The 72089-nt window shown below is 39.7% G+C and overlaps 1 protein-coding gene across 1 annotated transcript; it reads right to left on the bottom strand.

Annotated features, from left to right (window-relative positions):
- Window positions 1-16495: 16495 nt before the first annotated feature.
- Window positions 16496-42113, bottom strand: PRSS38 (serine protease 38). Its single transcript, XM_073801959.1, has 5 exons — window positions 41942-42113; window positions 41585-41747; window positions 40726-40997; window positions 17420-17562; window positions 16496-16632 (listed from the first exon to the last, which is right to left on the bottom strand). Exons 1-5 carry the CDS (start codon window positions 42111-42113, stop codon window positions 16606-16608), a joined length of 777 nt encoding a protein of 258 aa, XP_073658060.1. The 3' UTR covers window positions 16496-16605.
- Between the last annotated feature and the right edge of the window lie 29976 nt (window positions 42114-72089).

The following is a 72089-nucleotide window of genomic DNA, read 5'->3' as shown; positions in this document are numbered from 1 at the left end:
CAGGGCCCGCCAGCCCCAGGGAATGTGTCCATTTATGGGGGGCTGTGCGCTTAGAGGTCCAGCTGCCAGAGACTGGGACAGTCGGGGGGGCTTACCAGCCATCCCCTTGACCACTGGGAGGATATCCTCTGCTTCATTCCTTTTCTCTTTGGGACCTCTGTCCTGCTGGGTGGGCAGGTCCACCTCTTCTCAGTTTTATCTATGCATTTCTTTATGCCCACTTATTGCCACACCAGTCCTCTGAAGCCCCTCCACCTGAGGCAATTATTTACATATTTTCAAGGTGCATTTTTATTGGAATGTGTCCTTGCAATGTGTGTATTATTATTCTGTGAGCTTGCCTTTTTTTAAAGTTAGGTGAGATTCACGTATAAAATTAACCATTTAAAAGTGAACAGTTCAGGGGCATTAAGTACATTTGCACTATTGTGCAACCTCCAATTCCAAATGTTTTCATCACCCCAAAAGGAAAACCCATAACCATTAGCAGTCATACTCGACTTCCCTCACTCCAGCCCTTAACAACCACTAATTTGCTTTGTCTATTTGGATTTACCTCTTGTGGGCATTTCACATAAATGAGATGATACAATATGTGTCCTCTTGTGACTGGCTTCTCTCACTTAACATGTTTTTGAAGTTCATCCGTGTTGCAGCATGTATCAGAATTTCATTCCTTTTTATGGCTGAATGATATTCCATTGTGTGGATGAACCACACTTTGTTTACCATTTGTTAATGGACATTTGGGTTGTTTCCACCTTTGGGCTGTTACTCAATGCTGTTGTGAACATTTTCGTACAAACATTTGTTTGAACAGCTGTTTTAATTTCTCTTGGGTACATACCCAGGAGTGGAATTGCTGGATCATATGGTAACTGCATGCTTAACTCTTTATAAACGACCACAGTGATCACCCCAGCCACTGAGCCTGTACACATGCATTTTTACTTTATATAAACAGTTTACGTTTTAGCTTTCATTCTGTTTTACCTTATTCTCCAAACGTGAGGTCTGTAAGGTCACCTGCGGTGTTACGTGTGCCCCTAGACCCTGATTTTATTTGCCTCGCAGCTTATTCCATGGTGAGCTCACCACATTTCACCTACCTAATGGTGGGCAGCCGCCCCCCAGCCCCAAAATTGCAGTGATTCGAATCCTCCCCTGTCCCTTTCAGGATCTGTGGGGGAAGGAGATACAGGCAGGAACTTGTTGGGTCCTAGGGTGAATGTATATTCACCTCAAGCAGCAGCGCCTGCGTGTCCTGGCAGGCCAGCACCGGTGGACGTTCCTAGCAGCAGTGGCTGGTGATGAGGCTGAGCATCTCTGCCTATATACTGCAACTTGTCAGGTTTCTTCATATGTAAATTGAGTCTTCACGCCTTAGTCCATTTTCTATTGAGCTGTTGCCTTTTCTGACTGATTTGCAAGATTACACTATGTATTTAGACATTATTCACCTGTTGGTTTTAGGCATTTCAGACTTCTTACATTCTTCCAGTTGTCCATGAACTTTGTCCATGTGGTCCCTCATTGAAAAGACGTTCTTTAACTTGCTGGAATTAAATGACTGTTTTTCCCCAGATGGTTTGTGCTTTGAAACTTCTGTATAAGAAGCTCCTTTCCACTCCTTGGTTGCAGAGATGTTCTGCATTTTTGATTAATGTTTATTTTTAAGTTTTGTGTTTAGGTCTTTAATTCGTCTAGAGGCCACTGCCATAGGTGGAGCTGGTAAAACCAGTTTTGTTTTCCATCCTGTGGTGAGCCCTTCTTCCTGATGCTGTCTACACTAAACAGCCTGGCCTTTCCTTGTCAGGGGCACATTTTTCACCTGGGTCTCTTTGAGCTCTCTCTTCTGTTCCATTGGCCTATCTGTCTTTCACCAAAATCAAACTCTTGTTATGAAAACCACCATGGATTTGAAGTAGGTATTCAATCATATACTCACACTTACATTTCATGTTGACTTAGCTATTTAAAAACCTTTATTCCACTGTATACATTTTAAAAATTAAATCTATGGAATTTCTTTTACAAACCGAAGTTTTGGAATTTTGAATTTATAGATTTATTTGGAATGAAATGGACATTTATTAATATTGCATATCTCTTTCAAGACTGTGCAATGTCTTTTTATCTTCCATTTCACTTTCTAGGCCTTCTTTGCCTTTATTAGATTTGGAAAGTTTCCTCCAGAGAAGTTTTATGTGTCCTTTACAGTTCCATTTATCTTTATTTGTGATTATGTTTCCTGGTTAGTTATTGCTGTGTCAAAAAATGCTATTGATTTTTGTAGGCTGATTGTGTGTCTGGAAAACGTGCTGAATTTTTAAACATTGTTTTAATAGTTTGTTGACTCTGTTGATTCTTCTAGGAGGACAGGCTAGCCTATCATCTGAAATATCATCAGATTTACTTCCCTTCCAGTCCTTCCTCTACTCAGCCTTGGCCAAGATGTCAGTATGCTATAAGCACTAAGGGGCATGCTGAGTACTCTTTTGGAGTTCCCAGTCTGGACAAGGCTGCACAGAGATGTTTTCCCACAGTGAATGTTCTCACATTTGCGTAGAGCCTTTGCCAAGGCAGGATGTTTCCCTGATGTATACTCAGTTTGCCCTGGGTGTATTTTAATCAAAAATAGAGTTGAAGCTTATGAAATGTCTTCTCTGCATTGATTGGAATAAACATGATTTTTCTCTGTTAATCAATTAATATGTTTTCTGCTTCTGTGAATGGCTAAGTAGTGCCTATCAGACCAAACTTCCTGCAGATAACAACTATAAACTTGGATAAAACATAAAAAACAACCACCTAAAGACTTTGAAAAGTGAATAGCCTTTTCAAAATACCAACTTTTGACTTTATAGATCCTCTCTATCACATGTTTAGTTTCTATTTAATTAACTTCTCTTGTTTTAGGTACATTTCTTGTAATAGTATATGGATTTTGTTGTTGTTTTTGTTTGTTTTTTACCAGCCTGACCATGCTTGATTTTCATTGGAGTGTCTGGTACATTTATATTTAGAGTAATTGCTGGTGTGTTTGGTTTAAATCTACTACTTTATTCCATGCTTCCTATTCTTCCTTCCCTTACGCTGGTTCATTTTCTCTTCTTTCCTGCCGCCTTTGGATTGGCTGATAAAGTTCTCCACTTCCTCCTTTATTATTTATAATTATACACTCTGTTTCTATTCTTTCAGTTTTTATTCTAAAAATTGTAATTTATAATCATAATTTAACCAAAGAATAAAATTAACCAGAACTTTTAGTCATCCTGAATAATATGAGAACTTAGCTCTACCTCCTCCACCCTAATCATATGTTCTGTTACGTAGTCTTTTATTTTATTTTATTTATTGATTGATTTTTTTACATCTTTATTGGAGTATAATTGCTTTACAATCGTGTGTTAGTTTCTGCTTTATAACAAAGTGAATCAGTTATACATATACATATGTTCCCATATCTCTTCCCTCTTGGGTCTACCTCCTTCCCACCCTCCCTATCCCACCCATCCAGGCGGTCACAAAGCACCAAGCTGATCTCAATCTGCTATGCGGCTATTTCCCACTAGCTATCTACCTTACGTTTGGTAGTGTATATATGTCCATACCTCTCTCTCGCTTTGTCACAGCTTACCTTTCCCACTCCCCATATCCTCAAGTCCATTCTCTAGTAGGTCTGTGTCTTTATTCCCATCTTAACCCTAGGTTCTTCATGACATTTTTTCCCCTTAGATTCCATATATATGTGTTAGCATACGGTATTTGTTTTTCTCTTTCTGACTTACTTCACTCAGTATGACAGACTCTAGGTCTATCAACCTCATTACAAATAGCTCAGTTTCGTTTCTTTTTATGGCTGAGTAATATTCCATTGTATATATGTGCCACATCATCTTTATCCATTCATCCGATGATGGACACTTAGGTTGTTTCCATCTCCGGGCTATTGTAAATAGAGCTGCAATGAACATTTTGGTACATGACTCTTTTTGAATTATGGTTTTCTCAGGGTATATGCCCAGTAGTGGGATTGCTGGGTCATATGGTAGTTCTATTTGTAGTTTTTTAAGGAACCTCCATACTGTTCGCCATAGTGGCTGTACCAATTCACATTCCCACCAGCAGTGCAAGAGTGTTCCCTTTTCTCCACACCCTCTCCAGCATTTATTGTTTCTAGATTTTTTGATGATGGCCATTTTGACTGGTGTGAGATGATATCTCATTGTAGTTTTAATTTGCATTTCTCTAATGATTAATGATGTTGAGCATTCTTTCATGTGTTTGTTGGCACTCTGTATATCTTCTTTGGAGAAATGTCTATTTAGGTTTTCTGCCCATTTTTGGATTGGGTTGTTTGGTTTTTTGTTATTGAGCTGCATGAGCTGCTTGTAAATTTTGGAGATTAATCCTTTGTCAGTTGCTTCACTGGCAAATATCTTCTCCCATTCTGAGGGTTGTCTTTTGGTCTTGTTTACGGTTTCCTTTGCTGTGCAAAAACTTTGAAGTTTCATTAGGTCCCATTTGTTTATTTTTGTTTTTATTTCCATTTCTCTAGGAGGTGGGTCAGAAAGGATCTTGCTGTGATTTATGTCATAGACTGTTCTGCCTATGTTTTCCTCTAAGAGTTTGATAGTTTCTGGCCTTACATTTAGGTCTTTAATCCATTTTGAGCTTATTTTTGTATGGTGTTAGGGAGTGATCTAGTCTCATACTTTTACATGTACCTGTCCAGTTTTCCCAGCACCACTTATTGAAGAGGCTGTCCTTTCTCCACTGTACATTCCTGCCTCCTTTATCAAAGATAAGGTGACCATATGTGCGTGAGTTTATCTCTGGGCTTTCTATCCTGTTCCATTGATCTATCTTTCTGTTTTTGGGCCAGTACCATACTGTCTTGATTACTGTAGCTTTGTAGTATAGTCTGAAGTCAGGGAGCCTGCTTCCTCCAGCTCCGTTTTTCATTCTCAAGATTGCTTCGGCTATTCAGGGTCTTTTGTGTCTCCATACAAATTGTGAAATTTTTTGTTCTACGTCTGTGAAAAATGTCAGTGGTAGTTTGATAGGGATTGCATTGAATCTGTAGATTGCTTTGGGTAATAGAGTCATTTTCACAATGTTGATTCTTCCAATCCAAGAACATGGTATATCTCTCCATCTATTTGTATCATCTTTTATTTCTTTCATCAGTGTCATAATTTTCTGCATACAGGTCTTTTGTCTCCTTAGGTAGGTTTATTCCTAGGTATTTTATTCTTTTTGTTGCAGTGGTAAATGGGAGTGTTTCCTTAATTTCTCTTTCAGGATTTTCATTGTTAGTGTATAGGAATGCCAGAGATTTCTGTGCATTAATTTTGTATCCTGCTACTTTACCAAATTCATTGATTAGCTCTAGTAGTTTTCTGGTAGCATCTTTAGGATTCTCTATGTATAGTATCATGTCATCTGCAAACAGTGACAGCTTTACTTCTTCTTTTCTGATTTGGATTCCTGTTATTTCCTTTTCTTCTCTGATTGCTGTGGCTAAAACTTCCAAAACTATGTTGTATAAGAGTGGCGAGGGTGGGCAACCTTGTCTTGTTCCTGATCTTAGTGGAAATGCTTTCAGTTTTTCACCATTGAGGATGATGTTGGCTGTGGGTTTGTCATATATGGCCTTTATTATGTTGAAGAAAGTTCCCTCTATGCCTACTTTCTGCCAGGTTTTTATCATAAATGGGTGTTGAATTTTGTTGAAAGCTTTTTCTGCATCTATTGAGATGATCATATGGTTTTTCTCCTTCAATTTGTTAGTATGGTTTATCACATTGATTGATTTGCATATAGCTCTACCTCCTCCACCCTAATCGTATGTTCTGTTATGCAGTCTTTTACTTTATTTTATTTTTAAAATTTTAATTTTATATTGGACTATAGTTTATTTGCAGTGTTGTGTTAGTTTCAGGTGTACAGCAAAGTGATTCAGTTATACATATACGTATACCTATTCTTTTTCAAATTCTTTTCCCATTTACGTTATTACAGAATATTGAGCAGAGTCCATGTGCTATACAGTACGTCCTTGTTGGTTATCCATTTTAAATACAGCAGTGTGTATATGTTAATCCCAGAGTCCCAATTTATCCCTCCCCCTCTACCTTTCCCCTTTGGTAACAATAAATTTGTTTTGTAAGTCTGTGAGTCTGTTTCTGTTTTGGAAATAAGCTCATTTGTATCATTGTTTTTAGATTCCACATATAAGTGATGTCGTAAGATATTTGTCTTTCTCTGTTTGACCTACTTCACTTAGTATTATAATCTCCAGGTCCATCTATGTTGCTGCAAATGGCATTATTTCATTCTTTTTAATGACTGAGTAATATTCCATTGTACATATATACCATATCTTCTTTATCCATTCATCTATCAGTGGACATTTAGGTTGCTTCCATGTCTTGGCTATTGCAAACAACATTGCAATGAATATTGGGGTGGATGTATACTTTTGACCATGCTTTTCTCTGGATGTATGCCCAGGAGTGGGATTGCTGGATCATATGGTAGCTCTATTTTTAGTTTTTTTAAGGAAACTTCATACTGTTCTCCATAGTGGCTACACCAAGTTACATTCTCACCAACAGTGTAGGAGGGTTCTCTTTTATCCACACCCTCTCCAGCATTTATTGTTAGTACTTTTTGATGATACCCATTGTGACTGGTGTGAGGTGATACCTCATTGTAGTTTTGATTTGCATTTCTCTAATAATTAGCCATGTTGAGCATCTTTTCATGTGCCTATTGCCATCTGTATGTCTTCTTTGGAGAAATGTCTATTTAGGTCTTCCACCCATTTTTTGATTGGGTTGTTTGTTTTTTTTGCTATTGAGCTGCATGAGCTGTTTGTGAGTTTTGGAGATAAACCCCTTGTCAGTGGCATCATCTGCAAATTTTTTTCTCCCATTCTGTGGGTTGTATCTTTGTTTTGTTTATGGTTTTCTTTGTGTGCAAAAGCTTTTGAATTTAATTAGACCCCATTTGTTTACTTTCGTTATTTCCGTTACTCTAGGAGATGGATCCAAGAAAATATTGCTGCAACTTATGTCAAAGAATGTTCTACCTATGTTTTCCTCTAGGAGTTTTATAATATCCAATCTTATATTTAGGTCTTTAATCCACTTTAAGTTTATTTTTGTGTATGGTGTCAGAGAATGTTCTAATTTCATTCTTTTACATGTAGCTGTCCAGTTTTCCCTGCACCATTTATTAAAGAGACAGTCTTTTCTCCATTGTATAGTCTTGCCTCCTTTGTCGTAGATTAAGTGACTACAGGTGCAGGGATTTATTTCTGGGCTTTCTATCCTGTTCCATTGATCTATATCTCTGCTTTTGTGCCAGTACCATACTGTCTTGATTACTGTAGTTTTTTAGTATAGTCTGAAGTCAGGGAGCTTGATTCCTCCAGCTCCATTTTTCTTTCTCAAGATTGCTTTGGCTATTCGGGGTCTTTTGTGTCTCCATACAAATCTAAAAACTTTTGGTTCTAGATCTGTAAAAAATGCCATTGGTAATTTGATAGGGATTGCATTGACTCTGTAGATTGCTTGGGTAGTATGGTCATTTTAACAATATTAATTCTTCCAATCCAAGAACATGGTATATCTTTCCAGTTCTTTGTGTCTTTGATTTCTTTCACTAGTGTCTTGTAGTTTTCCAAGTACAGGTCTTTTGCCTCCCTAGGTAGGTTTATTCCTAGGTATTTTATTCTTTTTGATGCGATGGTAAGTGGGACTGTTTCTTTAATTTCTCTTTCTGATCTTTCATTGTTAGTGTATAGAAATGCAACAGATTTCTGTGTATTAATTTTGTAACCTGCAATTTTACTGAATTCATTGATGAGCTCTAGCAGTTTTATGGTAGTGTCTTTAGGATCTTCTATGTATAGTATCATGTCACCTGCAAACAGTGACAGTTTAACTTCTTCTTTTCCAATTTGGATTCCTTTTATTTCTTTTTCTTCTGATTGCCATAGCTAGGACTTCCAAAACTATGTTGAATAAAAGTGGCAAGAGTGGACATCCTTGTCTTGTTCCTGATCTTAGAGGAGATGCTTTCAGCTTTTCACCATTGAGAATGATGTCAGCTGTAGGTTTGTCACATATGGCCTTTATTATGTTGATGTATGTTCCTTCTATGCCTACTTTCTGGAGAGTTTTTATGATAAATGGGTGTTGAATTTTGTCAAAAGCTTTTTCTGCATCTATTGAGGTGACCATATGTTTTTTTAAATTTTGGCATCAAAATTTAGGTTTATTTGTGTATCCTAGAAGTTTATTTTTTTTTAATTTTTTGTTTTATGTTCAAATTGTTTTTTTTAAACATCTTTATTGGAGGACAATTGCTTTACAATGGTGTGTTAGTTTCTGCTTTATAATAAAGTGAATCAGTTATACATATACATATGTCCCCATATCTCTTCCCTCTTGCGTTTCCCTCCCTCCCACCTAGAGGGGTGGGATAGGGACGGTGGGAGGGAGGGAGATCATATGGCTTTTATTCTATTTGTTGATGTGGTCTAACTCTTTGACTGATTTGTGGATATTGAAAAATACTTGCATCCCTGGGATAAATTCCACTTCATCATTGTGTATGATCCTTTTAATGTATTGTTGGATTCAGTTTGCCAGTATTTTGTTGAGGATTTTTGCATCTATGTTGTTCAGTGATATTGGCCTCTAATTTTCTTTTTTTGTGGTATCTTTGTCTTGTTTTGGTATCAGGGTGATGGTGCCCTCATAGAACAGTTTGGGAGTGTTCCTTCCTCTGCAAGTTTTTGGAACCTTTTCAGAAAGATATGTGTTAACTCTTCTCTAAATGTTTAGTAGAATTCACCTGTGAAGCCATCAGGTCCTGGACTTTTGTTTGTTGGGAGTTTTTTAATCACAGTTTCAATTTCAGTACTTGTGGTGGTCTGTTCATATTTTCTATTTCTTCCTGGTTCAGAGATTGTACCTTCCTAAGAATTTGTCCATTTCATCCAGGCTGTCGATTTTTTTGGCATACAGTTGCTTGTAGTAGTCTCTTATGATTCTTTGTATTTCTGTGGTGTCCGTTGTAACTTCTCTTTTTTCATTTCTAATTTTATTGATTTGAGCCCCCTCCCTTCTTTTCTTGATGAGTCTGGCTAAAAGTTTATTACTATAAAACTCTTAGAGGAAAACATAGGCAGGACACTCTCTGACATAAATCACAGCAATATCTTTTTCGATCTGTCTTCCAGAGTAACGGAAATAAAAACAAAAATAAGCAAATGAGACCTAATTAAATTCAAAAGCTTTTGCACAGCAAAGGAAACCATAAACAAAATGAAAAAGACAACCCACAGAATGGGAGAAGATATTTGCAAATGATGCGACCAATGAGGGACTAGTCTCCAAAATTTACAAACAGCTCATGTGACTTAATTGCATAAAAACAAACAACCCAGTCAAGAAATGGTGACCTAAATAGACATTTCTCCAAAGAAGACATACAGATCGCCAAGAGGCACATGAAAAGATGTTCAACATGGCTAATTATTTGAGAAATGCAAATCAAAACTACAATGAGTTATCATCTCACACAGTCAGAATGGCCATCATCAAAAATCTACAAACAATAAATGCTGGAGAGGGTATGGAGAGAAGGGAACCCTCCTACACTGTTGGTGGGAATGTATATTGGTACAGCCACTGTGGAGAACAGTATGGAGGTTCCTTAAAAAACTAAATAGTTACCATATGATCACACAATCCCACTCCTGCACCTAAATCTGGAAAAGATAAAAACTCTAATTTGAAAAGATACATGCACCCCAATGTTCATAACAGCACTGTTTACAATAGCCAAGATATGGAAGCAACCTAAATATCCATCAACATGTGAATAGATAAAGAAGATATGGTATATATATAACAATGGAATATTAGTCATCCATAAAAAGAATGAAATAATGCCATTTGCAGCAACATGGATGGACCTAGAGATTATCGTACTAAGTGAAGTAAGTCAGACAGAAAAAGACAAATATCATGTGGTATCATTTACATGTGGAATCTAAAAAAAAAATGATACAAATGAACTTATTTACAAAACAGAAATAGACTCACAGACACAGAAAACAAACTTAAGGTTGCCAAAGGGAAAAGGTGGGGAGGCACAAATTAGGAGTTTGAGTTAACAGATACATACTACTATATATAAAATAGATAAACTGCAAGGACCTACTGTATAGCACAGGGAACTATATTTAATATCTTGTAATAACCTATAATGGAAAAGAATCTGAAAAAGAATATATATATACACATATATATCTGAATCAAAGGCTGTATACCTGAAACTAACACAATATTGCAAATCCAGTATGCTTCAATAAAAAATAAAAAATATGTTCTAACTAATAATAATTGTAGGCCATAAGAATAATAGACAGTAATAAATTGTATTTCTGTACACTAGCAACAAATAATCCAAAAATGCAATTATGAAAATAACTCAACTTACCATAGTATCAAAAAGAACAAAATACTTAGGAGCAAACAAACTTATGGTTAGCAAAGGGGATAGTGGGGTGTGGGGGAGAGATAAATTGTAATAAATTATAACGGAAAAGAATCTGCAAAAGAATATATATTGCTGTACACCTGAAACTAACACAACATTGTAAATCAACTGTACTTCATTTTTTAAAAATTGAGCCCTTATCTTATATCATATACAATAATTAATTCAAAATGGATTAAACACCTAAACATAAGACCTTAAGCTAATAAAGTCCCAGAAGAAAACATAGGAGAAAAACTTTATGAAATTGGATTTGGCAATGATATTTTTTGGATATGACACCACAAGTAAAGGCAAAGCAAATATAGACAAATGGTTTACACTAAATTTAAAAAGTGTGCATCAAAGGGCATAATCAGCAGAGTTAGAAGGCACCCTATAGAATGGGAGAAAATATTTGCAAATCATATATGTGATGAGTTAATACCCAGAGTATACAAAGAACACTTATAACTCAACAAAAAGAAACAACCTGATTTTAAAAATCAGCAAAGAGTTAAATAGACATTTCTCTAAAGATGGTATACCAATGGCCAACAAGTACGTGAAAAGATGCTCATTAGAGAAATGCAAATCAAAAGCAATGAGATATCACCTCGCACCCATTAGGATGCTTGCTATCAAAAACCAGAACATAAGTGTTGGCAATGGAATAGTTTCAGCTCAATAAAGGAAGGAAATTCTGATATATGCTACAACATGGATGAATCTTGAGGACATGCTCAGTGGAAGAAGCTGGTCACGAAAGAATAAATACTGTATGATTCCAAGAGCAAATGCTGTACGATTCCACTTATATGATCCTATAGTAGTCAAATTCAGAGACAGAAAGTAGAATGAGGATTGCAGGATTGGGGGAAGGGAAGTGGAGAGTCATTAATAAATACAGTCTTAGTTTTACAAGATGAAAAGATATGGATGTTGGTGATGGCTGCACACAATATGAATGTATTTCATACCACTGAAATGTACACTAAAAATGGTTAAGATGGTAAGCTTTATGTTATGTGTATTTTGCCACAATAAAAAATCTAAAAATGAGTAAAGAGGCAAACCACAGAATTGGAAAAAATATTTGCAAATCACATAAAGGATTAATATTCAGAATATATAAACAATGCCTAAAACTCTACAACAACAGAAAGCAACCAAACAAAAAATGGGCAAGGGGTTTGAATAAACATTTCTCCAAAGAAATGGCCAATAAACACATGAAGAGATGTTTAACATCACTAATAATTAGGGAAACGTAAATCCAAACACAAGACTACACATACATTAGAATGGCTATTATAAAAAATCAGAAAACAAGCGTTTTCAAAGTTGTGGAGAAGTTGGACCCCTTGTACATTGCTGCTGAGAATGTAAAATGGTGCACCTGCTGTGAAAACAGTATGGAAGTTCCTCAAAAAATTAAATATGGAATTACCATATGATCCAGCAATTCTACTTCTGGGTATATACACAAAAGAATTGAAAGCAGGACTCAGATATTTGTATGTACACAAATGTGCATAGCAGCATTATTCACATTAGCCAAAAGGTAGAAACAACGCAAATGCCCAATGACAGATGAATGGACAAACAAAATGTAGTGTATACATCTGATGGAATATTATTCACTCTCAAAAGGAATTAAATTCTGGTACAGATTACAACATGGAAGAACCCTGAAAACATTATGCTAAGTGAAATGTCAGACACAAAATGACAAATACTGTGTCATTCCGCTTATATGAGTTTCTTGGAGTAGCAAATTCATAGAGACAGAAAGTGGAATGGTGGGTTCCAGGGACTAGGGAAGGAGGGAATAAGAGTTATTGTTTAATGGGCAAAGAGTTTCAGTTTGGGAAGGTGAAAAAGTTCTGGTGATGAGTAGTGGTGATGGTTGTACAACAATGTAAACCGAACTTAATGCCACTGAAATAACTGTACACTTTTAAATGGCCACATGCTAATTTTTACATTATGTGTATTTACCACAATAAAAAAAGAAAAAAGTTTAAAACAAAACAGTAAGTGGAAACTTTAGTCTTGGAGAACTTACCAAGACATCATAAAAGTTTGACCACCTAATACCTTGTTTAAACATTGGTTGAACCTTCTAGATGTGTGTTCTCTTCGATTCTCTGTAAATATTATTGTGATCATGCCTGAAAAACAAATTCTTTCACATTAGCAGTGTTGATGAACTGCACTCACAGTGGAAGAACATGGGACTTACCAAGATCAACAAATTCATCAAAACAACCAGCTGTGCCCACCCTTCTGGCCCTCTCACTATGTGTTGTCACTTTCACTTCTGCTGTTTCAGTTCATGATTAGAATGTCCTTGTTCTCATAAACTGCTTCGACTCTTCTGTTGTCATTTCCATTCTCTCTCAACTGGTTCTCATGACTGTCATCTTTATTTCCTTCATGATTTTGACTACCAGAGTCTTTAGTTTGCATTTGGATGTAATAAGAGAAGTTTTGTCCCTGAAGTCTTTTCTTTTTTTTTCTGGTTTGCATTTTTGGCTTCTTTTTCTCTTGATTATTGTTTGACTAGGTTACTCCCTGCCTGTCATTATTTGCATTTTAATATGATCAAGAATACTGAAAAAATGTACAAATTAATTTGATATTAAGGCCTCCACAAGAGCAATTCAAGATGCATTTTAAGTTGCCACTTTGTTCTACTGAGTGGTGGTCACTGATGCACTGACATGTGTGTAGGAGTTGTGTCATTGGAGCACTTACTTTTCCAGGCAGTTTGGCTGCATCTGCAGCCACAGTGTGTTGTTTTTTCACCAGGAACCAACAAAACTTTGCCAAGGCAGACCAGGAAGAGGAACTAAGGCATGCAGGTCATCTGGGATGCATGAAGCACTCAGCTTCAATGGCCACTTTGCCATTGTGTACTTTAAGTTTTCTGGCCAACTGACACAGGGATTTGTAAGTTGTACTTCCTGAAATTCCATTCAAACAGGAGATGTTTAGTATGTTTACTACTGCACATGCTGCATTATCAGCTATATTCCTGACAGCAGAGAGCTTCCATCTTGACCTGTGTGGTAAGAACTAAACTCTCGCTTGCAGACGAGCTTGTGCCTCTGTGCCGCACAGTACAGGACATGAGTGTTCCTGGCAGCATTGCTGCACCCAAATGGCTAGCAGTTACTCACCTTTTCACAGAAGGATGTATACCATGTAAATAAGTGCAATGTGGGAAGATGTATCACACACTGACGCTCCCTTAACTGGATCCCCAGTGGCCCTGGATGAGAATGAAGGAGAGGCAGGGAAAGACACCAAATGCAGTTAAAGTTTGTCTTAACCAATTGCTGTTAAAATACTCAAGTGTTGCAAACATCACAGATCACAATGATGGGAATGCATTGCTCTGGCCCCGAGTGCAGCTTCATCTCATCTTCACGCCAAGGTGCCTCTTGTCACTCCAAGGTCCTGACAGTGCTTGGCACACAGCAGTGTTCAACAAATATTTTGTGACTGTTGCATGGAATGAATGTGGTTATGTTTTGACTATTAAAATAATTGTAGTGTTCAATCATTCCAAAATTCCTGGAATAAAGTCTACTTGGTCAGGATGTATACTGTTTCTGGGACCAACTTTTTATGGCCATGCCGAATTGCACTTTTGAAAACTTAAATACCTTCAGTGATTTAAAGTGACACATTTCCCATATACTGATTTTCCAACATGTACTTGGGCCCAGTTCTGAGTGTTTTATCCACTGGTGTGTATGCACAGACACAAACTGTCAAGTCTTTACAACATGTTATAATTGCAGCATCTTTATGGGATATTTTAATTTCTGCTGGGTTAGTCCCCACCATGGCCTTCATATTTAGTTTTATTCCTGGGTTTTCTCACTTTTTTGTGTTTTGATACAAACTCTGAAATCAATTTATCTAGCTCCAGAAAAAAAATACACACACACACATTTTGAGTTGATCTGTTCAAGAATATAGGCTGCCTTATCATTCATCCAAATCTTTTTCTTTTGTATGTATGTGTGATGTTTTGTTTTGGTTTTTTTTTTCCCCCAGGAGTATTTTAAAGATTTCCTCATATCTATGTTCACATTTCTTGTTAAGGTCATAGGTATCTTATCTCTTTCGTTATTATAATTGGAGTCTTATCTTCCATTATGTAACTTCTAACTGGAATATAGACTGGTTTTGTCATGTTTTATCTAATGACTTTACCGAATTTTCTTACTATTTGTGGTAGTTTCATAGTTTTCTCTTGGGTGTTCCAGATATGCTCTCTTTTTATAATAGGAGGTAGTTTTAAAGGCTCTTTTCCATTTCCCTGGTTGATCCTCTTGTGCCGCTGTGGTGGCCAATCTTCCAATACGGTGTTAATTAAGCAGCAGGGGATAGAGGAGCAACATTTCTGTGACCCTAACTTCAGCAGAAAGGCACTCAATGTTTCCTCACTAAGGAAAGTGCTAACATTTAGGCTGAGGTATATATATCTTATTATCCATTGATTCCTTTTTTAAAAGTTGGAAATGGGTTTTGAATTTGTTAAGCACCTTTTCATTAATTTTATTCTCCTTAGAAAAGCAATTAGTATGGTGAATTATATCTATCGGTTTTCTAATACTTAATCATCTTTGCATTACTGGAATAAATCCTACATGATTATAATGTACTATTTAAAAAATAATGCTGAATTGTTTGTTAATCTTTCATCAGGATTTTTTTTTAATTGACAAGTTGGATTGTCTTAATTGTTTTCTGTGTGATCAGTTTTTGTCTTCACAACATTCTGCTCCCTTGTCTGTGTCTGGAACAGCATGGACAGCACTGGGACAATCCTGTGGTTGAAGGTCTGATATGATTCCCAAGGAGGCCATCTCAGCTAAGGACTTTTACTAGGATGGAGAATTTTTTCTTAAATTTCCCCATTTCTTCTATGGAAACTGGTCTCTAGTCTTCTGTCTCTACTGTGGTTAGTTTTGGTAAATTAGTTATTTCCTAAAAAGTGATACTTTTCATTTTGAATTTATTTATATAGAGGTGTACAGTATCTCTCATGATTTCTTAAATTTTCTGCGCTTAATTGTCGTTTCTTGTTTTGTGTATTTTTGGTCTTACATTATATCTCTTTTTGTGTGTGGCTGCATTGGGTCTTCGTTGAGGTGCACGGGCTTCTCACTGCAGTGGCTTCTCTTGTTGTGGAGCACGGGCTCTAGGTGCGCGGGCCTCAGTAGTTGTGGCTCGCAGACTCTAGAGTGCAGGCTCAGTAGTTGTGGCACACGGGCTTAGTTGCTCTGCGGCATGTGGGATCTTCCCGGACCAGGGATCGAACCCGTGTCCCCTGCATTGGCAGGCGTATTCTTAACAACTGCACCACCAGGGAAGTCCCCTCACATTATATCTTGATTATATTCGTGATTTATTTTCCTACTTCTTGATTTTTTTTCAAAATCTATATTTCTAAAATGCTAGTTTTAGTGTTTTCTGATGTTTGGCTATTTATTTCTGCTTTTATCTTTTTTAGTTTCCTTTGTGTGCCGACTCTCAGCTCATGTTTTCCATTTTCCAAATTAGATGTTTGAATATTTAAAACTCTTTGATATTGATAGGTCTAAGTTTTTAAGATGACGACCTTCCCTTTGCCCTGGCTTTGGTCACACCCTGGATTCTATATCCAGACACCAGGGTTTGTATGGCTATCCTTTCTAGAGATGCTGCAGTTTGGTTTATCCTTCTCCTCTCACCCTTCTGCCTGTCATTGTGATAAGGCAGGGTGATGAACATACTCTGTGTGCATGAGGGAGCCTGCACTCTGGATAGAAAGATGAACATAAGACTTCTGGGACACTTGCTTTGTAAATATTTAATATCTTACCAAATCTCAGGTGCCCAGAGCACTCAACCAATGTGCTCTGCTCTCCCATGTACCCCTGCCCTTCTGTGATGAGACCAGCCTCTGCCTTCCTGGGTGTGGCCCTGGTCAGCCTCCTCTTGGACCTCGCATGTGGGCCTGGCTGATTGCCCACACCTTGCTCAGGTGTGTGAAGACTTCGGCTGGAGCTGGGTAGGAACAGAGGCATGCAGCCATGAAGAAGCTGGATGAGGGCTGTGGTCCTTACAACATTGACAGGACAGCCAGTGAAGTCACAAGGACATTGATGGCAGCCCCCAGAGTGGAGGAGAGGGTAGGGAGTGGCTGAAGAGGTAAGGGTGTGTTTTCTATGTGATAACGAATCCATTCTGAGAAAAAGGAGACTCGGGCATAAACTGCAGGATACATAGGGTATGTACAACCACGCCCCCAGCTCACTACTCCAATTTGCATCCAGGTGCTGTTGAATTCACAGACAAGTGGGCCCCCAGAGTCACCCTGGAAAAAAAGAGGAGTTTCTTGTGAACTGGGAGTTTGGGGCCTCCTGCATGAGGGTGGCCCAGTGCCAACACTGTGGGATGGGGCCAGGATCCTGCCACTCATGCAGCCCCACCTTGTCAGTGAAGAGGCCCTGCTGCAGGCAAGCAGTGTTCACTGCATTGTCCTGCAAGTAGAGGGTGGGTGCTATGGAGTGACAGTCAGCAGGCATGGCCCCTGGGCAGACGTGGAGCCCTGGGCTGCTCTGGCCAGCACTGGGGTCCACAGGGCCTGACTGAGGCCTGTGTTCCATTTGCACATAAGCTACCCTGTGGCTTCCCACTCAACCCATGGCTGCATGGAGATGTACTTCTGATCCCCACAGGAGCCAGGTGGTCTGGGACCACCTACCCAACTGGCAGAAGTGCCCCGGGCTTAAAGCAGATGGAAGATCTGAAATCCCTGGGCTTAGCCTCCCGCCCCCACAGTGGGTTGTACCTCACAAGCAGTCTTCATGTTCCTGAGGTCCCCGGCACACAGCATGTCCGGCAGAATGTAGGACGTGTGTCCATAGAGCATCTGGCATAGGGGCAATGGGACCAGAGGCAGCTGCACCTCCTGCAGCTTGTCTGAAGTGTCTCCTGTCAGAAAGGAGTGCAGGCCCAGTGAATGGTCTTCTCACACCTGTTCCACAGGGCACACCAAGCCCCAAGGCCTAGTGGGCTCACACTGGAGTTCCTTCTCTTACTCCCACCCTCCACATGGCTCCTTTCTCTGCAATGGGGACTCAGGCTTTGGTCAATAAAGTTTAAACATATGTCACATGACACTTCCTAAGAGAGATGTAAGAGCCAGGACTTGGTTCAGCCCATTACATTCCCATTGCCGTGGCTCAAGTGCAAACAGCTCCATCAGCTGAGCCCCTGGGTGAGAGTGAGCACATGACACAGTGTGTGCAAGAAAGTAGCCTCCAATTTTTGTGGGTTGTCACTCCATGTGTCCTTGTCTATGCCAATGGATATAGTAATTGCTCCCAGAAAACTTGCACTTTCCTGACCAATGTGCAAGTGGGCCTGCTCTACCTGGAGAGGAGCTGTTCTCACAGGTTAAAGACTCAAACGATTGGGTATCAAGTGGGGGCATGTATTTGGGGATGGCATAGCCTGCGGTAGGTGCGGAATCAGTTTTAGAGCTAACGAATGTGTACCTCGAAGGAAGAAAATGGGAAGCAGAATATCAGCAGTGTTTGCGGTTGCTGCTGTGTTGGCAAGTTAATATCAGGAGAGGAGCCATGGAAGAATTAGATGATTGCAAATAGGAATGCAGAGCAATAGAAGGAGTCAAAAAACTCAGGGTGGGGGATGCTGGAGAAGCAACACAGTGAAATGCAGTTAGGAAATACTTTTAACTACTAAGCCAGCTAAAAATCTACCTGAGGCCTTTCATTGTGCCCACAGTGGGGTGACTGGGAGTGAACTTCCCTCTACCAGAAGCTAGCAGTAAACATGTCTACCCAGCAGGCAATTATTTCCCATTGGACCTGAGTCAGGGCAGGGCTGTGGCCCCTGAGCAAAGAGAACAGATGAGGCAAGGTCTACAAGGGCCCCATCATCCTGTCTGGGGCACACTCCAGGCTGTGGCATGAGGAGGAGCACAGGCAGCTGGAATCCGCAAAGGCAGATGCCGGAAGGAGGGTGCTCCAGAGAGAAGGACCCTAGAGGGAACACAGGGGGCCTCAGTGCCCCAAGTCTGCCGTTGGACCCCGAGCCATGTGTGCAGAATGTACAATTCCACAGGAAGGGCAGAATGGCCAGGTTAGACTTCACAGTTCCCAGAGTCAAGAGTGGAGAGTCTTGTGGAGCAACCAAGACATTGAGTGAAAACAGTGTAGATGCAGGGTAAAATATCCCTTACACAGATGCCAAGGCCCACATGGAACCAGGTGGACAGAGGGCCAGAATGATGAGCTCTGCACAATTATTAGCACAGCACAAAGGAAGAGGTGTATCACAGAAGTGGAAGGGAGAAGTCAGCTAGCTGTAATTTCAATGAGTTCTTCAGTTGTGGGCTAGTGTGCCAGTTCAGAATGATGAGAAATCAGACAAGAGGAGGATTGCACTCACTGGTAGGTCTTTCCCTTAGGTCTCCACTAGCAGCTCATGAAATATACTCGGGGCACGGCAGGGGTCCACAGAGAGGGCACCTCAGTGCAGGTGTTCAGAAAATGACCACTACCACTGGGGACCTGTAAGAACACAGCTTGCTTCCCTACTCACATGTGGAGCAGAAGCCTTCTACTGGTTGTGTGTGTGGGGCCACCACATACTCCTGCCCTCAGGACCTGGTACAGGTGGACTATTCTGGAGGAAGAGTAGAAACAAGCCCTACATCCCTGGAAAATCTGAGGTGCCAAGAGCCCACATCAGTAATACGAGAGGTCTGCTAACATGAGGGCAGGGTCTAGATTCTCTCAGAACCATCACAGATACAAAGCAGAGCTTAGCTGCCCCAAAGGTAGAGTAGTGGTGCACAGAGGTCCATTTCCAAATCTAAGACCTACAGCTCTGCCTGAGGCTGAGGCTGGGTCAGGGGATCAAGTTTCTCCTTCTCAATAGCAGCCTAGTAATGAATACCAAGAACAGCAATTTTCTTCTGGAGGGCAGGCAAAATGTGCTGTGGATGTACAGAGATGTGAAGTGAAGGGTGAAGCAGGAACAGAGAAACACCCCAGGTCTCACACAGAGCACAACATTGCAGCAGCCCACCATGGAGGGACCTGAGGCCTCTGGTGCTCTGAAGTCAGTAAGAGCAACAACAGAAGCCACAACCCAGCTCAAGTTCTCACTAGCCTGAATCAGCCCTGTCCCACCCTACTAATGCTTTGGCAGAAGAAGAGGAATGCCTATTTTGGGGTACAGAGACTTTAGTCTTAAATATTCTTCTATAATGTCTAACATTCAACCAAAAATTAAAAGATACACATATATACACACACACATGCACAGACACAAAGGTATGGGGAAGGCAGGAATAAAACACTGGACCCACTGTCAAGAGATAAAACATTGAATACAGTCAGGCCCAGAGATGACCAAAATGTTGAAAGTATATTTAAGGAACATTAAAATAACTATGATTAATATGTTGAAGAAATTATTAAGAAGTAAACAACAAGCATGAAAAGAATGAAGAATTTAAGCAGAGATATGGAAACTACAAAAAAAAAAAGGACCAATTGGAAATGCCAGAAATACACATTATCAGAGATTAAAAAATTACTTCATTGGGTGTATCAGCAGACTGGACACAAATGAGGAAAAAATCAATTAATGTGAAGATAGGTTAATAGCTATTACCCATGCTGAAAAACAAAAGGAAAAGAGTGGGGAATAAAGCAAAACAGAGCACTTATGAGCTGTGGGACAATAGCAGCGTAACATATGTGGAATTATTCCCAGAAGAAGAGAGTACAGGGGATAAGAAATATGTGGAAATATAATGGCCAAGAAATTTCCAAAATTAAAGACTATAATAACCAGAGATTCAAGAAGTTCAGAGAGCCCCAGGCCAGAATAAAACAAGCAAACACATACACTTAGAAACATCATAGTCAATGGAATTCCCTGGTGGTCCAGTGGTTGGGACTCTGCCCTTCCACTGCAGGGGGCATGGATTCAATCCTTGGTTAGGGAAATAGGATCCTGCAGGCCGCATGGCAGAAAGAAAGAAAAGAAAGGAAGGAAGGAAGGAAGGAAGGAAGGAAGGAAGGAAGGAAGGAAAAGAAAGAAAGAAAGAAAGAAAGAAAGAAAGAAAGAAAGAAAGAAAGAAAGAAAGAAAGAAAGAAAGAAAGAAAGAAGAAAGAAAGAAAGAAGGAAAGAAAGAAAGAAAGAAAGAAAGAAAGATGGAAAGAAAGAAAGAAAGAAAGAAAGAAAGAAAGAAAGAAAGAAAGAAAGAAAGAAAGAAAGAATCATAGTCAAATGGCTGAGAAAAAAAGTCAAGGAAAAGCCTGAAGACAGGGAGGGTGGGGAAATATTTCATACAGAATATCACGAATAAGAGTTACAAGTTTATCATCAAAAACTATGCAAACCAGAATAAAATGAAGCAGCCTCTTGCAAAGCAAATTAAAACCAGAAAACCATCTACCCAGAATTCTGTATCTAGAATTATCTTTCAAAACTGAAGGTAAAATAAAGACTTCTTCAGACAAAGAGATCTGTAACTCTTATTCATTGCTGACAGTGTAAAATTGTACATACATTTTGGGAAATCCTTTGTAGTTTCTCAGAACTGCATAAATAAGTAAACACATTGTCATGTATGCGCCCAAGAGCAATGAAAGCACATATGTAGAGAGAGCTGTAAGAGAATGTTCATAAGAGTTTTATTCACAATAGCCCCAAACTGAAGCAACCCAAATGTCAGTCAACAGAAGAATAGACAAATGAATTTTGGTATTTATGTGATTAAATATTCCTCAACAATAATCAAAAAGGAACTAATGATACATGCAAAACATGAATAAATCTTACAGAGTATATTGAGCAAAAGAGTACTGTAACTCCATTTATATAAAGTCCAAAAATATAAAACTCATTAATGGGGACAGAAATGAGAACAATACTTACCTTAGAAGAAAGAGTTTGGCTGCAAAGCAGTAAGAGAACTTTTTGAGATGATGAAAATGTTAAATGTATTGATTTGAGAGTTTCACGAATGTTTATAAGAAAAAGAAACAATCCTAAAAGCTAAAAAAAAGACCAGAGAAGCTCACTGAAGAACATTCAAAGAAGAGGTGAGTGAGTGGGAAACAGTGTGGTCTTGTGAGCTGAGTGTCAGAGAGTTCTTTTTGTTGGTAATTTTCAGAGGTTTGCTGGTGTGGAATAGGAGAAGAGGGAAATAAAGAAGAAATATGTATTGTATTGAAGTCAGAACGCATGTAATGTTATCTAAGCGACCTAAATAAAGATGGGGCTACTTTCTAGTTATTTTTGGTTTGTTGGCCTTGACTGAGAAACTGCAAAACTGCATTAGGTGGCCCTAGGGTTACTTGGACCACTTTTTTTTTTATTGCAGTACACGGGCCTCTCACTGTTGTGGCCTCTCCCGTTGTGGAGCACAGGCTCCGGATGCGCAGTCCCAGTGGCCATGGCTCATGGGCCCAGCCTCTCCACAGCATGTGGGATCTTCCCGGACCGGGGCATGAACCTGTGACCCCTGCATCAGCAGGCAGACTCTCAACCACTGCGCCACCAGGGAAGCCCTTGGACCACTTTTGATTTGTGCATCCTAGAGCATGTTCTTGCATTCTAGATGGTTCTCTCACTGAGTTCTGCTGAGGGAAGGCCATAATGCTGTGGTTGTATCTTGAATGAAGGGTAAGTCAGGCCCAGGGTCTCATACAGGATGAGAAGATATATAAAGGCAGCTTCCAGCTAGAAGAGAATGGAACCTGCCATTCTTTTATTTAGGTCCAACCTTCCCAATCTGTGGCATTAGTTCCTGAGGGGTAGTGGATTCTATGCCCCGGAATCCATGTATATACCATGATTGTCTGTGAGAGATTTGTGGAGAGGATCCTGGGAGATGGCCAAGCAGGAAACACGGAATCTGTCTCCCACCAGGACAACTGCACTGGCAGAATTTGTCTGATGTAAGTATTTTGGAACTCTAGAATCTGTTGAAGACTTGGAGGGTAAATTGCAGTCAACTTTAGTCAATTTCAGCTCTTAGCACAGTAACAGCTACAAACCCCCACCCCTGGGACAGGCGGCTGTACACATATTCCTGGAGAGCTTGCACACAGCATGTGAGAGCCAAGGTGAGCAAAGAAGACCCTGTCCTCTGTATATTGGGGATCTGTGCTTTGATTGCTGTTCTGATCACAGAGGTACACACAAAGAGGGAGGCAGCCATTGTTGTTGCATCTCTCCCAATTGTCACAAGCACCTCCTGCTCCAGATGAAGTGACTTCTAGGGAATTTATGGGGCCATGGCCCTTTTCTCCCTTCATTTTTCTGTTTTTGGGATCCAGACATTAAAGACTAGAACATTCAAAAGCAACTGAATATATGGGGAAAATTAGAAAGTAACCATGCATGCCCAGGTAAAGGTTCAGAAAAAACATAAGATCTCAACCTCAGACTGGTCCTCTGCACAGAGACAGCCTACAACAATCACTAACACACACAAATTTTTTTAAACCCAGCAAACCCTGGGTAAGGGGGAGGATCTGAATTTCATAGCTACCACATTGTTAGATTAAAATGTCCAGTGTTTGACAAAAAAAACCACAAGACATACAGTGAAACAGGAAATGGCTCAATCAAAGGAAAAATGTAATTAACAGAATCTGTCCCTAAGAAAGACATAAAGGCAGATATATTAGATAAACTTTAAAACATGGTCTTAAAAATGCTCAAAGAACTAAAAGATGTGGAGAAAGTCAAGAAAATAATGTGTGAGCAAAGTGGAACTATCAACCAAGATAGAAAATCTAAAAACAAAACAAAAAGGAGGGGCTTCCCTGGTGGCACAGTGGTTGAGAGTCCACCTGCCAATGCAGGGGACATGGGTTCGTGCCCTGGTCCAGGAGGATCCCACATGCCACGGAGCAGCTGGGCCCATGAGCCATGGCTGCTGAGCCTGCATGTCCGGAGCCTGTGCTCCACAACGGGAGAAGCCACAACAGTGAGAGGCCCGCGTGCCGCAAACAACAACAACAACAACACAAAACAAAAAGGAACTCCAAAGCTGAAAAGTACAATGACTGAAATGAAAACTTCACTAGATGGATTCAAAGGCAGCTCTGAGCAGGCAGAAGAAAGAAGCGGTGAACTTGAAGATAGGACAATAGAAATTATTGAGGTTGAGGAACAGAAATAAAAAAGATGGAAGAAGGGCTTCCCTGGTGGCGCAGTGGTTGAGAGTCCGCCTGCCGATGCAGGGGACACTGGTTCGTGCCCCGGTCCTGGAAGATCCCACATGCCGCGGAGCGGCTGGGCCTGTGAGCCATGGCTGCTGGGCCTGCGTGTCTGGAGCCTGTGCTCCACGGCGGGAGAGGCCACAACAGTGAGAGGCCCGCGTACCGCAAAAAAAAAGATGGAAGAAAAGCAAACAGAGCCTAAGGGACCTGTGGGACACCATCAAGAAGGCAACATACACATTATGGGTGTCCCAGGAGAAGAGAGAGATAAAGGGGCAGAAAGAGTATTTTAAGAAATAATAGCTGAAAATTTTGCAAATTTAATGAAAGACATAAATATAAAAATCCAAGGGGCTCAACAAACTCCAGGAAAGATGAATTCAAAAGGATCCACACTGAAACACACTATAATCAAACTTTCAAAAGCCAAAGCCCAAAAGCGAATTCTGAAAGCAGTAAAAGAGAAGAGAATCATCACATACAAGGGATCCTCAATAAGATTATCAGTATATTTCTCATCAGAAACTTTGGAGACCAGAAGACAATGGACAGATATAGTTAAAGTGATAAAAGAGAAAAACTGTCAAACCAAGAATTTTAATCTGGCAAAAGTGTCTCTCCAAAGTGGGGAGGAACCAAGCTATTCTTAGAAATTCCTAGATAAACAAATGTAGAGTGGGTTTGTGACCACTAGACTTGCCATGCAAGAAATGCTCAGGGGAGTACTGCAGGTAAAAAAAAAAAAAAAGGACACTAGACAGTAACTTAAAGGCATATGAAAAAATGAAGATCTCGATAAAAATAAATACATTGTTAGTGATAAGAGCCAATATTATTTGTTCTTGTTTTTGTTTCTTTCTTGCGGTATGTGGGCCTCTCACTGTTGTGGCCTCTCCCGTTGTGGAGCACAGGCTCCGGATGCGCAGGCTCAGCGGCCGTGGCTCACGGGCCCAGCTGCTCCACGGCATGTGGGATCTTCCCGGACCAGGGCATGAACCCGTGTCCCCTGCATCGGCAGGCAGACTCTCAACCACTGCACCACCAGGGAAGCCCCAAGAGCCAATATTATTGTAGCAATGTTTTGTAACTGCACTTTTTGTTTTCTACATGATTTAAAAGACCAATGCATTTAAAAGAATTGTTAGTTTATGTTTGGGAGCACAAAATGTATAAGATGTAATTTTGTGACATCAACAACCAGACTGGCTGTGGATGGAACTCTAAAGGAGCAGAGTTTTTGTATGTTATTGAAGTTAAGCTGTTGTAAATTCCAAATAGAATGTTAAAGGTAATCCCCAAGATAATCACAAAGAAAATAGCTATAAAATATACACAAAAGGAAAGAAATTTAAACATTTTACTACAAAAAATCAACTAAATACAAAAAAATAGTCATGCAGGAAATTAGAGACAAAAAAGCTATGGGGCATATAGAAAACTAGTATCACAAAGACAGAAGTAAGTCCCTCCTTATCAATAATTACTTTAAATCTAAATAGACTTAAACTCTCCAATCAAAAGGCAGAGATTTTCAGAATGGATTAAAAACACGTGACCTAACTATATGATGACTACAAGAGTCACTTGAGATCCAAAGGCACAAACAAGTTGAAAGTGAAAAAATGGAAAAAGATATTTCATGCAAATAGTAACCAAAAAAGAGCAGGAGTGGTTATTCTAATATCAGCAAAAAAAAAAAGATTTTTAAATCAAAAAAGTTTATAAGAGACAAAGAAGGACATTACATATTAATAAAAGACTCTAAACAGCAAGAAGATATAACAATTATAAATATTTACATCAAAATATATGAAACAAAAACTGACAGAATTCAAGGGAGAAATAGAAAGTTCTACAATAATATTTGCAGACTTCTATACCTCTCTCACAATAATGGATAGGACAATCAGACATAAGATAAACAAGGAAACAGAGGACTTAACACAATAAACCAACTAGATAAAATAGACATATACAAAACATTCCACCCAACAACAGCATAAACATTTTTCTCAAGTACACGTGGGACATTTTCCAGGAGAGACCATATTTTAGGCCACAAATTAAATCTCAATAGATTTAAAAATATTGATAGGATGAAAATTTCATGACATTGGACTTGGCCGTGATTTCTTGGATACAACACCAAAGGCACATGTAACAGAAGAAAAAATAGACAAACTGGACTTCATGAAGATTTTAAAATTTTGTACACGAAAGACACTATCCACAGTTGCCTTTTTAAGGCAACGTATGGTCTAGGAATAAATATTTGCAAATCATATATCTTATAAGGTATTAGCATCCAAAATATATAGAAAACTCCTAAAACTCAACAACAAAAAAACCCAAACAACCCGATTCCAAAATGGGCAAAGAATTCAAATAGACATTTCTCCGAAGAAGACATATGAATGGCCAATCAACACATGAAAAGATGCTCAACATGCACATCAAAACTGCAATGAGATACCACTCCACACCCATAAGGATGGCTACCATCAAAACACAGAAAACAACAAGGGCTGGCAAGGATGTGGAGAAATTGGAACACTTGTGCACTCTTCGTGGGAATATAAAACGGTACAGCTACTATGAGAAACAGAATGGAGGTTGCTCAAAAAATTAAAAATATAATTACCATTTGACCCAGTACTTCTATTTCTGGGTATATACCTAAAGAATTGAAAGCAGGGGCTAAAATAGCTATTTGTACATCCATTTTCATACCACCATTATTCACAATAGCTAAAACATGGAAGCAACCCAAGTGTCCACTGACTAATGAATGGATTACCAAAATGTGGTGTATGCACACTATGGAATATTATTCAGCCTTCAAAAGGAATGAAATTTTGCAGGCCTATATAGACATTTCTCCAAAGAACACATACAGATGGCCAACAGGCACATGAAAAGATGCTCAACATTGCTAATCATTAGAGAAATGCAAATCAAAACTACTGGTGTATCACCTCACACCAGTCAGAATGGCCATTATTAAAAAGACTACAAATAATAAATGCTAAAAAGGTGTGGAGAAAAAGGAACACTCCTATACTGTTGGTGGCTTCAGCCACTATGGAGAACAGTATGGAGGTTCCTTAAAAAACTAAAAATACAGTTACCATATGATCCTGCAATCCCACTCCTGGGCATATCACCCAGAGTAATTCAAAAAGATACACGCACCCCAATGTTCATAGCAGCACTATTTACAATAGCCAAGACATGGAAGCAACCTAAATGTCCATTGACACATGAATAGATAAAGAAGATGTGGTATATATACACAGTAGAATATTAGTCATCCATAAAAAGAATGAAATAATGCCATTTGCAGCAACATGGATGGATCTAGAGATTATCATATTAAGTGAAGTAAGTCAGACAAAGACAAATATCATATGATATCACTTATATGTGGAATCTATAAAAATGATACAAATGAACTTATTTATAAAACAGAAATAGACTCACAGACATGGAAAACAAACTTATGATTACCAAAGGGGATAGTGGGGGTGGGGGGAGACAAATTGAGATATATATACTACTATATATAAAATAGATAAACAAGGACCTACTGTATAGCACAGGGAACTATATTCAATATCTTATAATAACCTGTAATGGAAAAATATCTGAAAAAGAATATATATATATATAGAGAGAGAGAGTTTAATGGGTATACAGTTTCAGATTTACAAGATGAAAAGAATCCTGGGGATGGATGGTGGTGATGGATACACACCAATGTGAATGTATTTAATACCACTGAACTGAACACTTAAAAACAGTTAAGGTGGTAAATTTTATATTTTGTGTATTTTAACACAGTAAAAAAAAAAAAAAGATTTGTGCTAAGAAGTTCCCTCAAATGAGAAGACCCAAGAGGGTCAGGATCATAAAGCAGATACAAGTTACACTGTACTAATTTCCCTATTTGAGAGATGTTTACATAGGTATGCATTATATTATTACAAACAAACATAAAGAGGATCACGTATGAACCAATGAATAATGTTTTTTGAACCATGAATTAGGATGACTCCCATCCTCTGCCCCTGATGGCCAAAGAAAGCAAGATAGACAGATACCAGACATATGAAATGACACTGGATGTCTGATAAGGGAGAGAGGACTGGGATGAACTTGGGAAAGGTCTCCTAGAATGAAAATATCGTGGAGAATTCATATGATCTGGGCCTACAGAGATCGTGGGTGTGCATCCCCCCGTTCCCCTGCAGAGGTTGGGGTGCAGAGATTTGTAAGATAAACCTGGGAGACGAGAAATATTGCTAGGAGATGAGTGGTCCTGGTTTCAGAGTAAACTGAATTTGAGCGTTGGGTCAATCATTTCCTGAATGAGGTTAAAAATGAGACTATTGAAAAGTATGTTGGAAGATTACTGAAGGTTTAAAGCAACAATAATGTCAATATAGTGTGCAGAAGAAAAATATAGAACAATAGCATAAGGAATTGAAGGGGAAAATGGAGTTATACTATGTTAAGTGTTTATCTGTTAAGCGGTAAACTATAAACTGAGGGGAGATGAATTTCATTAATTAATCCAATTCTCCATACTTTCCTACATATATGCCCTTTGCCATATGTCTTTGCAGTCACTCCCATTGAGAGGTGTAATGTATTTTCTCAGTCCTTAGGTCTGAATTTTGCCACATGACATGCTTTGTCAATGGGATTTGAGCAGAAGTGTTGCAAGCAAAGGCTTCAAAAAGTGTTTTGTTTCTCCCATAATTCAAAAAGAGTCATGTACCACAACATTCATTGCAGCACTATTTACAATAGTCAGGACATGGAAGCAACCTAAGTGTCCATCGACAGATGAATGGATAAAGAAGATGTGGCACATATATACAATGGAATATTACTCAGCCATAAAAAGAAATGAAATTGAGTTATTTGTAGTGAGGTGGATGGACCTAGAGTCTGTCATACAGAGTGAAGTAAGTCAGAAAGAGAAAAACAAATACTGTATGCTAACACATATATATGGAATCTAAAAAAAAAAAAAAGATTCTGAAGAACCTAGGGGCAGGACAGGAATAAAGATGCAGATGTAGAGAATGGACTTGAGGACACTGGGAAGGGGAAGGGGAAGCTGGGGCGAAGTGAGAGAGTAGCATTGATATAGATACACTACCAAATGTAAAATAGATAGCTAGTGGGAAGCAGCCGCATAGCACAGGGAGATCATCTCGGTGCTTTGTGACCACCTAGACAGGTGAGGTAAGGAGGATGGGAGGGAGATGCAAGAGGGAGGGGATATGGGGATATATGTGTACATATAGCTGATTCACTTTGCTATACAGCAGAAACTAACACGACATTCTACAGCAATTATACTCCAAAAAGATGTTTTAAAAAAGGTGTTGTGTTTCTCCACCACTGCCTGTGTACATTTTCTGGGCAGCCTGCTGGACAGTGAAAGATGCATGAATCAGAGTCTAGCACTCCAGCTCAGTCTGTCACAGGCCAGCCCATAGAGAGACAACCATTAAATACACAGGCAAGCTCAGCCATAACCAGCAGGACCACACAGCTCAAGACCTGTTCATGTAAAAGTGTTGCCAGTCTGGGCTAAAAGGTAGTGTGATGTTCGAAATGTCGAAAAGGCTCTGGGCCCCAGGAGAGGCTGGGAAATTTGCTCAATGTGGTATTTTTCAAGGCCCTTTTAAGAAGTAGCTAAGGAGCAGGATATCTCAGAGAACAGTGCCAAGAGCCATGGAAAACAATGAGTCATTCAAAATCTTAGCAGGTTTATTGTAGAAATTGGGGAACTAATTCTAAAATTCATATGGAAACGCAAAGGACCCAGAATGCTCATGATAATCTTGAAGAAGAGAAACAACTGTGGAGGATGTGTTAAGACCAGACTCATCATAAAGTTATGGTAAACACAGCACTGTTGTACTGGAGAGATCCATGTGGCAGAATAGTAAGCCTGGAAGTAGACCCACACACATACGGTCACAAGATGTTTGACAAAGGTGCCAATACAGGTCAGTGGGAAAAGGCGATATTCTTTACAAATGGTTCTAGAGCAAGTGAATATCAATATAGAAAAAAGTGAACCTTGTTTTTTTTCCTCACATCACATGCAAAAAATTAATTTTAGATGGATCTTATAACTAAAGGTAAAAATTAAACTCATAATGCTTCTAGGATAAATGGAGAAATTATCTTCATGAGCTTACAATAAGCAAATCTTCATAAGCAGGATACAAAAGACCCTACATATGAAAGAAAAAAAGCAAGCCATAGTCTAGCAGAGAATATGTACATACCTATCAAAGTACGTGTATCTAGAATACATAAAAAATTCTACAAATCATAAAACCTCAAGAGGCTATCACGACACAATGATCGGCATAGCTAAAGTGAAAAAGACTGATACTATCAAGTGTTGGCAATGATGTGGAGCAACTAGCACTCTCATACATTGGTGATGGGAATATAAAAAGTCACAACCAGTTTATAAAGCTGTTTGGCAGTTTCTAATAGAGTTAAAATTACCCCACCCTATAGCCAACACAGTCTATATTACCAAGTATATCCCCAAGATAAGCAAGTACGTTTGTTCACAAAAGGACTTATACAATAATATTTGTTGTAGATTTTTTCATATGACCTAAAAACTGGGGACAACTCAGATGTCTATCTAAAGGAACATGGATAAAAGAAATTTTGCCAAGTTGATACAATGGAAGATTAAATGACAGAAAAACAAGACGACTACTGATATGAACAACAATGTGGATGAATCTCACAAATAGCAGGATGAAGGAAAGAGAAAAAAGAATACATGCTGTGTGATTTCTTAAACATGAGGTTTAAGACAAAGCATATCTGGGCTTCCCTGGTGGCACAGTGGTTGAGAGTCCGCCTGCCAATGCAGGGGACACGGGTTCATGCCCCAGTCCGGGAGGATCCCCCATGCCGCACAGCGGCTGGGCCCGTGGGCCATGGCCGCTGAGCCTGCGCGTCTGGAGCCTGTGCTCTGCAACGGGAGAGGCCACAACAGTGAGAGGCCCACGTACCGGAAAAAAAAAAAAAAAAAGACAAAGCATATCTAAGATTCCACTGCCAAATCCAAGGTCATGAAGATTTACTCCTATGTTTCCTTCTAAGAGGTTTTTTTGTTGTTGTTTTTTTTCAGTACACGGACCTCTCACTGCTGTGGCCTCTCCCGTTGCAGAGCACAGGCTCCGGATGCGCAGGCTCAGCGGCCATGGCTCACGGGCCCAGCCACTCCATGGCATGTGGGATCTTCCCGGACCAGGGCACGAACCTGTGTCCCCTGCATTGGCAGGCGGACTCTCAACCACTGCGCCACCAGGGAAGCCCCTAAGAGTTTTATATTAACTCTTAATTTTAGGTTGTTGACCCATTTAAAATTTTGTGTATGGTGTGAGATGGGGGTCCAACTTCATTCTTCTGAATGTGGATATTCAGTTGTCCCACCATCATTTGTTGAACAAACTACTCTTTCCCCATTTAATGGAGTGGCACCCTTGTCAAAAGTCAATTGGTTATAGATGTATGCATTTATTTCTGGGCTTTCAATACTATTCCACTGATCTATATATCTATTCTTATGCCAGTACCACATTGTTTTGATTATTGTAGCTTTGTAGAAAATTTTGAAATCAGGAAGTGTGAGTCTTTCAACTTTGATCTTTTTCAAGACTGTTTTGGCTATGCAGGTTCCCTTCCAATTCCGTAGGATTTTGAGGATCAGTTTTTCCATTTCTGCAAAATATTGGAATTTTGATAGAGACTGCACTGAGTATCTAGATCACTTTGGGGAGTGCTGACATCTTAACAGTATTAAGTTTTCCAATTCAGGAACGTGACTTGTCTTTACATTTATTTAGATCTTGTAAAATTTCTTTTAGCAATGTTTTGTAGCTTTCAGTATACCAGTCTTTCACTTCCTTGGATAAATTTATTTATAGGTAATTTTCCTTTTGGATGATATAGAATTGTTTTCTTAATTTCCTTTTTCAATTGTTCATTAATGTGTATAGAAACTGATTTTGTGTGTGTGTGTTGATCTTGTGCCCTGCAAATTTGTTGAATTTGTTTATTGTCTGTCATCTACGAAGAGAGATAGTTTTACTTCTTCATTTCCTATTTGGATGCCTTTCATTTCTTTTTATTGCCTAATGTATCTGTCTAGAGTCTGGTACAACATAGAACACTAGTGGTGAAAATTAGCATCCTGTCTTGTTCCTGATATTAGGGGTAAGTTCTCAGTCTTTCTTCACTGAATATAATGTTAGCTGTGAGTTTTTCATAAATGCCTTTAATCATCTTGAAGAAGTATCTTCCTATCCCTAGTTTTATGACTGTTTCTTTAAATTATGAAAGGATGTTGGATCCTGTCAAATACTTTTTATCCATCATTTGAGATTATCATATGGTTTTTTTCCACTTTTTAATGTGGTATATTACATTGATCAATTATTGTGTGTTGAACCTCCTTTGTATTCCAGGAATAAATCCTACTTTGTTGTAGTGTATAATCTTTCTAATATACTGTTGGATTCAGTTTGCTGGTATTGGTTGATGATTTTTGCATATATATTCATGAGGGATAGTGGTCTGTGATTTTCTTTTCTTGTGGCATCTTTGTCTGGCTTTGGTGTCTGCGTAATGTTAGCCCCATAGAATGAGCTCCTCTCCTATTTTTTGGAGAATCTGAAAATAATTGGTGTTAATTTTTCTTAAAATGTTTGGTAGTATTCACCAGTGAAGTCATCTGGTCCTGGACTTTTCTTTGTTGAGAGGTTTTTGAATACTGATTAAATCTTTTTACTTGTTATAAATCTATCCAGAAATTTTATTTTTTCTTGATTCAGTTTTGATAATTTGACTGTTATAGTAATTTTCCCATTTCATGTAAATTATCTAATTTTTTGACATAGAATTCATTGTAGTATTATCTTATAATCCTTTTTATTTCTGTAAGGTCAGTCGTGATGTTCCCTGTTTCATTTCTGATTTTAGCTATTTGTACTTTATCTTTTTTTTTTGTGGTCAGTCTAGCTAAAGTTTTGTTAATTTTGTCAATCTATTCAAATAACTAACTTTTATTTCATTCACTCTAATTTTTTCTATTCTCTATTTCATTTTTTTCTGCTCTAATCTTCATTATTTCCTTCCTCTTGCTAGCTTTGGGTTTAGCTTGTTCTTTTTACAGTTCCTTAAGTCATAAAATGAAGCTATTTATTTGAGGTCTGACTTCTTGTATAGCTATAAATTTCCCTCTGAGCACTGATTTCACTGCATTCTATAAGTTTTGGTAATGTGTTTTTGTTTTTATTCATCTCAAAATATTTTCTAATTTAATACGTGATTTCTCCTTTAATCCTTGTTTGTTTAAGAGTTGTAACATATTCTTTGGAAATAAGGAAAGTAAACCTAATTAAAAGAAATATAATGCTAGGAATAAAGAAATTAGATTAACATGTGCATAAAGCCAGATAAGCATGTGCTGTATAAAACAGCAATAAAAGAGAATAATCTTGATTGTATAAAAAAGATGGAATGAAAATACTGGAAAACAGTAACATACAAAATGGAAGTAACATATGAAATAATAAAACATATATGTTCATATATATAAATATATGAAACAGGGTATTTTTTCCTTTGGATAACATGTATAACTGAACATACATGAGTATATATGTTCATAACTCATGTATGTTCAGGTGTGCATGTTAAAAAGTTAAGAAGAGCTACAAGAAGATTAAAAATTGGAATTTTTTTTTTTTTTTTTTTTTTGTGGTATGTGGGCCTCTCACTATTGTGGCCTCTCCTGTTGTGGAGCACAGGCTCTGGACGCGCAGGCTCAGCGGCCATGGCTCACGGGCCCAGCCACTCCATGGCATGTGGGATCTTCCCGGACCGGGGCATGAACCCATGTCCCCTGCATCGGCAGGCGGACTCTCAACCACTGCGCCACCAGGGAAGCCCAAAAATTGGAAATTTAACTTGCAGAGCAGTAGACAGTAAAAAAGTAATATAGAAAATCAGGGACTTCACTGGTGGCGCAGTGGTTAAGAATCCACCTGCCAATGAAGGGGACACGGGTTTGAGCCCTGGTCCGGGAAGATCCCACATGCCACGGGGCAACTAAGCCCATGTGCCACACTACTGAACCTCCATTTTAGAGCCTGCAAGCCACAACTACTGAGCCTGTGTGCCACAACTACTGAAGCCCACATGCCTAGAGCCCATGCTCCACAACAAAAGAAGCCACTGTAATGAGAAGCCCGTGCACCACAACGAAGAGTAGCCCCCACTCTCAGCAGCTAGAGAAAGCCTACATGCAGAAACAGACCCAACACACCCCAAAATAAAATTAATTAATTAATTAAAAAAAAGGAAATCAGTCTATTGGAAAGGGAGAATGACAGGGAAAATATTTAAAAGAAAGCAGCAAACAGACAGTACAAAATAATAATTTAGAAATAAGTCTACACATGAGATTTCTGGCTAGGATGGAGTAAAGAGGTCAGCAAACCCTTTCTCCAATAAACAAGTATAAAACTGAACAAAATTATTTTTAAAAATTTCAGGGCTCCATAGGTCAAACAAAAGCAAAGGAAACTTGAGAGGTGCTTATTCATGAACAACTGGTAGAACTTTGGGTAACAATGGCAAAAGTCTGACCTAGTTGTCTGGGGCTTCACCACTCTTGACACTCCTCTATCTCTGCTCTGTCACTGTGGTAGTTTTACCTTGGTAGGGCTGGCTGGGAAAGCAGTTTTTCTGCCAGACGGAGAGAATTTGATTTGGAGGGGACAGCTGAAAAAAACAACACTTTGTACTGTCATTTAAAGTATTTAGGTTTGTAGGAAATGAGCAAGGAAGACCTAAAGCAGTATTGGTCGGAGACTGTCATTCTGGGTGGGGTGAACAGTGTCTCTGATGGAAATTTATGGGGACTCTGGAAATAAGAGAGCAATAGAAAGGCTAGATAAATCTCCACTGATCCCTGGGATGACTGTGTAACTATATGTATAAACATGGAGGCACAAGTGGGCTCAGTGAAAAGTAAAAGCTGAGGCAGACTCAAGAGTCACACAGACTCTAAATGTGTTCACCAGCCTCCACACAAAACCCACTGTCAAAGGTGGAAGACTTAGAAGTTTGAGATGCCCAAATCATTGGCTAACCAATGAGATATTAAGACACAGTGGTGACACTTAGGAAGACAGAATAAAAATAATAAATAGAAGAATTAAGAATAAAAAAATGAGCACAGACCTCAGCAACTACAAACTACAAGAGAGATTCTGCAAACTAAGTCCAGGCAAATTACTCAAAACAAAGCAAAAGAAATCAAAACCTTCAGGGAAAATCAGAATCCAAAGTTCTTACAATGTTTTATGTATGTCCAATTTTCAACAATAAAAATTCTATGCAAAAAATAGGAAAGTATGACCCATATTCAGGAAAAAACAAGTCAATATAAAGAAGCTCTGTGTGGCCTCAGGTGTTGATTTTAGTTGATAAATATTTCAAAACAGTTGTTATAAGTATGTTTAAAGAATTTTTTTAACTACATTAAAAAAGTTAAATGAAAATATCATGATAATGAGTCAACACATAGGGAATCTTAGCAGAAATACAAAAACTATAAAAAAAGAATAAAATGAAAATTCTAAAGTTGAAAAGTTCAGTAACCAATATTAATAATTCAGTAGGTTGGATCAACAGAAGATATGAGATAGCAGAAAAAATAATCAGTGAAATTGAAGCTAGATGAGTAGAAGTTATCTAATTTAAAACAGAGAGCATAGACTTCCCTGGTGGTGCAGTGGTTAAGAATTTGCCTGCAAATGAAGGGGAAATGGGTTTAAGCCCTGGTCTGTGAAGATCCCACATGCTGTGGAGCAACTAAGCCCATGTGTCACAACTACTGAGCCTGCACTCTAGAGCCCACGAGCCACGACTACTGAAGCCCATGTGCCCAGAGCCTGTGCTCCACAACAAAGACAAGCCACTGCAATGAGAAGCCCACACACTGCAATGAAGAGTAGCCCCTGCTCACTGCAACTAGAGAAAGCCCAAGAGCAGCAATGAAGACCCAATGCAGCCAAAAATAAATTAATTCATTTAAAAAAAAGAATAGAGCAAAAAAAGTGAAGAAAAGTGAACAGACCCTAGAGACCTGTGGATGCCATGAAGCACATCAACACACATGTAACAAGACTGCCAGAAAGAGGGGAAAGGAGAGAGGTGAGAAGAGGAGAGGAAAGAGAGAGAAAGGGAGGGGGGAAGGGAGAGAGAGAAGTGCAAAAAAAATTGAAGAAAATGTGGCCCAAAACATCCTGAATTTGATGAAAAAGAATCTTCATATCTGAGAATCTCACTGAACCTCAGGAAAGATAAACACAGAGATACACATCTAGACACAATATGATTAAACTCCTGAAAACCAAAGACAAAAGACAATCCTGAGATCAATAAGAGAAAAGCAACCAATTACATGGTGATAAACAGTATGGTTAATAGCTGACTTCTCACCAGAAACAATGAAAGCCAGAGGCAGTAGAACAACAGGCTCAAAAGTGTTGAAAGAAAAAACCCTTCAAGAAAGAATTCTGTATCCAACAGAACTATCCTTCAGACATGAAGGTGAAATCAAAATATTCCAAGATAAATGATGTATAAATATATGTATCTATTATAGATTTTCTTTGTGGTTAACATGTGGTTAGCATCATATAATGCTTCTATATATACACATGATTATTTTACATTGCTGATATTTTATTTTCAAATGCATTTTAACAACACTGCATTTTTACTCCCCTTTCTTCAAGATTACTGTTTTTGACATCATATTTTACTTCTTTTTGTTTTGTGTATTACTTAACTACTTATTGTGGATATAAATGGTTTTGTTACTTTCATCTTTTAACCTTCTTACTAGCTTTGTATGTGGTTGATTTACTATCTTTACTGTATATTTGCCTTTACTGATGAGCTTCTTCCTTTCATAATTTTCATGTTCTAGTTGTGGCTCTTTTTCACTTAGAGAAGTCCCTTTAACTTTTCTCGTAAAGCTGGTTTGGTGGTGCTGAACTCTTTTAAGTTTTCTTGTCTGTAAAACTTTGGATCTCTCCATCAAATCTGAATGAAAGCCTTGCCAGGTAGATTATTCTTAGTTGTATGTTTTTCCCTTTCACTCTTTAAATACACCATGCCATTCCCTTCTAGCCTACAGAGTTACTGCTGAAAAGTCAGCTGATAGCCTTATGGGAGTTCCCTGTATGTAACTTGTTGTTTTTCCCTTGCTGCTTTTAATATTCTCTCTTTATCTTTATTTTTTGCCATTTTAATTACAAGGTGTCTTGGTGTGGTTGATCCTGTTTGGGACTCTGTGCTTCCTGGACCTGATGTCTGTTTCCTTTCCCCAGTTAGGAAAGTTTTCAGCTATTATGTCTTCACATATGTTCTCTGCCTCTTTCTCTCTCTCTTCTCATTCTGGGACTCCTATCATGCAATTGTTAGTATGCTTGATGTTGTCCCAGAGGTCTCTTAAACCATCCTCATTTCTCTCTATTTTTTCTTTTTTCTGTTCTGTTCAGCTTCATTGATTTCCACTACTCTGTCTTCCAGCTTGCGGATCCGTTCCTCTGCATCATCTAATCTATTGTTGATTCCTTCTAGTGTATTTTTCATTTCAGTCATTGTATTCTTCATCTCTATTTGGTTCTTCTTTATATTTTCAAATTCTTTGTTAAAACATCTAACTGCTCGCTCTGTTCATCCATTCTTCTCCTGAGTTCTTTGGTCATCTTTATGATCACTACCTTGAACTCTATCAGGTAGATTGCCTATCTCCACTTCACTTAGTTCTTCTTCTGGGGTTTCATCTTGTTCCTTTATTTGGAACATGTTCCCCTGTCACCTCATTTTGACTAATTTGCTGTGTTAATATCTATGTATCTGGTATGTTGACTGCATTTTCCCACCTTGGATAAATAGCCTTTTGTAGGAGACATTCTATGCATCCCAGCAGTGTAATCCCCTCTGGTCACCAGAGCTATATGCTCTAGTGATGCCCCATATGTGGGCTGCGTGGGTCCTCCTACTGTGGCAAGCTGAGTTCTGAGGACTGTCTGGTAGGCATGGCTGACCCCCAGTCAGATTGGTTGCCAGGCCCTGCTTTGTGCGGAGGCTGCCAATTGATTGTTGGTGCCAGGTCATGAGGTGGCTGCCTGAGTAACACTGTGGGGTCCTGGTGCTAGTGCTGGCTCACTCGTGGAAAGAGTCAAGGTTCTGGTGTGGGTGATTGTGGGGTCAAGATTCTTGGACCTAGTGTTGGCCTACTGGTGAGTGGGGCTGGATCCCAGGGTGGTTGGCTGAGGAGTCCAAGATATCTCAGAGCTGGTGTTGGTCTGCTGGTGAGTTGGCTGCTTTCTACAAGATAGGGTGAAAGGCTGTGCTGTTTCTGGGGTGAAAGGCTGTGGTGTTTCTGGGGCTGGTATACGCCTGGTGGTGTGTGGGGCCAGTGGCCAGGAGATCTGGACCTGGTGTCTGCCCACTGGTGGGCAGATGCCAGGTCCTGGGGTTTCTCGTTGCAGATCCTAGGGGCCCCAAATCTTGTGTATTGCTCTGCTGGTGGGCAGTGCTCAGGCCCAGCTTGTCTCAGGGCTGGTGCCAGCTTGATGGAAGGTGAGCTGGATCCTGCCATAGTAGGCTGTGTGCCTGCAGTTGTCCTGGGCCTGTTGTCCACCCACCGGTGGGTGAGGCTGGTCCTGAGGCCAGAGCCAGCTCACTGATGAGTAGGGACAAGCCCCAGGGGTTTCTGGGGCTTGTGCCTCCCCACTGGTGGATGGAGCTGTGTCCTGGTGTCTCTGGCTGCAGGGCCTTGTGTGCCCTGGGTCTACTGCCTGCACAGTGACATGTGGGGTCAGGTCCTGAGCCATCTGGTAGACAGGGCCATGTCCAGTGGTGGCTGTTGTCTCAGGAAGTCTTAAGGTAACCTGTCTATTGGTGGATGGGCCTGTATCCAGCCCAGCTAGTTGCTAGAGTTGAGGAGTCCCAGTACTGGTGACTATAGGCTGGTGGGCAAGGACAGGGCTGAGTTCTGAGGCTAATAAGCTAGATGGAGGATTCCAAAATAATGCTTGTCAACACAAATGTCCATGTGGTAGAAAGAGCTCCCCAAAATAGCACCACCAGTGTCTGTGTCCCCAGGGTGAACTCCAGTTGCCTCCTGCCTCTCTGGGAGACCCTCCAAGATCAGTAGGTGGGTCTGACCTACGCCCCTTTCAAATCACTGCTTCTGCTCTGGGTCCTGGAGCATGTAAGATTTTGCATGTGCCTTTTAAGAGTCTTTATTTCTCACAGCTTTCTGGGTCTCCCAAAATTAAGCCCTGTTGGCCTCCAAAACCAAATATTCCTGGTGCATGACCCCAGGACTGGGGAGCCCAATGTGGGGCTCAGACCCTTTACTCCTTGGGGAGAAGCTCCATATTTGTAATCGTTCTCCTGTTTATGGGTCAGCCACCCAAGGGTATAGGTCTTGACTATACTATGACTTTGCCCCTCCTATCCATCTCTTTGTGGTTCCTTCTTTATATCTTTAGTTGTAGAAAACCTTTTCTGGTGGATTCCAGTCTTTCTCATCAATAGTTTTTGTATCAGTAGTTGTAATTTTGGTGCTCCAGTGAGAAGAGGTGAGCTCAGGGTCTTCCTATTCCACCATCTTGGCTATATCTCCCTAACTCTGGTCTCTGTCTTTTGATTTGCGAGTTTAACCCATTTACATTTAAAGTAATTACTGACAAGGAGGAACTTGCTTCTGTCATTTTGCTACTTATTTTCTACATGACCTATAGCTTTTTTCCCCCCTCATTTTCTTGTATTCCTGTCTTCTTTGCATTTAGTTGATTTTTTGTAGTGAAATGTTTAAATTCCTTCTTAATTTCCTTTTGTGGTTACCATGGGGACTACATTTAACATTTAAAGTTTTAACATTCTAATCTGAATTTATATCCACTTAACTGCAATAATGTTTTTTTACTTAAGTAAACCAGATATGAAACTTTCTTAAACTGGTGTAAGATATCAATCTGTAATCTCCAAACCAAGCCACAGACTTAATAGTAAACCATTAGAAGCATTTCCATTAAAATAAAAAACAAGAAAAGTAGACCTAGCAACATTTCTACTAGAGGTTCTAACCATTGCAATAAGAAAAATAAATAAAAGATAAAATATAGGAAAGGAAGTGATGAAACAATATTTATTTTAAGAAAATATGATATTAAAAAATCTAGAACAATTAAATAATCAACTGATAAAATATTATAAATGAGTACTATATGGTGGCTGGAAACAAGATCAACGCACAGAAATCAACAGCTGTGTCTGATTAGCAAATGCAATTAAAAATAATCTTTTAAATAACCATAAAAATTCTAAATTATGCAGATTTAAACCTAGAAAGAAAGTGCAAGGCTTTTATGGATAATTAGAATAAATAAAATGTTTTTTCATAGGTTAAAAAAAGATTATCTCTAAATTGAATTTAAAATCGTAAGAAAAACTATGTTTGGAAATTTGTGTTCTCAGTATACTAAATATTCATTCCACACTCAAAGTAGATGTAACTACTTCTCTGTAAACAACAAAGCCAGCCAGGAGTAAAACAAAATTCTACATTGACAGAGAAACAGATAGCGATTGATGGATAGGGATTCCAGTCCTCAGATACTTGCAACCCCTTAATGGACAGAACATGTTCTCTCCTGTAAAGTCATAGAGCCATCATCCCTTCCACAAGCTCCAATAATGGGATCGACCCTGCACTTTGTTTTCTTACCTTGTTGGGAGATGGATCCCCATCCTGTAGCCCAGCAAGAAAGGTTCGAAAGAGTCACATCTGGGGGTGCAATACAGATGGGAAGCACAGAGTCGGAAAACACAATGCGAGTTTTCAGCTGCACCAGAGCGATGTCGCCTCCAACAGGATGGTACATTTCATATGTGGGGTGTATGATCACCTTATTCACCTCAAACCATTGGGTGTGATTGCCTGCAACCCTGAGGTCCACAAGGCCCACATACATATCAAATGCTTCAATGACCTTGTTCCTGTAGGGACAGAGGACAAAGGCATAGTGGTTTGAGCACTTTGAACCTGGGAAGAGGAGCTTCCATGAGATCACAGACTCAGGGAGTCCTGAAGCATGGCAGCCTGGGTATCCAAGCTCTCAGCCAGGATGTGGAAAGCAAGCCCTTCCAGCACATTAGGGACCTGACTGTCTGGCAGAATTGCTCCCAACAAAGTCCTGACCTGAGCCCATGGAGGATTCAGGGACCCACCAAGACCTGCTGGACAGCCCAGGATGGTGAGCTTGTCAGATGTACAATGAGCTGCCAATGAAGATAACTCTTTCATCACCTCTCATCCTGTGATTTGTCCTCTCTTCTCTCCTCTCATCTAAGATGTGGCTCCTCTCCTCACCTCTCATCCTATTATGTGGTTCCACACCTTTCTGGAAGAGCTGATGTCCCTAAAGGAGCCCTCAGCCCTGTGCAAGAAACTGTAGTGGATGGAGCTGTGTGCTGGGTCCCACTCTCTCCCCTGCCTCCAAGAAGTCCCAGTCCTATGTGACCCACGTGGTTGGTCGTGCAGCCCTAGACCTCCATGGGAATGGTATCCAGCACTGCCCACTCACCTGCCAAAGCAGTGGGCGGCTGACAGGATCCAGTATTCATCAATGATGGACCCACCACAGATGTGGAAGCCTGCATAGTGCACACTGACCTGCCACGGCCACTTTTTCTCAAGGGTATCCACGCCTCCCATGATCCTCCCCTGCCTATGACGCTGGCCACAAGCTGAGGAAAGAAGGACCGAGTATGCAAGTAGCAGTGGCACTCGGGCAGGGCTGGCCACAGGCAAAGCCGAGGAGGGTGAATGGGAGGAGGGAAAAGGGGGAGGGCCGCGGAAGACTGGGTCTCCACCCTTGGGGGGAGGAAGGCCGGGATTCACCGCAGGGACCACCGCCAACCCGGGCTTGGAGGGGTCCTACCCACATCACGGCTAAAGGCGACCCCTTCACTGGCAGGGTGCCTGTGGGCCGTGGCTGCAGCCTGGGTGTGAGGCAGGAGAAACAGGAGCAGAAGGAGGCTCGGGGTCCTGGACTCTCCAGGCCCAGTGCGAGGGCCGGTCAGATCGGCGGCCATGAGGTGGGAGTGCCTCATGGATGCGAGGGCTAGAGCACGCAACCTGTGACGTCACAAACATGCGACAGTGCCCAGGCACACGATGGCATTAAAGCGTGACAGCATAAACACCGGCTCTGTCACTCCTCAGCTGGGAGCCAGATCTCAATGGTCCTCCCCTCCATCACCCCCCAACCCTGCTATGGCTGGCTCGCTGTGGTCTCATTCCCTAGAGGGTAGTCAGTAGACTCTGGGTGGTCTTGCTCCCCGGATGGTGGTGGTCATTGGTTTCTCTCCCCACTCTTGGCTGATGCAATGGAAAGAATTTCGTCCTGTGTCTCCCAACATCCAGCCAGTAAGCTGGGGTTTGGTCATGTCTCAGTTGCAGCATTCCAGAAATGTACAAACACTTTTCACGCCTCTTCTTGATCACATTTGCTAATGTGCCATTGAATAGAGCAAGTTATACAGGTGTTGGGAAAAAAGCGATGGAAAAATGCCTTATACTACTTAAGACTTCTCTCTGGAAACTTCAGAACTCTGCTGCTGTGACAATACATACGGAAATGAACAGGACTGTATTCCAATAAAACTGTATTTATAGACACTGAAACTTGAAGTTCATTTAATTTTCATGTCTCACAAAATATTCTCTTGTTTTACCCCCAAGCAATAAAAAGTGTACAAACCATTCTTAGTTCAGAATGTACAGATGTACATTAGTTCAGATGTACAGAAACAGGTAGTTTGCCAACCTCTACTCTGTTTCTTATATCTCGTTTTTTAAAATAGATTTTATTTTCTATAGCAGTTTTGGGATCACAGCAAAATTAAACAAGGCACAGATATTGTTAATGGGGCAGGCAATGCATGTGTTAGGGTAGGAGGTATTGGGAAATCTCTGTACCTTCTATTTCTTGATATTAATCCCTTGTCTTTTATATGTATTGCCAATAATTTCTCTTTCTTCATTGTTCCTTGTCCTTTAATATGTTTCAAGTGTGTTCATAACTGTTCAATGGAGAATTTTTATAATGGCTGCTTTAAAATCCTTGTCTAATAATTCAACAGCTATGTTAGCTTGATGTTGGTGTCTATTAATTGTCTTTTCTTATTGGAATTGAGAGTTTACTAGTTCTTAGTGTGACAAGTCATTTTGGACTGTGTCCTAGGCATTTTGAGTATTACTCTATGAGACTCTCTGGTTCCCACTTAAATCTTCTATTGATATTTTAGCAAGTTGCAAACCTGTTTAGGTTCAGAACGCACATTCTGGCTCACTCTGGTGGACTGTGGTTCCAACAGCAGTTTAGTTTATCACGTCTCTGCAGGGCTATTCTGGTCTGTCCACTTGCATGTTTCCCAGATGACAGGACTCCACCTCACGGTCTTCTCAGTGCTGGCTTGAGATGGGGAATGGTGTTACCTCCTACTACAGGTGGGGAGAGAAGACAGTCTCCACAATGTGTCTGGCTTGTGTGTCCCATCCTTCCTGCAGGGGGTTGTGGAAGTCAGATAGCACTGGTTCTCAATCAGGGGTGATGTTGCAAGGGCACATTTGGTAATAACTGGATACATTTCTGATTTTCAGAATTGGGGGAGTGTGCTATTGGCATCTGGTGGGTTTTACAGGGATACTGCTATACATCCTATAATGCATAGAATACCCTTCCAGAACAAAGACTTTTTCAGCCCCAGATGTCAATAATGCTGAGGTTGAGATATCTTGGCTTATAGGTTCCACGAGGAGCACCTTACTGCGGGGCAAAGTGGTTGGAACATAGCCTATTACCAGTGAACTCAGTGTCTGCGATGCTTGTTAGGGAACAGAGGGGTGCAGCTCTCCTCATGTTTGCCCCAAAAACAGGCAGAGTGGCGAAAATGTTTCTGTCATGGTGGGCAACCCTTTTCTGGGCCTTTGACTTTTCGTAAGGCGTGTGTGTGTGTGTGTGTGTGTGTGTGTGTGTGTGTGTGTGTGTGATCATGTGTTGGTATTTCGAGGTTGCAGGCTTCTCTAACCCCAAGTTGGACACATGGGAGGAAAGAAAACCCCAGGAAACTCCCCACTGGGTTGTTCTTCAAGTCCTGGAATCCCTAGCTAGTCTGCCTCCTTTTGTCTACATTTCAGAATCTTCTAGTAGGTGATTTGTGGCCTTGTGATCAGTGGGAGGAATAAAATGAAATGTATTCATCATTTTTATCTAAGCCTTAAGGAACTTGAAATCTTTAATAACTTAATTGTTTTCTTCTCCCAGCTGAGTTTGTTTCCTACGAATTGCTATTTTCAACTTGATTGATTTGGTGCTTATTTTCTGTGTTTAGAGGCTTTCCTTGGATATCTGGTCTATTTGAAATTATGAGTGTTGGAAAAAAAGGTGATTGGAAACTCTGGGATGTGGACATGGCTTGTTTACTTTGAGCTTCCAAGTGAGAGAACAGGATGAGTCATGGGAGAGCTGCTGATGTCAGTATCATTAGGTGGTCCCTCTTGGGCTTGTCAGCTTCTCCAGAGGATCCCAAACTCCTTCCTGAATGGCAGGAGTCTTACTGCAGGGTTCTGGCAGCCCTGAACCATTTCTAGAGGAAATGGTTTCAGTTTTTCACCATTGAGAATGACGTTGGCTGTGTGTTTGTCATATATGGCCTTTATTATGTTGAGGTAAGTTCCCTCTATGCCTACTTTCTGGAGGATTTTTATCATAAATTGGTGTTGAATTTTGTCAAAAGCTTTTTCTGCATCTATTGAGATGATCGTATGGTTTTTCTCCTTCAATTTGTTAATATGGTGTATCACAGTGATTGATTTGCATATATTGAAGAATCCTTGCATTCCTTGGATAAACCCCACTTGATCATGGTGTAGGATCCTTTTAATGTGGGGTTGGATTCTGTTTGCTAGTATTTTGTCCAGGATTACTGCATCTGTGTTCATAAGTGATATTGGCCTGTAGTTTTCTTTCTTTCTGGCATCTTTGTCTTGTTTTGGTATCAGGGTGATGGTGGCCTCATAGAATGAGTTTGGGAGTGTTCCTCCCTCTGCTATATTTTGGAAGAGTTTGAAAAGGATAGCTGTTAGCTCTTCTCTAAATGTTTGATAGAATTCGCCTGTGAAGTCATCTGGTCCTGGACTTTTGTTCGAAGATTTTAAATCACAGTCTCAGTTTCAGTGCTTGTGATTGGTCTGTTTATATTTTGTATTTCTTGCTGATTCAGTCTCAGAAGATTGTGCTTTTCTAAGAATTTGTCCGGGCTTCCCTGGTGGTGCAGTGGTTGAGAGTCCACCTGCCGATGCAGAGGACATGGGTTCATGCCATTGTCCGGGAGGATCCCACATGCCGCGGAACGGCTGGGCCCGTGAGCCATGGCCGCGGAGCCTGTGCGTCTGGAGCCTGTGCTCCGCAATGGGAGAGGCCACAACAGTGAGAGGCCCGTGTACCGCAAAAAAAAAAAAAAAAAAAAAAGAATTTGTCCATTTCTTCCAGGTTATCCATTTTATTGGCATATAGTTGCTTGTAGTAATCTCTCATGATCCTTTATTTCTACAGAGTCAGTTGTTAATCCTCCTTTTTCTTTTCTAATTCTGTTGATTTGAGTCTTCTCGCTTTTTCACTTGATGAGTCTGGTTAATGGTTTATCAATTTTGTTTATCTTCTCAAAGAACCAGCTTTTAGTTTTATTGATCTTTGCAATTGTTTCCTTCATTTCTTTTTCATTTATTTCTGATCTTATCTTTATGATTTCTTTGCTTCTGCTAACTTCGGGGTTTTTTTGTTCTTCTTTCTCTAATTGCTTTAAGTGTAAGGTTAGGTTGTTTATTTGAGATTTTTCTTGTTTCTTGAGGTAGGATTGTATTGTTATAAGCTTCTCTCTTAGAACTGCTTCTGCTACATCCCATAGGTTTTGGGTCATCGTGTTTTCATTGTCATTTGTCTCTAGGTATTTTTTGATTTCCTCTTTGATGCGGTGGCTTCTCTTGTTGTGGAGGACAGGCTCTAGGTGCACAGGCTTCAGTAGTTGTGGCTCGCAGGTTCAGAGTGCAGGCCCCGTAGTTGTGGTGCACATGCTTAGTTGCTCCATGGCATGTGGGATCTTCCCAGACCAGGGCTTGAACCCTTGTCCTCTGCATTGGCAGGCGGATTCTTAAACACTGCGCCACCAAGGAAGCCCAAAGATGGCTATGTCTTAACATTCTTCATTAAGTATGTCATCTCCTAACCTTCCAGTTTTGGCATCCAGGGCCTTAAACTGGCCTGAGACTCCTCAATGTGAATTACCTGTTTCACTCCTGGCAGAAAACAAAACTCCAGATTTCTGCAACAGTCTGTAAGGTACTCTAGACTAGAGATATGGAGTGGGGAGAAGTTTTAGGGATATAACTGCTTCTCAAACCACTTTTCTCCCAATAGTCCTTCCTTCCTAGTCAGATCTAGACACACTGGTTCTTTTTGAGAATTCTGTATTATAGATCATTTTGTTTTCAGCTTTCTCCATGTTGTACTTAATTCTTTTGGGTCAATTACTATTTATAGATCTGCCATCCACTTGCCAAGACCTTTTTGATTAAGATATAATTTACAAACAGTAAATGGTAGCCAATCATGCAAGTTTTGACAAATATATACAGTCCTGTTACCACCACCATCAAGCTATAGAAGAGTTCCATTGTACCCCCTCAGCCCCACCACCATTTTCCCTGTGCACCTTTATTGTCAAGCCCTCCTTCTTCCCCCAGCCCCTTTAAACCACTAATCTAGTTTTCCATCCACATAGTCTGGCCTTTTCCAGAATGTCATATAGATAGTCTTCTAAGTCTGGCTTCCTCTACTTAGCATAATGCAACTGAGGTTCATCCATATGATGGCCAGTAAAATCCCTGGGCCTAGAATTTCCTTTTCTGAAGAGTTTTTAAACATGAATTTAATTTCTGTAATACATATAGGACTATTCAAATGATTGAGTTCTTCTTGAGTTAATTTTAGTACTTTGTATCTTTTAAGGAAATTATCCATTTCACTTGAGTTGTTGAATTTACATTTATAAAGTTAGTAAATATCCCCTTATTATTCTTTCAATGCCTGTAGTTATCACCCACCTTCATTTCTGATATTGGTATCTTCTAACATGTTATTAATTAATTAATTTATTTATTTATTTATTTTTACCTGTGCTGCCCAACTTGTGGGATCTTAGTTCCCTGACCAAGGATTGAACCCAGGCCCTGTCAGTGAAAGTGCCTAGTCCTAACCACTGGACTGCCAGGGAATTCCCTAACATGTTATCATTTTATATATGCAGGCTATTTGGTTTTTGTATGCTACTTTACTGAATATTCTTTCAGTTTGTGATAGTTTCACATTGATACTTTTTTTGTTATTGAGTTGTAAGAATGCTTTATAAATTCTTGATATGAGTCTCATCAGATATATGGTTTGCAAATATCTTCTCACAGTAGGTGGGCTGTCTTTTCACTGTCTTAAATGTGCTTTATGACATACAAAATTTTTAATTTTAAAGAAGTCCAAATTATCTATTTTCTTTTGCCATTTGGGCCTTTAGTGTCATATCTAAGAAACCATTGCTTAACCTAAGGTCATAAAGATTTATTCCTGTGTTTTCCTATAAGCAGTTTATCATTTTAACTCTTACATTTAGGCCTATGATCCATTTTCAGTTAAATTTTGTGTCATGATGTGAGGTAGGAGGTCCAACTTCACTCATTTGCATGGGATATTCAGTTGTCCCAACATCATTTGTTGAACAGATTAATCTTTTCTCACTTATTTTCTTGGAATCCTAGCCAAAAAATGTTGATAATAAGTGTAAGGGGATTTTTTTCCTAGACTTTTAATTGTAATTGATCTATATTTCTATCCTTATGCCAGTTCTACACTGTCACAATTACTGTAATCTTGTAGTAAGTTTGTAATCATGAAAATTTAAGTCTTTCAACTTTGCTTTTTTCTTTTCAAGATTGTCTTGGCTAGTCTGAGTATTTTTCAATATCAATTTTAGAGTCAGCTTGTTAATTTCTGTAGAAAATCCAGCTGGAATTTTCATAAGGATGCAATCAATCTGTAGATCAACTTTGAGAGTATTACCATCTGTTATGGGTTGAATTGTATTCCCCAACAGATATGTCCTACCCTCAGTATTTCAGAATGTGACCTCATTTGGAAATACGGTTATTGAATATGAAATTAAAGTTATGATGAGGTCAAACTGGAGTAGGGTGGGCCGTTAATCCAATATAACTGGTGTCTTTATAAGAAGCAGTTGACCAGATGATGCCCACTAACATATCAGGGATAATCTCCTTTATTTAAAGTCAACTGATTGTAAATGTTAATTACACCTATAAAATACCTTCACAGCAACATTTAAACAACATTTGAAGAAACAATTGGGCATCATAACCTAGGCATGTTGACACATAAAATTAACCAAGACAGTCCTCCCTTCTCAACTTGGCACCCATACATATCTAATCCATACTTAATCTCCAAATAAAGACAACAGCAGAGCCATACTTCTGTCTAACATGATGTATCCATCCTGAGTACAACTGAAAATGCAGTAACCCTTTTCCCAGGAGAAAATTCAGGTCCTTGAGTGATGTTATCTCTTCTCTTTGGCATCCTGAAACGTATACACACACACACACACACACACACACACACTCTCTCTCTCTCTCTCTCATAGAAAAATGAGGAAAAAATACTCATAACACCTATAATCCTAGTTTCTGCAAATGGTCACATGGTCCTAGCTGGTATTTACACCTCCCTCTTCCACGGCTCATTCCATATTCCCCTTGCCCAGCAAGCACCCTAAGATGGTCATGGTTCTTTATCTCATAGGTCATAGGTGACTCAAACTTTCATTCCTGAAGGATCTGGGCCATTACTAGTCCTACCTGAATTGGGTTGTTGTAGTTTTTCATTGATTTTAATCATAGCATGGTGATATGGAGAGACACTGTAAGGGTTCTTCTGGGTTCCAGACATATTCTTCCTCACTTCCACTGTGGAGTAGTAGTCCAATTTCCCTTTGGTAATCAGGCTTAATCATCCCAGCTAGTAACTCCCTTTTTTTGCCTGTTGATTCAGAAGCATGAGGAGCAAAAACTAGCTGGGTGGCAGCCTTAAATTCCAATTCAATGGCATTGTTGTGTTTCCTTATGGAAGCATTCCTCTCTGTGGAACAAAGACCTCTATATCAGGATTAGGAAACTAATACACAATCTTAACAATATTAAATCTGATCCATGAACACGAATGTCTTTTTATTTATTTAGATTTTTAATTTCTTTCAATATTTCTCCCAAGTCTTGCATTTCTCTTATTAAATTTATTCCTAAATATTTTATTCTTTTTGGTGCAACTGTAAATTGAGTTAATTTCCTAATTTCATTTTTGGATTATTTGTTGCTAGTGTACACAAATACAATTGATTGCTGTCTATTGATCTTATGTCCTATAACTATTATAAGTTATAACAGATTTTTAGTGGCTTCTTTAGGATTTTTGTATATACATGATCATGTTATCTCCAAGTAGAGATCATTTTACTTCTTCCTTTCCAACCTGGATTAAAATTTTAATTGTCTTTTATTTCATTTTCTCACCTAATTTTGAATAGAAGTGGCAAGAGCAGACATCCTTACCTTGTTTCTGGTCTTAGTGGGAAAGCTTCCAGTCTTTCATTATTAACTATGGTGCTAGCTGTGGATTTTTCCTAGATACTCTTTATAAGGGTGAGAAAATTCCCTCAAATTCCTAGTTTGTTGAGTTTTTTTAAATCATGAAAGGGTGCTGAATTTTGTAAAATGCTTTTTCTACATGTATAAGATAATCATGTGGGGTTTTGGCCTTTATTCTATTAATATGTTTTATTATATTAGTTAATTTTGGAATGTTAACACAACCTTGCATTCCAGGACCAATCCCACTTGGTCATGGTGTATAATCCTGTTACTATGTTGCTGAATTCAGTTTAATACCATTTTTTTAAAAACATCTTTATTGGAGTATAATTGCTTTACAATGGTGTGTTAGTTTCTGCATTATAACAAAGTGAATCGGCTATACATATAAATATAACCCCACATCTCCTCCCTCTTGCTTCTCCCCCCCCACCCTTCCTATCCCACCCCTCTAGGGGGTCACAAAGCACCGAGCTGATCTCCCTGTACTATGCAGCTGCTTCCCACTAGCTATCTATTTTACATTTGGTAGTGTATATATGTCAATGTTATTCTCTCACTTTGTCCCAGCTTACACATCCCCCTCCCAATGTCCTCAAGTCCATTCTCTGCATCTGCATCTTTATTCCTGTCCTGCCCCTGGATTCTTCAGAACTTTATTTTTTTTTTTTTAGATTCCATATATATGTGTTAGCATATAGTATTTGTTTTTCTCTTTCTGACTTACTTCACTATGTATGACAGTCTCTAGGTCCATCCACCTCACTACAAATAACTCAATTTAGTTTCTTTTTCTGGCTGAGTAATATTCCATTGTATATATGTGCCATATCTTCTTTATCCATTCATCTGTCGATGGACACTTAGGTTGCTTCTATATCCTGGCTATTGTAAATAGTGCTGCAATGAATGTTGTGGTACATGACTCTTTTTGAATTATGGTTTTCTCAGGGTATATGTCCAGTAGCAGGATTGCTGAGTTGTATGGTAGTTCTATTTTTAGTTTTTTAAGGAACCTCCATACTATTCTCCATAGTGGCTGTATCAATTTACATTCCCACCAACAGTGTAAGAGGGTTCCCTTTTCTCCACACCCTCTCCAGCATTTGTTGTTTGTAGATTTTCTGATGATGCCCATTCTGACTGGTATGAAGTGATACCTCATTGTGGTTGCAATTTGCATTTCTCTAATGATTAGTGATGTTGAGCATCCTTTTATGTGTTTGTTGGCAATCTGTATATCTTCTTTGGAGAAATGTCTATTTAGGACTTCTCCCCATTTTTGAATTGGGTTTTTGTTTTATTGATATTGAGCTACATGAGCTGCTTGTATATTTGGGAGATTAATCCTGTGTCAGTTGCTTCATTTGCAAATATTTTCTCCCATTTTGAGGGTTGTATTTTTTATGTTTTCCTTTGCTATGCAAAGTTTTTAAGTTTCATTAGGTCCCATTTGTTTATATTTGTTAATTCCATTTCTCTAGTAGGTGGGTCACAAGGATCTTGCTGTGATTTATATCATAGAGTGTTCTGCCTATGTCTTCCTCTAAGATTTTTATAGTGTCTGGCTTACATTTAGGTCTTTAATCCATTTTGAGTTTATTTTTGTGTCTGGTGTTAGGGAGAGTTCTAATTTCCTTATTTTACATGTAGCTGTCCAGTTTTCCCAGCACCACTTATTGAAGACGTGTATATGTTCTCCATTGTATATTCTTGCCTCCTTTATCAAAGATAAGGTGACCATACATGCATGGATTTATCTCTGGGTTTTCTATCCTGTTCCATTGATCTACATTCCTGTTTTTGTGCCAGTACCATACTGCCTTAATTACTGTAGTTTTGTAGTATAATCTAAAGTCAGGGAGCCTGATTCCTCCAGCTCTGTTTTTTTGTTTTTCTCAAGATTGTTTTGTCTACTTGGGGTCTTTTGTGTTTCCATACAAATTGTGAAATTTTTTGTTCTACTTCTGTGAACAATGCCATTGGTAGCTTGATAGGGATTGCACTGAATCTGTAGATTGCTTTGGGTAGTAGAGTCATTTTCACAATGTTGATTCTTCTAATCCAAGAACATGGTATATCTCTCCATCTGTTGATATCATCTTTAATTTCTTTCATCTGTGTCTTATAGTTTTCTGCATACAGGTCTTTTGTCTCCTTAGGTAGGTTTATTCCTAGATATTTTATTCTTTTTGTTGCAATGGTAAATGGGAGTGTTTCCTTAATTTCTCTTTCAGATTTTTCAACATCAGTATATAGAAAGGCAAGAGATTTCTGTGCATTAATTTTGTATCCTGTTACTTTACCAAATTCATTGATTAGCTCTAGTAATGTTCTGGTAGCATCTTTAGGATTCTCTATGTATAGTATCATGTCATCTGCAAACAGTGAAATCTTTACTTCTTCTTTTCCAGTTTGGATTCCTTTTATTTCTTTTTCTTCTCTGATTGCTGTGGCTAAAACTTACAAAATTATGTTGAATAACACTAGTAAGAGTGGACAACCTTGTCTTGTTCCAGATCTTAGAGGAAATGGTTTCAGTTTTTCACCATTGAGAATGACGTTGGCTGTGTGTTTGTCATATATGGCCTTTATTATGTTGAGGTAAGTTCCCTCTATGCCTACTTTCTGGAGGATTTTTATCATAAATTGGTGTTGAATTTTGTCAAAAGCTTTTTCTGCATCTATTGAGATGATCGTATGGTTTTTCTCCTTCAATTGGTTAATATGGTGTATCACAGTGATTGATTTGCATATATTGAAGAATCCTTGCATTCTTGGGATAAACCCCACTCGATCATGGTGTATGATCCTTTTAGTGTGGGGTTGGATTCTGTTTGCTAGTATTTTGTCCAGGATTACTGCCTCTGTGTTCATAAGTGATATTGGCCTGTAGTTTTCTTTCTTTCTGACATCTTTGTCTGGTTTTGGTATCAGGATAATGGTGGCCCCATAGAATGAGTTTGGGAGTGTTCCTCCCTCTGCTATATTTTGGAAGAGTTTGAGAAGGATAGTTGTTAGCTCTTCTCTAAATGTTTGATAGAATTCGCCTGTGAAGCCATCTGGTCCTGGGCTTTTGTTTCTTTGAAGGTTTTAAATCACAGTCTCAGTTTTAGTGCTTGTGATTGGTCTGTTTATATTTTCTATTTCTTGCTCATTCAGTCTCAAAGGTTGTGTTTTTCTAAGTATTTGTCCATTTCTTCCAACTTGTCCATTTTATTGGCATATAGTTGCTTGTAGTAATCTCTCATGATCCTTTGTATTTCTGCAGTGTCAGATGTTACTTCTTTTTCATTTCTAATTTTGTTGATTTGAGTCTTCTCCCTTTTTCTGGATGAGTCTGACTAATGGTTTATCAATTTTATTTATCTTCTCAAAGAAACAGCTTTTAGTTTTATTGATCTTTGCAATTGTTTCCTTCATTTCTTTTTCATTTAATTCTGATCTGATCTTTATGATTTATTTCCTTCTGCTAACTTTAGGATTTGTTGTTTTTGTTGTTGTTGTTCTTTCTCTAATAGCTTTAGGTGTAAGGTTAGGTTGTTTATTTGAGATGTTTCTTGTTTCTTGAGGTAGGATTGTATTGCTATAAAGTTCGCTCTTAGAACGGCTGTTGTTGCATCCCATAGGTTTTGGGTCTTCATGTTTTAATTGTCATTTGTTTCTAGGTACTTTTTGATTTCCTCTTTGATTTCTTCAGTGATCTCTTGGTTATTAAGTAGTGTATTGTTTAGCCTCCATGTATTTGTATTTTTTACACATTTTTTTCCTGTAATTGATATATAGTCTCATAGCGTTGTGGTTGAAAAAGATGATAGTTGATATGATTTCAATTTTATTAAATTTCCCAAGGCTTGATTTGTGACCCAAGATATGATCTATCCTGGAGAAAGTTCCATGAGTATTTGAGAAGAAAGTGTATTCTGTTGGTTTTGGATGGAATGTACTATAAATATCAATTGAGTCCATCTTGTTTAATGTTTCATTTTCATCTTGCATTTCCTTATTTATTTTCATTTTGGTTGATCTGTCCATTGGTGAAAGTGAGGTGTTAAACTCCCCTACTATTATTGTGTTACTGTCGATTTCCCCTTTTATGCCTGTTAGCATTTGCCTTATATATTGGGGTGCTCCTATGTTGCATGCATAAATATTTACCATTGTTATATCTTCTTCTTGGATTGATCCCTTGATCATTATGTAGTGTCCTTCTTTGTCTCTTGTAATAGTCTTTATTTTAAAGTCTCTTTTGTCTGACATGAGAATTGCTACTGCAGCTTTCTTTTGATTTCCATTTGCATGGAATATGTTTTTCCATCACCTCACTTTCAGTCTCTATGTGTCCCTAGGTCTAAAGTGGGTCTCTTGTAGACAGCATATATGCGGGTCTTGTTTTGGTATCCATCCAGCCAGTCTATGTCTTTTGGTGGGAGCATTTAATCCATTTACATTTAAGGTAATCATTATTATTATTATTTTGCATTACGCGGGCCTCTCACTGCTGTGGCCTCTCCCGCTGCGGAGCACAGGCTCTGGACATGCAGGCTCCTGACGCGCTGGCTCAGCGGCCATGACTCACGGGCCCAGCCACTCCACGGCTTGTGCGATCCTCCTGGACCGGGGCACGAGCCCGTGTCCCCTGCATCGGCAGGCAGACCCCCAACCACTGCGTCACCAGGGAAGCCCGTAAGGTAATTATTGATATGTATGTTCCTATTACCATTTTTAAATTGTTTTGGGTTTGCTATTGTAGGTCTTTTCCTTCTCTTGTGTTTCCTGTCTAGAGAAGTTCCTTTAGCATTTGTTGTAAAGCTGGTTTGGTGATGCTGAATTCTCTTAGCTTTTGTTTGTCTATAAAGGTTTTAATTTCTCCATTGAATCTGAATGAGATCTTTGCTGGGTAGAGTAATCTTTGTTGTAGGTTTTTCCCTTTCCTCACTTTAAATATGTCCTGCCACTCCCATCTGGCTTGCAGAATTTCTGCTGAAAGATCAGCAGTTAACCTTATGGGGATTCCCTTGTATTTTATTTGTTGCTTTTCCCTTACTTCTTTTAATATTTTTTCTTTGTATTTAGTTTTTGATAGTTTGATTAATATGTGTCTTGGCATGTTTCTCCTTGGATTTATCTTGTATGGGACTCTTTGTGCTTCCTGGATTTGATTTACTCTTTCCTTTCCCATGTTAGGGAATTTTTTGACTATAATCTCTTCAAATATTTTCTCAGACCACTTCTTTTTCTCTTTTTCCTCTGTGACCTCTATAATTTGAATGTTGGTGTGTTTAATGTTGTCCCAGAGGTCGCTGAGATTGTCCTCAATTCTTTTCATTCTATTTTCTTTATTCTCTCTGCACTGGTTCTTTCCACTATTTTATCTTCCAGGTCACTTATCCGTTCTTCTGCCTCAGTTATTCTGCTCTTGATTCCTTCCAGAGAATTTTAAATTTCGTTTATTGTGTTGTTCATCATTGTTTGTTTGCTCTTTAATTCTTCTAGGTCCTTTTTAAACGTTTCTTGTATTTTTTCCATTCTATTTCCAAGATTTGGGATCATCTTTACTATTATTACTCTGAATTATTTTTCAAGTAGACTATTTCCATTTGTTTGGTCTGGTGGGTTTTTACCTTGCTCCTTCATCTGCTGTGTGTTTCTCTGTCTTCTCATTTTTCTTAACTTACTGTGTTTGGGGTCTCTTTTTTGCCAGCTGTAGGTTCATAGTTCCCAATTTTTTTGGTGTCTGCCTCCAGTGGGTAAGTTTGGTTCAGTGAGTTGTGTAGGCTTCCTTGTGGAGGGGACTAGTGCCTGTGTTCTGATGGATGAGGCTGGATCTTGTCTTTCTGGGAAAGACTGCATCCGGTGTGTGTTTTGGGGTGTCTGTGAACTTATTATAACTTTAATTAACCTCTCTGCTAATGGGTTGTGTTGTGTTCCTGTCTTGCTAGCTGTTTGGCATGGGGTGTCCAGCACTGTAGCTTGCTGGTCATTGAGTGGAGGTGGGTCTTAGTGTTGAGATGCAGTACTCTGGGAGAGATCTTGCTGATTGATATTACATGGGGTCAGGAGGTCTCTGGTGGTCCAATGTCCTGAACTCGGCTCTCCCACCTCCGAGGCTCAGGCCTGACAGCCAGCCAGAGCATCAAGAGTCTGTCAGCCACATGGCAAACCGGTGCTCTCCGTCAATCTCCCACACAACTGAATTTTATGTACTATAGCATCATAATAATAAATTGGTATCTTGAGGGAAAATTTATCTACCATATTCTTCTTGGACCTTACCCTTCCACATAAATTATACTTTTTAATACAAGTTTTTAGTGTATATTTACAAATATGTCAGGATTTTGATTAAAATAAAAATTTTAATCAAAATTTAATAAGTTTCTTTAAATCTATAGATTAATTGGAAGATAACTATATTTATAACATTAAGTCTTTGTATCCATGAACATTGGGTATCTCACTATTTATAATTTATCTTATCCTTTGTTATCTTTTTTAAAATTTATTTATTTCATTTATTTTTGGCTGTGTTGAGTCTTTGTTGCTGTGTGCAGGCTTTCTCTAGTTGCAACAGTGGGGGCTACTCTTTGTTGCGGTGCATGTGTTTCTCATTGCAGTGGCTTCTCTTGTTTGTGGAGCACAGGTTCTCAGCGTGCAGGCTACAGTAGTTGTGGCATGCAGGCTCAGTAGTTGTGGCTCGTGGGCTCAGTAGTTGTGGCTCGTGGGCTGCAGAGTGCAGGTTTAGTAGTTTTGGTGCATGGGCTTAATTGCTCCGTGGCATGTGGCTCTTCCTGGACCAGGGCACGAATCTGTGTCCCCTGCATTGGCAGGCAGATCCTTAACCCCTGCACCACCAGGGATGTCCCTGTTGGTTTATCTTAAATACTTGAATATTTTTGTTGTATGGTAAATGCTGTCATCTTTTTAAATTTGTGTCCCAGATGTTTGTTGCTTATATATACAATATGATTATTTACATTTGATCTTCAATCCAGTCAATTTGCTAAATTTTTCTATAGCTAGAATAATTTTTCTTTAGATTCTTCTGACTTTTCAGTGTAGAACCCAGGTTATCTATATATGACAGTTATTTCTCATTTTCTTTATTGCAGGAATGTAATGATATAAATAATAGAATTATTATTAGAATAACAATCTCATTAATAGAATAAAAGAGAGCTCATTTCAATAGAGAAGACATTTAATAATGGTCATTATAAACACATGATTAAAAATCTTAGTAAAGTGGAAACAGAAGGGAAATTTCCTAACTTGATGGAGAGTATCAAAAAAAACCCACCACCACCAACAAAGCCTGTAGGAAACATCATTATAATTGGGGAGGAGTTTTGACTATTTATTATAAAATCAGGATGGGAACGGGTGCTATCATATTTCTATTTGACACTGGGGAGAAGCTAGGGTATTCACTCTAAAATCAGGAATGGGAAAGGGTGCTATCACCATCATATAAGACACAGGGCAGAAACTAGATATCAGGTATAGGAAAGAATGCTATCATTGTTTTATTTGACATTGGGAGAAGCTAGGAGCATTCACTCTAAAATTGAAAATAGAAAAGGATGTTGTCACCCTTCAATTTGACGTTGGGGAGAAGTTAGAAGAATTCATTCTAGAATCGAGAGTAGGAAAAGATGCTATCACCATTTTATTTGACACTGGGGAGAATCTAGAGCATTTACTCTGAAATCAGGAATAAGAAAGAGTGCTATCACGATTCTATTTTGCATTGCTTTGGATCTCCTCACCTAATTCTCTACCTCAGCACTGATCCCTGTCAACTTCAGCCATGATTGTTACTATGCTTGCTGGTGCTTTCATTTTCAAGGAGTGAGAATTTAAGCACTTTTGTCTCCACCATGAAACACAGGTGCATGGATAAGACTTGGTACATGAATGCATGTTGCCCTAGTGCGTTTGCTTCCATTTATGCTCAATGATTATTATGCCTGGTTTGTTGGTTACACCTCATGTTTTCCACTGGGGCTTGAAGAAATGAAAGAAAGTGTTCCTCTTGTCCATTAACTCTTAGCCCTTCTTCTAACAGCCATAAGTTCAGAGTTTCTCTAGGAGCTTGAAATGCACATGTATCCTGGTGCTCTTTTTAACAAATTTTAGAGTTTTTACCTAGGAAGTGTCCAAGGTAACATGCTATGTGTCAAGATGATAGAACAAAGTTTTCTTGTGAAATGAGTGCCACAAATGTGTGGGTGGATGGTTGTAGAAGAAATGAGAAGGAAAAGCTAATGGTTTTCAAAGGCCCTAGTTTTTTAAGGGACTGCTTTCACCAAATAGAAGCTTGCATTTGGGTCTAAGTATGGGACACTAGTCACTGACCCCAGGAATGTGACTGCATGCTCTGGTCTGGATTATGGGAAAGTCTCTGCAAGGGTTTACCTGGGGCAAGGAAGTAAAAGCAGAAAAGGCCAGAATCCTGAGGCCTAGAGCTAGTGATAACTGCCTAGGGCTGCAAGATTCATTATAGCACAATGGCCCAAAGGTGTGGGAACTGCAGCCATGGGCATCCCTGGCCTACAGGTCTGTGGAGAGAAAGGCTTCCAAGTGAACTCTCTTCCTCAGTTCTCCTTTGTCCTGTGGAGCTTCAAGCTTTGCAGGATGGTGTTGGTTAACTCTTCATGCACAGAATCATAACCCCTGGACTCTTCAGCTCACTTAGGTGAGGTGAGGAGAGGTGAGACATGTCTTTAGGGCAGGAACATATGGAAAGAGACACCTCATAAGCTGGCCAGATCCAGACCTTGGTTGGTTCCCAGCATAGCCACACTGGGCACTTGGCCATGAAATCCTGGAAACTGAGTTGTGAGGGTGGGAGACAGGAAAGCCTACTCTTTTTCTAGCTGAAAGCAAACTCTCCTTCTTCCCAGGGTGCTGTACTTACAGAAAACAGCTACAAATCAGAATGATGATCTGGCCCAAATTGCTCAAGGATAAATGGAAACATGCCATATTCTTATGTTTCATTAATGTTGCCAGCCATATTGAATGGGTCAGTATGACTGCAAGAGTTGTCTCCCTATCCATCTGGTCCACCTAACCCACTAAAAATATAGGTCTTAGACCTGTGGGCAAATTCATCACCTGGTGACTATGCTTGTCTCTTTACCATGATGTGGTCTCTTTACCAGGCTCATACAAAATTTCTCAAGACCCTCCTTCCCAGACTGCTTCACCATCCCTCTCCTGCCCTTGCCTTTTCAAATAGGGTGGGCTTTCTTCTCAAAATTGCTGTTTGTTTTCTGCCAATTTCATGGATTGTCCGAAGAGTCAGGACCATCCATAGGAGTGTGCTCCAGCCTGAGGGCTTGGTGAGGGATTGAAGAAGAGAGTTCAGGATTTCAGACACCCCTGAAGGCAGGGCATGGATCTGGCAAGCCTTGAAGGGTGGTGGTCCTGAAGCACACTTATGGGATGCAAGATTTCCAGGGACTAGATGTAAGAGAAAATAGTCTCTACTGAATGATAATTGCCCCTAAGGTACTGATAGATTCCTTAAAGGTTTATGAACTGAGAGGCCTTAGGATTTCTTCATTTGACTTTGTGACATCAGGACTCCATGATTCCTTTGCATATACATGAATGGGATCTATACATGTAGCCACAGGAACATTGTGAGAACCAAGTAATGCAGCCTGAAATGAGAAGAGGAACTCTGTGCAGCAAACCTTTTAAATGACACCACAGTGTGTTAGAATGACAGCACTGACTTCCCTCCCAACTTAAGAGGGGGTACCACAGATGCATTTTCTCTTCCCATTGAAAGGATGAAAGAAGAACCAAAATTGCATCACTATAGAAATAAGGGTAATGATGACACTACATTAAATGTACAATGCATTTCTCATTAAAACACTTTAAAAAAAGAATTTATGGATGCATAATATTCATCATATTTTTAAGGGAAAATCCCAGATGCATTCCCTATGAAGCAACTAATTCACTGAATAACCTACTATGAAATTATTAGCCCAATATCAGATAGGAGAAAATAACCTGAAGAATTGGGAAAGAATGACTTTATACTCTTATTGATAACCCTAAAGAATCAATGTGATTTAGCTAGACTGACCAAGGAAAACAAAGGGAGAAAATTCAAATTACTAAACTCAGGAATGAAAGCAAAGTCATCACTACCAACCCTAAAGAAATAAAAAGGATTATAAAGGAAACCAAGAACAACTACACCAACAAATGGGATAATATAGACAGACTGAACAATTTATTTTTTCTTTTTGAAAACTAGAAAATCACATTTTTATTAGAAATATTTAATATAAACCAATAAAACAAAATTTATACCAATGACTAAACTAGAGCCAAATATCAAAATATGAGATATCAGATATAAAACAGTATTGTTTTGTTCTACTATACTGTCAAATTTTGTTATTTCATTATGTGGTACGTAAGATATTTAATTTTTTTTCTTTTCCTGTATATGAACAATTTCTTAAAATTGACTCAAGAAGAAATACAAAATATAAATAGATCTACAACAAATAAAGAGATTGAATAAGTAGAAACTTCCCACTAATAAATGTCCAGGCTCCAAAATCTTCAATGGTAAATTCTATCAGACATAAAAATCAAGACCTGTACTCAGAAAACTATAAGATACTGATGAAAGAAATATAAAAGATGACACAAACAAATGGAGAGATATACCATGTTCTTGGATTGGAAGAATCACCATTGTGAAAATGACTATACTACCCAAACGGTCTACAGATTTAATGCATTCCCTATAAAATTACCAATGACATTTTTCACAGAATAAGAATAAATTTTTTAAAATTTGTATGGAAACACAAAAGGCCACAAATAGCCAGAGCAATCTTGTGAAAGAAAAACAGAGATAGAGGAATCAGGCTCCCTGACTTCAGACTATACTACAAAGCTACAGTCATCCAAACAGTATGGTATTGGCACAAAAACAGAAATATAGATCAATGGAACAGGATAGAAAGTCCAGAGATAAACCTATGGTCACCTAATCTATGACAAATGAGGCAAGAATATACAATAGAGAGAAGACAGTCTTTCAATAAGTGGTGCTGGGAAAACTGGACAACTACATGTAAAAGAATAAAATTATAACACTCCCTAATACCATACACAAAAATAAACTCAAAATGAATTAAAGGCCTAAATGTAAGGCTGGTTACTATAAAGCTCTTAGAGGAAAATATAGGCAGAACATCCTCTGACAAAAATCACAGCAAGATCTTTTTTGATCCACCACCTAGAGTAATGAAAATAAAAACAAAAATAAACAAATGGGGCCTAATGAAACTTAAAAGCTTTTGCACAGCAAAGGAAACCATAAACAAGGCAAAAAGACAACCCTCAGAGTGGGAGAAAATATTTTCAAATGAAGCAACCGATAAGGGATTAATCTCCCCAATATACAAACAGCTCATGCAGCTCAATATCAAAAAAAACCAAACAACCCAATCAAAAGATGTGTGGAAGACCAAAATAGACATTTCTCCAAAGAAGACATACAGATGGCCAAGAGGCACATGAAAAGATGCTCAACATCACTAATTATTAGAGAAATGCAAATCAAAACTACAATGAGGTTATCACCTCACACTGGTCAGAATGGCCATCATCAAAAAATCTACAAACAATAAATACTGGAGAGGGTGTGGAGAAAAGGGAACCCTCCTACACTGTTGGTGGGAATGTAAATTGGTACAGCTACTATAGAGAACAGTATGGAGGTTCCTTGAAAAACTAAAAATAGAGCTACCATATGATCCAGCAATCCCACTCCTGGCATATATCCTGAGAAAACCATAATTCAAAAAGATACAGGCACCCCAATGTTCATTGCAACACTATTTACAATAGTCAGGACATGGAAGCAACCTAAATGTCCATTGACAGAGGAATAAAAGAAGATGTGGTACACATATATAATGGAATATTAGCCATAAAAAAAGAATGAAATAATGTCGTTTGCAGCAACATGGATGGACCTAGAGTTTGTCATACTGAGTGAAGTAAGTCAGACAGAAAAAGACAAATATCATATGATATCGCTTATATGTGGGATCTAATAAAAGGGTACAAGTGAACTTACCTACAGAACAGAAATAGAGTTATATATGTAGAAAACAAACATGGTTATCAGGGGAAAAGGGAGAGAGGGACAAATTGGGAGATTGGGATTGACATATACACACTACTATATATAAAATAGATAACTAATAAGAACCTACCGTATAGGACAGGAAACTCTACTCAATACTCTGTAATGGGCTATATGGGAAAAGAATCTAAAAAAGAGTGGATATATGTATAGGTATAACTGATTCACTTTTCTGTACACCTGAAACTAACACGACATTGTAAAGCAACTATACTCCAATAAAAATTTTTAAAAATCAATACCAATGCTTCACAAACTCTTCTAAAAAATAGAAGAGGGAACATTTATTAATTCATTCTTTGAGGCTAGAATTTCTCTGACATCAAAACCAGATAAAAACATCAGAAGAAAACTACAGATCATTATCTTTTATGATATAGACACAAAAATTCTCAATAAAATGCTATTAAACTAGAGGAGAGCTTCAAGATGATGGAGGAGTAAGATGTGGAGATCACCTTCCTCCCCACAGATACAACAGAAATACATCTACATGTGGAAAAACTCCTACAGAACACCTACTGAACTCTGGCAGAAGACCTCAGACTTCCTAAAAGGCAAGATACTCCCCACGTACCTGGGTAGGGCAAAAAAAAAAAAAAGAAAAAACAGAGGCAAAAGAATAGGGATGGGACCTGAACCTCGGGGAGGGAGCTGTGAAGGAGGAAAAGTTTCCACACACTAGGAAGCCCCTTCACTGGTGGAGACAGGGGATGGGCTGTGGGGAAGCTTTGGAGCCACGGAGGAGAGAGAAGCAACAGGGATGCAGAAGGCAAAGCGGAGAGATTTCTGCATAGAGGATCACTGCCGACCAACACTCACCAGCCTGAGAGGCTTGTTTGTTCACCCGCTGGGATGGGTGGGGGCTGGGAGCTGAAGCTCCAGCTTTGGAGGTCAGATCCCAGGGAGAGGACTGGAGTTGGCTGCGTGAACACAGCCTGAAGAGGGCTAGTGCGCCACAGCTAGCTGGCAGGGAGTCCAGGAAAAAGTCTGGACCTGCCTAAGAGGCAAGAGACGTTTGTTTTGGGGTGCACGAGGAGAGGGGATTCAGAGAACTGCCTAAATGGGCTCCAGAGATGGGCGTGAGCCACAGCTATCAGTGCGGACACCAGAGATGGGCATGAAACTCTAAGTCTGCTGCTGCAGCCACCAAGAAGCCTGTGTGCAACCACAGATCACTATCCACACCTCCCCTCCCAGGAGCCTGTGCAGCCCACCACTGCCAGGGTCCCATGATCCAGGGACAACATCCCCAGGAGAATACACGGCACGCCTCACGCAGTTGCAACGTCACGCCAGTCTCTGCCACTGCCGCAGGCTCTCCCCACATTCGGTACACCTCCTTCCCCCTGGTCTGAGTGAGCCAGAGCACCCTAATCAGCTGCTACTTTAACCCAGTCCTGTCTGGGCGGCAACAGATGCCCTCAGGCGACCTACACGCAGAGGCGGGGCCAATCCAAAGCTGAACCCCAGGAGCTGTGCAAACAAAGAAGAGAAAGGGAAATTTCTCCCAGCAGCCTCAGGAGCAGCGGATTAAATCTCCACAGTCAACTTGCTGTACCCTGCATCTGTGGAATACCTGAATAGAAAACGAATCATCCCAAAATTGAGGTGGTGGACTTTGGGAGCAACTGTAGACTTGGGCATTGCTGTATGCAACTGACTGGTTTCTGGTTTTATGTTTATCTTAGTTTCGTATTTAGAGTTTATTACCATTGGTAGGTTTGCTTATTGCTTCGGTTGCTCTCTTCCATTTTTTAAAATATATATAGATACATATATTTGTTTTCCTTTTTCTCTTTTTGTGAGTTTGTATGTGTATGCTTCATTGTGTGATTTTGTCTGTATAGCTTTGCTTTTACCATTTGTCCTGGTGCTATCTGTCCGTTTTTGTTTTGTTTTGTTTTGTTTTTGAGTATAGTTTTTAGCACTTATCACTGCTGGATTAGTATTTTGGTTTGGTTGCTCTCCTCTTTCTTTCTTTTTTTATTACTTGTTAATTTTTAATAATTTTTAAAATATTTTTTTAATACCTTTATTTCTTTTATTTTTATTTTCTTTTTTTTCCTCCCTTTTCTTCTGAGCCGAGTGGCTGACAGGGTCTTGGTGCTTCGGCCGGGTGTCAGGCCTGTGACTCTGAGGTGGGAGAGACGAGTTCAGGACATTGATCCTAAAGAGACATCCTGGCTCCACATACTATCAAATGGTGAAAGCTCTCCCAGAGATCTCCATGTCAATGCTAAGACCCAGGTCCACTCAACAACCAGCAAGCTACAGTGCTGGACACCCCATGCCAAACAGCTAGCAAGACAGGAACACAACACAACCCATTAGCAGAGAGGTTACCTAAAATCATAATAAGTTCACAGACACCCAAAAACACACACCCGGATGCGGTCTTGCCCAGAAAGACAAGATCCAGCCTCATCCATCAGAACACAGTCACTAGTCCCCTCCACAAGGAAGCCTACATAACCCACTGAACCAAACTTACCCACTGGAGGCAGAAACCAAAAACAGCAGGAATTATGAACCTGCAGCCTGTGAAAAGGAGACCCCAAACACAGTAAGTTAAGAAAAATGAGAAGACAGAGAAACACACAGCAGATGAAGGAGCAAGGTAAAAACCCACCAGACCAAACAAATGGAAATAGACAGTCTACTTGAAAAATAATTCAGAGTAATAATAGTAAAGATGATCCCAAATCTTGGAAATAGAATGGAGAAAATACAAGAAATGTTTAAAAAGGACCTAGAAGAACTAAAGAGCAAACAAACAATGATGAACAACACAATAAATGAAATTTAAAATTCTCTGGAAGGAATCAAGAGCAGAATAACTGAGGCAGAAGAACGGATAAGTGACCTGGAAGATAAAATAGTGGAAATAACCAGTGCAGAGAGAATAAAGAAAATAGAATGAAAAGAATTGAGGACAATCTCAGCGACCTCTGGGACAACATTAAACACACCAACATTCGAATTATAGAGGTCCCAGAAGAAGAAGAGAAAAAGAAGGGGTCTGAGAAAATATTTGAAGAGATTATAGTCAAAAAATTCCCTAACATGGGAAAGGAAAGAGTAAATCAAATCCAGGAAGCACAAAGAGTCCCATACAAGATAAATCCAAGGAGAAACATGCCAAGACACATATTAATCAAACTATCAAAAACTAAATACAAAGAAAAAATATTAAAAGAAGTAAGGGAAAAGCAACAAATAAAATACAAGGGAATCCCCATAAGGTTAACTGCTGATCTTTCAGCAGAAATTCTGCAAGCCAGATGGGAGTGGCAGGACATATTTAAAGTGAGGAAAGGGAAAAACCTACAACAAAGATTACTCTACCCAGCAAAGATCTCATTCAGATTCAATGGAGAAATTAAAACCTTTATAGACAAGCAAAAGCTAAGAGAATTCAGCATCACCAAACCAGCTTTACAACAAATGCTAAAGGAACGTCTCTAGACAGGAAACAGAAAAAAAGGAAAAGACCTAGAATAACAAACCCAAAACAATTAAAAAATGGTAATCAGAACATACATATCAATAATTACCTTAAATGTAAATGGATTAAATGTTCCCACCAAAAGACATAGACTGACTGAATGGATACCAAAACAAGACCTGCATATATACTGTCTACAAGAGACCCACTTTAGACCTAGGGACACATAGAGACTGAAAGTGAGGTGATGGAAAAACATATTCCATGCAAATGGAAATCAAAAGAAAGCTGCAGTAGCAATTCTCATGTCAGACAAAAGAGACTTTAAAATAAAGACTATTACAAGAGACAAAGAAGGACACTGCCTAATGATCAAGAGACCAATCCAAGAAGAAGATATAACAATGGTAAATATTTATGCATGCAACATAGGAGCACCTCAATACATAAGGCAAATGCTAACAGGCATAAAAGGGGAAATCGACAGTAACACAATAATAGTAGGGGAGTTTAACACCTCACTTTCACCAATGGACAGATCAACCAAAATGAAAATAAATAAGGAAATGCAAGATGAAAATGAAACATTAAACAAGATGGACTCAATTGATATTTATAGTACGTTCCATCCAAAACCAACAGAATACACTTTCTTCTCAAATACTCATGGAACTTTCTCCAGGATAGATCATATCTTGGGTCACAAATCAAGCCTTGGGAAAATTAAGAAAATTGAAATCGTATCAACTATCATCTTTTCCAACCACAACGCTATGAGACTAGATATCAATTACAGGAAAAAAATGTGTAAAAAATACAAACACATGGAGGCTAAACAATACAATGCTTAATAAGCAAGAGATCACTGAAGAAATCAAAGAGGAAATCAAAAATTACCTAGAAACAGGGGCTTCCCTGGTGGCGCAGTGGTTGGGAGTCCGCCTGTCAATGCAGGGGACATGGGTTCATGCCCCGGTCCGCGAGGATCCCACATGCCGTGGAACGGCTGGGCCCGTGAGCCATGGCTGCTGAGCCTGCGCGTCTGGAGCCTGTGCTCCACAGCAGGAGAGGCCACAGCAGTGGGAGGCCCTCATACTGAAAAAAAAAAAAAGTACCTAGAAACAAATGACAATTAAAACATGAAGACCCCAAACCTATGGGATGCAGCAATAGCAGTTTTAAGAGGGAATTTTATAGCAATACAATCCTACCTCAAGAATGAAGAAACATCTTAAATAAACAACCTAACCTTACACCTAAAACAATTAATTAGAGAAAGAACAACAACAACAACAAACCCTAAAGTTAGCAGAAGGAAAGAAATCATAAAGATCAGATCAGAAATAGATGAAAAAGAAATGAAGGAAACAATTGCAAAGATAAAACTAAAAGCTAATTCTTTGAGAAGATAAACAAAATTGATAAATCATTAGCCAGACTCATCCAGAAAAAAGGGAGAAGACTCAAATCAACAAAATTAGAAATGAAAAAGAAGTAACATCTGACACTGCAGAAATACAAAGGATCATGAGAGATTACTACAAGCAACTATATGCCAATAAAATGGACAACCTGGAAGAAATGGACAAATTCTTAGAAAAACACAACCTCCTGAGACTGAACCAACAAGAAATAGAAAACATAAACAGACCAATCACAAGCTCTAAAAGTGAGACTGTGATTTAAAACCTTTGAAGAAACAAAAGCCCAGGACCAGATGGCTTCATAGGAAAATTCTATCAAACATTTAGAGAAGAGATAATACCAATCCTTCTCAAACTCTTCCAAAATATAGCAGAGGGAGGAACACTCCCAAACTCATTCTACGAGGCCACTATCACTTTGATACCAAAACCAGACAAAGATGTCACAAAAAAAGAAAAGTACAGGCCAATATCACTGATGAACAGAGATGCAAAAATCCTGGACAAAATACTAGCAAACCGAATCCAACAGCACATTAAAACGATCATACACCATGATCAAGTGGGGGTTTTCCCAAGAATGCAAGGATTCTTCAATATACGCAAATCAATCAATGTGATACACCACATTAACAAATTAAAGGAGAAATACCATATGATCTTATCAATAGATGCAGAAAAAGCTTTTGAAAAAATTCAACACCCATTTATGATAAAAAAAAACTCCAGAAAGTAGGCATAGAGGGAACTTACCTCAACATAATATAGGCCAATATGACAAACCACAGCCAACGTGGTTCTCAATGGTGAAAAACTGAAACCATTTCCTCTAAGATCTGGAACAAGACATGCTTGTCCACTCTCAGCACTATTATTCAACATAGTTTTGGAAGTTCTAGCCACAGCAATCAGAGAAGAAAAAGAAATAAAAAGAATCCAAATTGGAAAAGAAGAATTAAAACTGTCACTGGGAGACAAGGGAAGATGGCGGAAGAGTAAGACGCGGAGATCACCTTCCTCTCCACAGATACACCAGAAATACATCTACACGTGGAACAACTCCTGCAGAACACCTACTGAAGGCTGGCAGAAGACCTCAGACCTCCCAAAAGGCAAGAAACTCCCCACGTACCTGGGTAGGGCAAAAGAAAAAAGAAAAAACAGAGACAAAAGCATAGGGACGGGACCCGCACCAGTGGGAGGGAGCTGTGAAGGAGGAAAAGTTTCCACACACTAGGAAGCCCCTTCGCGGGCGGAGACTGCGGGAGGCGGAGGGGGGAGCTTCGAAGCCGCGGAGGAGTGCACAGCAACGGGTGCGGAGGGCAAAGCGGGGAGATTCCCGCACAGAGGATCGGTGCCGACCGGCACTCACCAGCCCGAGAGGCTTGTCTGCTCACCCGCCGGGACGGGCGGGGCTGCGAGCTGAGGCTCTGAGGCTAGGGTTTCGGTTTCGGACGGAGCGCAGGGAAAGGACTGGGGTTGGCGGCTTGAACATAGCCTGAAGGGGTTAGTGCACCACAGCTAGCCGGGAGGGAGTCCGGGGAAAAGCCTGCACCTGCCGAAGAGGCAAGAGACTTTTTCTTCCCTCTTTGTTTCCTGGTGCGTGAGGAGAGGGGTTTAAGAACGCTGCTTAAAGGAACTCCAGAGACGGGCGCGAGCCGCGGCTAAAAGCGCGAACCCCAGAGACAGGCGCGAGCCGCGGCTGAAAGCGCGGACCCCAGAGACGGGCGCGAGCCGCGGCTGAAAGCGCGGACCCCAGAGACGGGCGCGAGCCGCGGCTGAAAGCGCGGACCCCAGAGACGGGCGCGAGCCGCGGCTGAAAGCGCGGACCCCAGAGACGGGCGCGAGCCGCGGCTGAGGGCGCGGACCCCAGAGACGGGCGCGAGCCGCGGCTGAGGGCGCTGACTCCAGAGACGGGCGCAAGCCGCGGCTGGAGGCGCGGACCCCAAGGCGGGCGGGAGACGTTGGGGCTGCTGCTGCCGCCACCAAGGGGCCTGTGTGCGAGCGCAGGTCGCTCTCCACTCCCCTCTTCCGCGGAGCCTGTGCAGCCCGCCACTGCCGGGTTCCCGGGATCCGGGGACGACTTCCCCGGGAGAGCGCACTGCGGGCCTCGGGCTGGTGCAGAGTCACGCCGGACTTTGCCGCCGCAGGCCCGCCCCACATTCCGTGCCCCTCCCTCCCCGCCGCCGGCCTCCGTACGCCAGAACCCCCGAATCAGCGGCTCCTTTAACCCCGTTCTGTTTGAGCAAAAAACAGACGCCCTCCAGCGACCTACACGCAGAGGCAGGGCCAAATCCAAAGCTGAGCCCCTGTGAGCTGTGAGAACAAAGAAGAGAAAGGGAAATCTCTCCCAGCAGCCTCAGAAGCAGCGGATTAAAGCTCCACAATCAACTTGATGTACCCTGCATCTGTGGAATACATGAATAGACAGCCAATCATCCCAAATTAAGGAGGTGGACTTTGGGAGCAAAATCTATGATTTTTCTCCCTATTCCTCTTTTTGTGAATGTGTATGTGTATGCTTCTGTGTGAGATCTTGTCTGTATAGTCTTGCTTCCACCATTTGTCCTAGGTTCTATCCGTCCATGGTTTTTTCTTAAAATTTTTTTTTCTTAATAATCAATTTTAATTTTAAGAACGTTATTATACTTTACCTTTGTCCTTTCTCTCTTTCTTTCTTTCCTTCCTTCCTTCCCTCCTTTAGACAACGAATCATCCCAAATTGAGGAGGTGGTCTCTGACAGCAAGATTTATGATTTTTCCCCCCTTTACCTCTTTTTGTGAGGGTGTATGTGTACGCTTCTGTGTAAGACTTTGTCTGTATAGCTTTGCTTCCAACATTTGTCCTAAGGTTCTATCCGTCCCTTTTTTTTTTTTCTAATTAAGAATTTTTTAATTCAATAACTTTATTATACTCTATTTTATTTTTACTGTATCTTCTTTCTGTTTTCCCTTCTTTCCCTCCTTCCTTCCTTCCTCCCTCCCTCCTTTCGTTCCTTCTTGCCTTCTTTCCTTCCTTGCTTCTTTCTTTCTTCCTTCCTTCCTTCCTTCCCTCCTTCCTTCCCTCCTTTAGACAACGAATCATCCCAAATTGAGGAGGTGGTCTCTGACAGCAAGATTTATGATTTTTCCCCCTTTACCTCTTTTTGTGAGGGTGTATGTGTACGCTTCTGTGTAAGACTTTGTCTGTATAGCTTTGCTTCCAACATTTGTCCTAAGGTTCTATCCGTCCCTTTTTTTTTTTTTCTAATTAAGAATTTTTTAATTCAATAACTTTATTATACTCTATTTTATTTTTACTGTATCTTCTTTCTGTTTTCCCTTCTTTCCCTCCTTCCTTCCTTCCTCCCTCCCTCCTTTCGTTCCTTCTTGCCTTCTTTCCTTCCTTGCTTCTTTCTTTCTTCCTTCCTTCCTTCCTTCCCTCCTTCCTTCCCTCCTTTAGACAACGAATCATCCCAAATTGAGGAGGTGGTCTCTGACAGCAAGATTTATGATTTTTCCCCCTTTACCTCTTTTTGTGAGGGTGTATGTGTACGCTTCTGTGTAAGACTTTGTCTGTACAGCTTTGCTTCCAACATTTGTCCTAAGGTTCTATCCGTCCTTTTTTTTTTTCTAATTAAGAATTTTTTAATTCAATAACTTTATTATACTTTATTTTATTTTTACTGTATCTTCTTTCTTTTGTTTTTCCTTCTTTCCCTCCTTCCTTCCTCCCTCCCTCCCTCCCTCCTTTCGTTCCTTCTTGCCTTCTTTCCTTCTTTGCTTCTTTCTTTCTTTCTTCCTTCCTTCCTTCCTTCCTTCCCTCCTTCCTTCCCTCCTTTCCTTCTTTCTTTCCTCATACGTCTACTAATTCCCTCTACTTTTTCTCCCTTTTATTCTGAGCCGTGTGGATGAAAGGCTCTTGGTGCTCCAGCCAGGAGGCAGGGCTCTGCCTCTGAGGCAGGAGAGCCAACTTCAAGACACTGGTTCACAAGAGACCTCCCAGCTCCAGATAATATCAAACGGCGAAAATCTCCCAGAGACCTCCATCTTAACACCAGCACCCAGCTTCACTCAACGACCAGCAAGCCACAGTGCTGGACAACCTGTGCCAAACAACTAGCAAAACAGGAACACAACCCCACCCATTAGCAGAGAGGCTGCCTAAAATCATAATAAGGCCACAGACACCCCAAAACACACCACCAGACGTGAACCTGCCCACTAGAGAGACAAGATCCAGCCTCTTCCACCACAACACAGGCACTAGTCCCCTCCACCAGGAAGCCTACACAACCCACTGAACCAACCTTAGCCACTGGAGACAGACATCAAAAACAGGAGGAACTACGAACCTGCAGCCTGCAAAAAGGAGACCCCAAACACAGTAAGATAAGCAAAATGAGAAAACAGAAAAACACACAGCAGATAAAGGAGCAAGATAAAAATGCACCAGACCTAACAAATGAAGAGGAAATAGGCAGTCTACCTGAAAAAGAATTCAGAATAATGATAGTAAGGTTGATCCGAAATCTTGGAGATAGAATGGACAATAGAATGGACAAAATGCAAGAATCAGTTAACAAGGACCTAGAAGAACTAAAGATGAAACAAGCAACGATGAACAACACAATAAATGAAATTAAAAATACTTTAGATGGGATCAATAGCAGAATAACTGAGGCAGAAGAACGGATAAGTGACCTGGAAGATAAAATAGTGGAAATAACTACTGCAGAGCAGAATAAAGAAAAAAGAATGAAAAGAACTGAGGACAGTCTCAGAGACCTCTGGGACAACATTAAACGCACCAACATTCGAATTATAGGGGTTCCAGAAGAAGAAGAGAAAAAGAAAGGGACTGAGAAAATATTTGAAGAGATTATAGTTGAAAACTTCCCTAATATGGGAAAGGAAATAGTTAATCAAGTCCAGGAAGCACAGAGAGTCCCATACAGGATAAATCCAAGGAGAAATACGCCAAGACACATATTAATCAAACTGTCAAAAATTAAATACAAAGAAAGCATATTAAAAGCAGCAAGGGAAAAACAACAAATAACACATAAGGGAATCCCCATAAGGTTAACAGCTGATCTTTCAGCAGAAACCCTACAAGCCAGAAGGGAGTGGCAGGACATACTGAAAGTGATGAAGGAGAAAAACCTGCAACCAAGACTACTCTACCCAGCAAGGATCTCATTCAGATTTGATGGAGAAATTAAAACCTTTACAGACAAGCAAAAGCTGAGAGAGTTCAGCACCA

The sequence above is a fragment of the Tursiops truncatus genome, chromosome 3 (genome assembly GCF_011762595.2).
Source record: "Tursiops truncatus isolate mTurTru1 chromosome 3, mTurTru1.mat.Y, whole genome shotgun sequence".
Taxonomy (NCBI): domain Eukaryota; kingdom Metazoa; phylum Chordata; class Mammalia; order Artiodactyla; family Delphinidae; genus Tursiops; species Tursiops truncatus.
The sequence above is the reverse complement of the archived record's forward strand: the minus strand, read 5'-3'. Positions and strand labels throughout refer to the sequence as shown.

What these genes read in the sequence shown, in the direction of transcription:
- PRSS38 (XM_073801959.1), bottom strand. Translation starts at nt 42,113, where the DNA reads ATGAGGCACTCCCACCTCATGGCCGCCGATCTGACCGGCCCTCGCACT. An exon ending in CGCCTTTAGCCGTGATGTGG is followed by an intron (nt 41,748 to 41,941) that starts GTAGGACCCCTC and finishes TTCTTTCCTCAG; the next exon opens with CTTGTGGCCAGCGTCATAGG. An exon ending in ACATGAAGACTGCTTGTGAG is followed by an intron (nt 16,633 to 17,419) that starts GTACAACCCACT and finishes GTTCCTACCCAG; the next exon opens with CTCCAGCCGAAGTCTTCACA.